This window comes from Camellia sinensis, chromosome 3, assembly GCF_055761805.1.
Source record: "Camellia sinensis isolate YWXY chromosome 3, ASM5576180v1, whole genome shotgun sequence".
In the NCBI taxonomy this organism is placed as follows: domain Eukaryota; kingdom Viridiplantae; phylum Streptophyta; class Magnoliopsida; order Ericales; family Theaceae; genus Camellia; species Camellia sinensis.
In genome coordinates this window covers 54,949,464-55,021,552 of record NC_138963.1, presented here as the reverse complement: position 1 = coordinate 55,021,552, position 72,089 = coordinate 54,949,464, and the positions used below count along the sequence as shown (strand labels likewise).

General features: G+C 32.4%; 2 protein-coding genes across 2 annotated transcripts in view; both read left to right on the top strand.

Moving 5' to 3' along the window:
• The window catches only part of LOC114299982 (uncharacterized), a 2,884-nt gene extending 1,961 nt beyond the window's left edge, over positions 1-923 (top strand). Inside the window, exons 5-6 of the mRNA XM_082919770.1 lie at positions 1-235; positions 696-923. The exon at positions 1-235 is cut by the window's left edge and continues 142 nt beyond it. Of these exons, the coding sequence (XP_082775896.1) occupies positions 1-235; position 696 (236 nt within the window). The 3' untranslated portion in view covers positions 697-923. The remainder of the gene's footprint in view (positions 236-695) is intronic.
• A 43,793-nt stretch (positions 924-44,716) lies between these two features.
• Positions 44,717-48,496, top strand: LOC114268091 (putative protein phosphatase 2C 23). Its single transcript, XM_028209196.2, has 4 exons — positions 44,717-46,598; positions 46,681-46,794; positions 47,791-48,055; positions 48,163-48,496. Exons 1-4 carry the CDS (start codon positions 45,003-45,005, stop codon positions 48,276-48,278), a joined length of 2,091 nt encoding a protein of 696 aa, XP_028064997.2. The 5' UTR covers positions 44,717-45,002; the 3' UTR covers positions 48,279-48,496.
• The last annotated feature ends 23,593 nt before the right edge of the window (positions 48,497-72,089 follow it).

Sequence of the window (72,089 nt, the reverse complement as noted above, 5' to 3'; positions counted from 1 at the left end):
GGAGAGCCACTACCATATATGCTGAAACAAATGATTATGTGAAGCGCCTTGAGATGCAAATAGAGACACAAAAGGAACAAATACAAATGCAGAACAATAAAATAGAAGATCTTGAAGAGGGTAAGAAGAAGCAAGGGGAGATAATGGCTGATGTTGTCAACTTTTTGAGGACCAAAGGATTCACTGGACACTTTGGAAGTGGAGGGGACTCATCCACAAGTGGACATACTTCTTGGTAAAGTATATTAACTTTAATATAACAAATTTTATAAAAGAATACATGTTTGAAGAATTAGGAAGTAATGGAAACATGCATATGACATCCAATTTGTACAGGTGCACATGATGTATAAATTGTGAATTAGTCTAAAAAATATATTTTTTTCTCTATACTTAAAGCTTGAAAAAAGGCTGTCGAAATGCTAAATTATCACACAATTATAGATTTGTACAAGAACCAATAGAAACACCTTAGGAGGGACCAATATAAGTTGTATGAACTTACGGCACATTAATGGGATGCACCATTTGTGAATTAGCCTTAAAATTAATTTTTTGTTCTCATAATCTAAAAAAAAGTCTGTTACAGGGATAAATTGTATAATTGATCTAATTGTAAATTGACGAGTTACTAATGTTTTTAATCTTTTGTATAATTGATTAATTACTAAAACTTTTAATTTATTTTTTTGCAGATTGGATTGGGGTGGCATTTTTGACGTGCAACAATGATGTAATTTGTTTGAATGTTCATTTTTGTTTGATAAGGATACACATACTTTTTGGAGTTACACTAGTTATTGTTGGATTTTTGGTGGAATTGAACAAGTTATAACTTTTGGATATTTTGTGGATATTTCACTATTTTATTATATCAGGATGAAATTATTTGTAATGATGAATGGATATTTTCATTTTGTTAATTCGTAAATGTGTTGATAACAGGTTAGGTTAAGTTGTGATGGAATTGTTATATTCAACAGGTTTCAACATGAACAGGTCATATTTGTTGAACTAAAATTTAGATTTTGATAAAATAGGTATATAATGTGGAAAAAAATATTATGAAATTATTGACAAAATTTTCCATCCCTAAAGAAGGTTTTTTTGTCTCTTATCTGGCTTAGGTGGATGATTAATTTTGTCATAAATTCTTTATTTCGTCGCTAAATGAATTTGTCATGACAAAAAATATTGTCACATTTTGTCACTATTACCCTCAATGTGTGACGAATTTTTTTTTGACATTATTTCATCATTTTTAATGATGAATTTGTTTTTATCTCTATTGGGAGCTTCTTTGACAAAAAAAATTTCGTTTTCGTTTATATTAAACGTGACAAAATTATTTTGTCTCCATTTCTTATATTTATGACAAAATACTTTTGTCTCTAATTTCTCCTTTAATGACAAAATATTTTGTCGCTAATTACTTATAAGTATGTTCCCAACAGAGTGTATTGGAGACAAAAAAAATTCGTCACAAATTTATCATTTTTAATGATGAATTTGTTTTTGTCTCTATTGGTAGCTTCTTTGACAAATTTTTTTTGTCTTCGTTTATATTAAACGTGACAAAATTATTTCGTCTCTATTTCTTATATTTATGACAAAATACTTTTGTCTCTAATTTCTTCTTTAATGACAAAATATTTTGTCGCTAATTACTTGCAAGTATGTTCCCAACTGAGTGTATTGGAGACAAAAAAATTTGTCACAAATTTATCATTTTTAATGATGAATTTGTTTTTGTCTCTATTGGTAGCTTCTTTGACAAAAAATTTTCGTTTTCGTTTATATTAAACGTGACAAGATTATTTCGTCTCTATTTCTTATATTTATGACGAAATACTTTTGTCTCTAATTTCTTCTTTAATGACAAAATATTTTGTCGCTAATTACTTACAAGTATGTTGCCAACAAAGTGTATTGGAGACAAAAAAATTCGTCACAAATTTATCATTTTCAATGACGAATTTTTTTTTTCGTCTCTAAGACCCTTTAGCGACGACCCTTTGGAGACAAAACGGGTAACAAAAAATGTTCGTCGTAATTAGTTTGGGTGACGAAATATATACATTTTGGGACAAATTTGTTTCGTCTTTAAATCCCAAATTTGTTGTAGTGACGTATCTGAATATCATTGGTCCTTCATACTATGTTGACTTCCAGATGGTGCTGGGCCTTATCAGTTGGGTTATGTATTGGGCCCTAAGTGGTAGGCTTGGGTTGTTCATAGTGGGTTATGGTTTTTATGGGGCTACCCACGTCAGATAATATAACTAATCCACCTAATCTATTATTTCCTTTCTCTCTTTCTAAGAAACCGTAGGTGCTCTTTCTTTCTCTCATTTTTAAGAGGGAGAGAAGTGCTTTTAACCTTCATTTTCCCTTTTTTTTTTCTCCTGTAATTTTCTATCACCATGTTAGCCACTATCACTCTTCTTGTCTGCATCATAGGCTTGCTACCAAAAAAATTCAAATTTAGTTTGAGATCTGATTCATGACCAAGATCCAATGTTGTTAAATCCATTGTTATACGCTAGGCAATCACCTCAGATCCAAAATATTTTATTTTATAATATAGAGGCGGGGATTAAGGTACCAAGCTACCTATTGTGATGATAAACTGATCGTGAAAATTATTGGTATTATTTGTATGGTAGTGATGATTTTGTTTTGTTTTACTTTTTGTGTTGCAGTAATATTTCTAGGTAGAGGTTTCCTCATTTTACGGTTTTCTCATCCCTACGTGGAGGTTTATACGATGATGTACTTTATCGGACGACTTGGGGTTGTTTGAGATGATCTAAATAAGTGCACTTTTTTACTTTTTATGAAATATGAGTTGAGTTTGGGTTGGATTTGAATGATGTGTTAGAGAGGTGATATGACTTAAATAAGATGATGTGACTTAAATATGATAGTGACTTTTTGAATTTTTTCAAACATGCCAAACTAAGCCGTGCTTTCCCATCTAAAAAAAGCATAATTGATCTATGGTAAGATTTTATCAATTTTAATTTTGAATTTTTTTTTCTACGCAAGCAACTATTAAAGGTATTATTAATAATCTTCTATAAGAAATGTATGCATTTGGAAAAGAATCAAACCGTTTTATATAATTTAGTATATCAATTCGATTGCTTTCTTGATCAATTTGGAAATTTTCTTTTAAAACTTTCAATTCTGAAAATAAATCTAAACCATCAATATCAAAAAAGTTGTTATGTTTTAACTTATTATTTAGATACTATATTTTTAGATTATCATCAACTAATATTAGAAAATTATTTTTTCAATTTTGTAAGTAATGTTGCAAATTTTTGTTTTTTTGGATAAGATAAAGGGTTCGTTTGGAATGTGGGTTAGCTTTTTGACTCTTTTATTTTTTGGTTATTTTAGCCTGGGACAAAAAAGTCAAGTCTGATATAGGCTTTTTGACTTTTTTAAGAGAAAAAATGAAATGATTAGGATTTACATGTGATATTTTGTCTTATTAGACTAAAAATTTTATTTTATCTTTTTGTGACTAAAATAGTCAAAAAGACAAAAAACCTGACATGTCAAACAACGGCAAAATTTAAGTTCTTTTATTTTTTGTTCTAAATCTTTTTATTCAAATAATAAGGAATTTTAATTACGCCAAAAAAGTTATTACCTAAATCAAATTCCTTAATACATTTTATCAAATTATTTAATATTTTATTTAATTTCAACACAAATTACCACTCAAAATATACCTAAATAAAGATAATAAACAAATGAAAACCCTAGAATCAAGAGTGAGCAAGTACAACTGTTGCACGGCTTCGTAAGACTGTTCTCTTTTCAGGAGGAGATAATGATTGCATGACACCTCTCGTAAGGAGTTGTTTGTTTGTTTGTGAGCGGTGTAGATTTTGGGTTGCTCAAACATTGAAGATGTGATGATAAATTTTAGGACAGTAACGGGCTGGTATTATTGACCAGATCTATTTATTTGCAAGTTTTAATTATTTTTTCATTTCTCAATATCTTCAAAATATCTTTTATATACTTCCTTCAATAACTCAATTATCAAATTACTGTCATGACCTACCACCTACCACCTACCACCTCCCACTTCTAGTCATTTATGAGTACTTTCAACAGCCGGTGATAACCTTTGGCAACCCTTGACGGTCACATTCGGCACTCACTACTGTCACTATCTCCTAAAATCTGATTGCGACATGAGAAGAAGAAGAAAAAGAATGAGAGAGAGAGAGAGAGAGAAGATTAAGAGAAAAAGGAAAATAAAAAGAGAAAATTGTTAGCCTTCGTGTCGTAGATCAACATAACCATGCGTTTACAATATACTATTTGTCCTCTTTCTAGTGATAAATTTATCACTGATAGATTGACCTATCCAACATATTCATATCTACAATGACAAATTAGTGATAAATTCATCACTGTATAAATATAAAAAATAGCAACAATATACAACATATTCAACAAATCAATGATAAATTTATCACTGATAGATTAATTATACTGCATATTCATCTCTCTCTAGTGACAAAAATGATAAATTTATTACTAATTGTTTGTTAAAAAATTACAAAAGAAAATCTCATCATCATCGTCACAAATTAACACAAGATTCAAAGACATATTTAGTAATAAATTTAGCAGTGATAAACACGTTCAATGATAAATTTCCCACTAGTTGTTTGTTAAAAGATTACAAAAAAAGTAAAAAAAAAATATCGTCATCATTGTCACAAATCAACACAAGATTCAAAGAAATATATCCGTGATACATTTATCACTGATACAGCAAATTTGGTTTAAGAGAAATAAAAAGAGAGAAAGAAAGTGAGGAAGAGGGAGGTGATAAATATAACGTAAACAAAAATCAGTGATAAATTTATCATTGTATTAATATCAAAATTCCAACAGCGGCAGTCCACGACATATTAAACAAATCACTGATTCATTTATCACTTTCATCAGATTAATTCAACATGTTTTACAAGTGTAGATCTTCACCAACACACTGTAGAAAGAGTCTCGATCTCATCGGCGGCCACGTAAAGTGGCGCCGAAGATGGTAAATCGACATTGAAAACAACTAGATTTAAAGTCATTTGTGAAGTTTAATGTTAAAGATGGTGGATCGATGATTGAAGAAGAACGACGGTGATGGCAGATGAAGGATGCAAGATGGAGGAAGAGCAACAGTAATGGCAAAGAAAAAGGAAGACGACAATGTTAGGTGAACGAGTCAAACGATTGAGAGATTGTGAAGTATAGATCAACAACGGTGGAGAAGGTCAGTGAACAATGGTGGTGATAGTGGTCGGCGAAGGTGGTGGTGGTGACCGGTGGAGGTGGCGGTGGTTAGTGATAGACGAAGATGATGGTTGCAGGTGGATGGCCATGGCCGTAGCTACAATGGTGACATTTTCTAGAGAGAGAGAGAGATGAGAAAGAAGAAGAGTTTTGAAAAAATAATCAAGAGAGAAATTAATACAAATTGAAAAAATTAATGAGTAATAAATATTATAAACAATTAAAGATTTAAAAAGTGTTTGGGCAGATTTAAATAGAAAATTTTTACTAGCTGATACTAGGGGCAAAATAAAGATAAAAAATATAGCAGGACTTCTTAGTGCATGAGATAGAAACTTAGGACCTAATGGGTAATAGATTCAATTATTGGGATTGGCTGGTAAAAATCCCTAAATTTTACAGGAAATTTTAGGGCCGCTTTCAATGGATGAAACATGTTACTCCCTTCGTCTCAAAATATTAATTTTTTATTATTTTAAATACATTTTTTTTTTCAAAAATTAAAGACAACTAATATAAAGTTTTTATTATTTTTTTAAAAAAATTCATTAACAACATAAAAAGTATAATTGTGACAATTGATATTTTTCAAAAAAAATATACTATCAAAGGGTAATTTTGAAAAATCAATTTTTTTTAAAGTGCAAGTACTATAAAAAAAATTAGATCTTCCAAAAGGGACTATTATTTTGAGATGGAGGGAGTACTTTTTTGTTTTTGTGTTTGTGTTTGTGTGGAGTTCTGAGTTTTTGAATAATAATTTGAAAAAAGAAAATTTTGTTTGGTTATGAGTTTTGAAAATAGTTTTGGAATGATTTTTATTTTTATTTTTTTATTTTTTTGATTAATTGATGTATGGAATGTGAGAGAATGTGAGAAAAGATAGGAGAGATAAGTGAGAAAAAAATGATTAATTGATTGAATTTTGAAAGTAATTTTGAGTTGTATTTAAAAAAACATACTATTTTGTTAACCTGTTTCATCTAAATTATAATTTAAAAACAGAATTGAGTTTTGAAAATTAAACCAAACATCACCTTAATTGTTGATTGGCTGCGAATATGATTAACATGCTTCAAGCGAAGCACAAAAGCTCAGCGAAGGCGATGATATGGAAGATGTTTGAAAGATTGGCTTAATGAAAAATTATGAGGCTTTTAATGAAAATATAATGACATATATTATGTTCTTGTTTTCTTCTATTTATAAGTAATAACACAATAAGAAATAATAATGTTAATGATAATAGCGAATTTTGGTGAGGTGGATTGGAGTTTAGAGTAAGGAAGAAGATGAAGAAAAAATAATTAAAACTTAAGAAAGAAGAAGAAAAGAGTTTAATATGAAGAATACATATGAATGGTTTAGGTATACTATGGAAATATATATATATATATATATTATTTTAAAATTTAATGTATATTGCCCTTATTAGTGAATTTATATTAGGGTATAATAAGAACTAAAATTTTAAAATTTTACTTAGGCGTACTGAGTCATTATTTAGGTGCAAATAGAATCACTTAAACAATAAATAATAAATTATATGGGTCTATTATATTATATAAAAAATTGAGATTTTGTTTGGTAGAGCTTTTGAAGTTTAATTCCATCCATTGGTTTGAGTGTGTTGTTTGGTTACAGTTTTAGAAAATTCATTTCACACCCACTTTTCAAGACACGTCTACCCGATCATCTCCCCGGACGTTCGGCTGATCGTTTGGCTGGTTGACCAAAATAATGTTCATTTTTTTTTTTATTTTTTTCTTTTTGCACCAGTTATTTTTATATTTAAATAAAAAAATATTTTCAGAATTTTTTTAAAAAATTTTATGAGCTTTGAATAGAATTTTGGATTGTGTATTTGGTTATGAGTTGTAAATTTTTGAATCAAATATCATATGTCACATCAAGCATTTCAAATTCTTTTCAAAACTCATAATCAAATAATTTTTTCACACTCAAATTATAATTCCAAAACTAACAAATTCAAAATACAACTTTATTCTTAAATCATAATTCTAAAACTCTATCAAATACAACCGGAGTCTATACAAATTTTGAGGCCTAAAGCCCCTCGCTTCACAGATGCACCTGCATATGACTACGAGGAGGATTTCCTCCCATCCTATTACTGATTTTTTTTTTTTTTTTTTTTTTTGGATAATATGAACCGATTACTTTATTAGGAATTTTGTGTATTTTATTCGCATAAAAAGTAAGTCGATTCAATAATAATAATCTATTCAATTTATTACATTTGTTATAAATAAACAATTTAAAAAAAAAAAAAAAAAAACAACAACAACAACAACAATTATGTTTTTAAAAAGAAAAATGTTTGGGAGCACTAATTAGTGCTCCCACTAATTAGGTGGCAGTGGGTCCCGCCATTAATGATATGATATTTTGGTCTTAGAGTTGTATTTTTTTTTTTTCAACAATGATTCATCCCACTAAAAACGTCACCACTAATAGCACTAATGCATTAAAAAAGTAAAAAAAAAAAAAATACAACTCCAAGACCAAAACATCACATCATTAATGCCGGGACCCACTGCCACCTAATTAGTGGGAGCACTAATTAGTGTTCCCAAGCATTTTTCTTTTTCTTTTTTTTTCTTACTTTTTTAATGCATTAGTGCTATTAGTGGTGATGTTTTTAGTGGGATGAATCATTGTTGTTTTAAAAATCATTCATTTTGTTAGTAACAAACGTGATAAATTAAATATATTATAATTATCAAATTAACCTAATTTTTATGTAAATAAAATACATAAAGATTTAATAAAATAATTAATTTAAATTATTAAAACAAAACTAGTGATAAACCCCAATCCACCTGAGGAGCTGCCTCCGTTTGACAACGGCTCTTTTGTTTCTATCTCAATTTAGCAAAAAATTGGTTGAATCATTTGAATATTACTTAAAAGTTTATTGGAATTCAGCCAAATTATTAAACATAAATGATTTTGGAGTCCATTTGTTTTACTTTTTTAAATTACAATTTGACATCTTAAAACCTAAAAATTTATTTGGTTATAAAATTTGAAAACCCTTTTCAAAATATTCATTTGAAAACTCTTTTTGAAAATCATAACAAAACAAGTTTTAAATTTTCAAAATTTATAACCAAATAAATTTTAAATTTCAAAAACTTATCTTTCAAATAAATTTCAAAATTCTTTTGTACAATTTGTTGTTATGATGAAAATTTTTATGAAGATATTTTTAATTTATGTTTTAGATATATATAGGTGATCCAAAAAATATACATAAATAATAAAAAAATGTGAATAAATCAAAAAAAAATGTAATAAATATGAAATGTTTTAAATGTATATAGATTTAGTGTATATAAATTAGAAAAGCAATTTTAAAATTTAAAAAATGCTTTTACGAACTAATATATACATATAAAACTCTACCCTATATATTATATTAGATATAGTATTTAGAAAGTACATTTGGATTACATATGTAAAGGAAGTTAAAAAAAAAAAATTGACTATAATATTGCAAAAAGTTTTGATTACAAGACAAAAAAAAAACACAAGACCCAAAAAAATTCTTTTGGAAAACTAGATTTGAAAATTTCTAATCATATAAATTTTCAATTTGCAAATTTCTAAAAACTACTTTCAAAATATACAATTTAAAAACTAAATTTATATCTAAAGAAGTATAAAATTTTTAAAAATTTATCTTTCAAAATACAATTCAAAACTAAACCAAACAAAGTTTTTATTTTTTATTTTTTTTATAAAAAAATGGGAGAGAGAAGAAGAAGAAATAAATAATTCTAATAGTAAGTTTAAAAAATAAGCAAGGAATAAATTCCGTTGGTTTAGTTTTGAGAATCAATTTTGGAAGTTAGTTTTTTTTTTTAAATAGGGCAAATTACTTACACCTCTCTTAAGATTTAACGAAATTACAGATTCCTCCTGAGGTTTCAAAAATTACATGCCGCTCCATTACAATTAACGTCGTTAACGGATATCATAAATTGACTAAAATACCCTTTTGACAAATAAGGGCAAATTACCTACACCCCCTTGAGATTTAGCTAAATTACAGATTCTCCCCTGAGGTTATGCTAAATTATCATTTTTAAATAATTTATGAAATGCAAAATTAAAATCGAAAAACAGTTCTCACACTACAAAAAATTAAGGTTTTAGAAACTAAAATTGAGGGACAAAATTATTTTTAGGGGACCAAATATTTTTGTTGCGAAAAGTGGCGTAATTATATTTTTAGTAACGAAAATTGAATATTAGTGATTAATTATTATCTTTTTAGTATCAATTTTTTTGTCTAAAAAAATAAACCATTTTAAGACCAAATTATTGTGTCTCTAAAAGTCTATTTATTATTGACATTTTCAAAATTTTATCGCTAAAAGCCTTATTTTTAACTTTTCAGGGCGACTTTTTAGCGACTATCCGTACGACGATATAAATTAGTCCCTAAATGTCTTTTTGTAACAAAATTTCCACTTTTAGAGATCAAAAAAAATTAGTCTCTAAAACTCATAGATGTTGTAGTATCAAATGGTGAAAATATCATAAAATTAACAAATAATTAAATAAGTTAAAAACACAAGAAATGGCTTGTCAAAAAATTCTTAAAATGTGTTTGCTTTGATTTTTAGAAATTTATTTTTAATTTTTTTTAAAAAAATTAAAAATTAATTTGGTTAAGAAATAAAAAATAAAAAAAATTATTATTTTTATATAATTTTATCTTTTGAGTGGTTAGAAATAATTTTTACAAATTAAATATATTTTTTCATATTTATTTTTATTAAATTATTTTTTATTTTTTTTTAAATTCTGAATTTTTTTTTTCTAAACAATAAATCAAACATGGTTCAAAAAACTTTTTTTTTTCCCATCTAATGTAATTCTTTTGTAAATTTTGTAGATTTATCAAAGGAATTTCAACACGGGCAATATCGTCCATCAATTTATATTTTGGTGATGTCAGCTAACTATTCTTAATGTTTAGTTAACGGTAGGGGTTAAATTGTTATGTGAATATAAACTTCGAGGGACGAGATGTAATTTCTGAAACTTTGGGAAGAAATCTGTAATTTAGCTAAACCTCAAAAGAGATGTAGGTAATTATGCCCTTTTAAAAAAAAAAGAGTTTGCAAAATTTGAAAACTTGTTTGATTGTATATTTTGAAAATAATTTTGGGATGATTTAGGTTGTGTTTAGTTGTGCTCTCCAAATGTATTTCTACCCTCCTATTTGCGTTTCACGTTTAGATACAGGTTTCAAAATATAATTTCACCACACAGTTCAAAATGCAACTCCACTCCCCGTTTGGCAAGTAGATTTCTCCGTTTTGTCTTCTCCACTCTGAAAAGCTTCCAAATGTACATATTCTCTCTTTTGTCTTCTCCATTTTTGAAAAGCTTCACGTGCAAAGAAATTCAAAGCTGAAGATCACAGCTGAAGATTCTTCACGGGTCGTCTTCCTCTATTTGAACTGAATTGTGACCTTCAAATCTAAACCATGTCTGTGAACCCCCTTCCCACCCATAAATTCGCATCCACCAGCTCCCACAAATCAACTGAGTTTCACTTTGTGCGTTGTGGAAGATTCACCCCCAGGCAATGAAACAATGACAACAACGAGGTAAAGCAAATCACAAATTTCTTTCAAAATATATATGGGTTCTATATACAACTTACTGATTTCCTGCTTCATCCCATAAATTCATCCACAAATTTACTTGTCTCAGGCCAAATTTGTGAAGCATACACACATCCACCCACTTTACCCACTCCGTCACCGGTGACAACTATTCCACTCCTACTGCTCTGGTATGTATATCATTCAATCGATCTGCTATGGAATAACTGAGAAATCGAAATGGGTTCTCTGATCTGTCCAAACGGTGCTGAGTTGGTCATCCACTGAGGCATTCTCCCGATCTTCCGGCGTCGACCACTATTCCACTACTTCCATCTCTAGGTCGATCATCATTCACCCATTTGCTGTTTCTCTTCTTCTTCTCTCCTTCTGCTTATTGTCTACTGTGTACACTTCATATAAAACACTCTTTCACAATGGATTTGCAATTAATATTCTATTTTTTCCTGTTCATCTGTTTTCCCAACACTGTTTAACAAGTTCAATTAATGAATCTTTTATTCGAACTGAAACATAATTGTAGATGATTCTTGCATTGATTCTGGAAACTCAAGTTATATGATAAATTATGCTTAGGACTTATCTTGTTATTTTTCAATAGCCACTTAAGCTTAGTTTAGATATAAATTGTGTGTTCTTAGATGGATAGCATCAAATCAGATAGTAATCAGGACACAAGAATATGGAGCTCCAGAATTGAAATGAAGCTAATAAACATGTTGAGAGAAGAGGTACAAAAAAACCAAACAAAAGGTCGTAGTACTGTGTGGACAATTAGGCATTGGAACCATTTTGCAACTGAGTTGCAAAATCAGTACGGATTCTGATACACACCAAAACAGGTGAGACAAAAATATCAGTGACAGAAAGCTGATTTCCAAACTCTCAAGTGACTTCAGGCACAAACCGGTCTAGGATGGGATCCCATTGTAGGAACGGTTGTTACACCTGGTGATTTTTGGGATAATCTGTACCCTTTTCAAAAAAATTTTGTAAAATTTAATCACATATACAATACACTTATTTTCAAAATTTTCAATTGGCGATAGACAACAAAAAATATAAAGAAATTTAGGACGAAAGGATATGAGTATTTTCTTGAAATGGCCGAAATTGTTGAAAACCACTGTGCCACAGGGGCCTTGGCCCGTGCATCCACATTAGGAGCCCCTGACTCTGATGAAGAAGATGAAATGCTTAACAAATTTTGGTCGCCTGGAGTTGGTGGAAGTAATGCGGTTGAACCCATTGCTATTGACTCATTCGGCGATGAGTAGATAGAACCATCTAAGGGCAAAAGTCACAAGAGAGGCCCTACAAATAACCAAAGTAACAGTGGTCATTCTAAAAGGTCACAGTCAAGTGGCTTTGATAATGTCTGCGCAGCTTTCACTACCTACGTACAGGCAAAAACAGAATAGTCCCATGCACAATCAACAGACACGGAGGCTGTAAGTGCATATGGTGATGACTATTCCCTTGATGTATGTCAAAATGCCCTGCTAGAGCTTAGAGACATACCATCGGTCCAATATGTTAAGGCACTGACACCATTCAAATAAAAGGAATGGTAGAGGTTTTTTATGTGTACTCCTGCTCATATGTGCCTAGCTATGATCCTAACTTTGTAGTCAAGGGAGAAGTTGTGGCTAGATGGAGTTTGCGGTTCTCTTTGTGGTTGTGCAACATGATTTGATGATTTTTGTTTTTTGTTTTTTGTTTTTTTTTTTTTTTGGCACATGATGGCATGCTGGTTTTTTATCTGTCTTTGTATATTTATTTTTATGTTTTTGTGACACTGTTTTTATTTTATATTTAGATGTGATTTTATTCTTCTGCGTTCATTCATGTCCGTTTTCTTATTTCTGCTTTAACTTTCAATTTTACACACAGCATACAATATGCATTAGTATGTATGACAAGATGAGTAAATATTAATATGTTTTTTCTTTGCATGCATATTTCTATTTGGTTCGATAAATGACTAAGGCCAACAAATTGTAGATAGTGGTTAATTTCAGTTTCACCAATAATGGTAAGACTTATCATGTTGTTAATCATTTATTATAATTCTGCTTTTATTGTCATGTAGTCGAAACAATATGTCATCCGACACAAAAAATAATGCAATGGTAGGCTCATCAGAGGAGGATGAGGTTATTGAAGATTTTTTAGACTTTTTGATGATTGCTTTTATGAATGAACATATGAATGTGTCAACCAGCAGACAACCGCAGCGAACTTGTCCATTTAAAGGTGATGATTATATCTTCAGTTTATTAAATGGCAATCCTAAAACAATGATGGACATTATGCGAATGGATGCCCAAACATTCATTTTATTAAAAGACTCCTTACTTTAAAATGGCTTTGTCGAAACTGAATATATACATATCAGTGTTGAGGAATTGCTTAGCATTTTTTTGTACACATTCGCACAAAATGGCCAGCGTAGACTTCTGGCCGATAGATTTTAACACTCCACTAAAACTATTTGTCGACACATCAAAATCATTATGCGGGCACTGTGCAAGCTTGCATCAACGGTTATCAAACCACGTAACCAAGACGAGATACCGACAAAAATTTTAAATAATAGGAGGTTTTTTTCCCTGGTTCAAGGTATGACTATATGTTTGTCCTGTAAATTTGCAATAACAGTAACGAAGGAATTTTTTTTGTTATGTTTTGAAAGTAATATCTAGGTTTGTTTCACATTTAATGTCAAACTAATATATTTCAAGTAGGATTGTGTCGGTGCTATCGAGGGAACATTGGTGGATGCGTGGGGCCCTGCCTCAAGGCAGAATACATTTCGTGGTCGCAAAGCCACGGTATCGCAAAATGTACACGTAGCTTGTGACATCGACATGTTGTTCATATTTTTCAATTCTGGATGGGAAGGAAGCGCCTACGACAATGCAATTTTAGTTGACTCAATTACAAGAGCTGATCTATATTTCCCACACCCACCCCATGGTGAGTGTCACCAAATAACACACTATACTTTCTTCAATGTTGATATTTGTGTACATGTATTTGACAGAGCATTACAAACATTATTTACATGTAGGCAAGTATTATTTAGTGGATGCCAGGTTCACGAACATGCCGGGATTTCTTGTCCCATTTCGTTCCCAACGCTGTCACTTACAAGAGTTTCATGGCCGTTTCTATTTTGGACCCAAGGAATTGTTTAACCATCGACATTTGTCGTTACGGAATGTCATAGAAAGAACATTTGGTGTTCTGAAGAAGTGCTTTCCAATATTACGGTCCATGCCAAACTACAAGTCCACACAACAAGGACTGCTCATGATTGCATGTTGTGTAATGCATAATTGGATCCGTTTGCATGTAACTATGGACCCATTCTTCATAGAAGCTAATAATGAAATAGCGATAGAAACGACAGTAGACAGGTTTGTTGGAGGCCAAGCTAACTATGCTGACATGTCACCAATCGAACTTGAGGGATGCAATTGCTACTGCTATGTGGGAAAATCATGTTGGCCATGGGTTGATTTGTGATGTGAAGAAATAATGTGAATTTGGTAGTATTGTATGTATTATTACATTCGTCTTTTTATTTGTAATGTGTAAAATGCAATTGTAGTTTGAATCGTGTTCTTTAAAAGTGTTTTTTTTTAAAAATTAAATTCTCCATTTTTTGTGTGTCACTCCTCGTTATAGTACAATAATAATGTGATTATATTTGTCTCCGATTGTGGTGTGGTTCAAATAGTTATGTGTTCAAATTATTTCTCTCATATTTTCCAGAATTAAATTGGTGTGAATTTTTTTTTTTTGGTCCTATTTTATAAGAACTACTTAAATTTGCATACAATTCAAGAAAAAAAAATCTCTACAGAAATTGTATGAATGTAGTACTATTGTAAAAAAAAAATTAATATTAATTTTAAATAGTAGTATAAATTTAAAAAAACAAATAAGGAATTGTTAAACCTTTTTCTTTTTAAATTAGGACAAATAAAATGGAACTTCTATAAATACGAAGTTGAGGAATATAATGGTTACACATGTGTAAAAATGTATAGATCCATAACATCAATCTATTTTAATTCTATTTTCCGACTTAATTTTTTTAAAAGATAAATTACACTTTACACTCTTAAAGTGTTATCCAATTTTAATTTTGACCTAGAAAGAACATTTTTTTTTTATTTACATACTTTTGTCAATTCTTGAAAGTTGGTAAGGGTGGATTAATTTTACCTTTCAGTAAAAAAAAAAAAGTTTTAAAATTCATCTACCCCAGATAGAAATAAAAATTCAACCATAATTTAGGAAAAAAAATATGACTATAGACATATTTTTGTTCTATATTTAATAAATAAAAAAGTGACTTATTCGGAAGATTTAAAACTGTCCACATATTTAAAATGAATGCATAATGGTCTTACTGAAGGATTCACAAAAGTTACGTAATATCAAATGCGGTACCAACTTATAAATGAGACATAAATTCTCATACCTATAATTAGGTGGTACGCACAAGTTACATCTGATGAGAAATTTCTCATGAAAAATTAATGGATAAAGTACTAATAGTGTTAATAGTTATATTTAATTCAATTTAAATTTTATTGAAAATAAATTTTACGAAAATTATAGGAAAAAATAATTTTTTGTGACGATTTTTTGCATATGTCATTAAAGGTTCGTTTGGCATTGACTTTTGTAGTCAATTTTATCTTTTTGTAATTTTTTAGCCTCAAAATGAATGTCAAACCAGGGCTAAATATGAATAAGACAGAAATAGTGCATACTATTTTACAAATTATGTATTTTTTTAACATATGTAACCCGCGTAGAAATGTTTTTTTATTAAATATTTTAAGTCATAATTTGTTTATATTAAATATGAAGAACACATAAATAGTGCATAATTTAAAACAAATTCTATATTTTTTTAACAAATTCTGTAACCCACGTATAAATTTTTTTTTCAAAGTCAAATAACCCACGTACAAATGTTTTTTTATTAAATATTTTTATTCAATATTGTAATTCAAATTTGTTTTTTTAATTGGAAATATATTTGAAATTAGTGTTGGCCAGCCAAAAATGTTGTTGTCCAGCTAGAGTTGTTTTGAATTGAAAGGTTAATTTTTGGCTAGACAAAATTCAATGGAAACTGTCTATTGATAACTTGTGTCAAATGCAACATACATGGAAACAGATGGTACTGGGCTGGCCACAGACGGAGCTAAGACAGAAAACGGGAAGAGAGAGCGAGGGAAGCTCAGATAGTGCAGTAGGGTGGGCCCACTGCACTTTTTATATATTCTTAAGCTACAATTATTTTATATTTTATTTATTATTAAACATATATATATATATATATATCTTAACACATATCTTAACGCATCTTAACACATCCATTGTATCACCATTCACTTACAATGCAATCAATAAATGAACAAACTCGTAACACACATTTTTGGGTCCCACAAACTTATCACTTTTTATCATATAACACATAATTTAACATACATTTTTAACAAATAAAAGATAATTAGAAAAAAAAACAAATAAAAGTAGTACAACAAACAAAAAAATTAAAAAAACGCGTCAAACGTCATTGTCAGGTGGTGGTGGAGGTGGAGGTGGAGGGAAATATTGATGGTAGAGCTGAGTGACTCGATGGTCAATTTGATCTAAGCAATTGTTTGTCACTTCATGACGTGTTTTAGTGTCCACATGAAACTCACCAAATTGTTGAATTAGTGAGTTTTGAGCGACGGCAAATGCATCGAATTGATTACCCAATGCATTGAACTTATTAGCCATTTGTTGTTCCCATTGAACGCGTTGATTGTGTCGTTCTTGTTCCATCGCCAAATAATCATTCCAGTATTGCTGTTGATTATTTTGTGGCATTGCATCGTCATGGAGGTCTTCGGGAGCATCATTTATTGATGCATTTGCAACATTCATAGATCCCAATAAGTTTTCAGTGCCACCAGCTCGAGTCAATGTATACTCTGAAACCGGTGAAGTGATTTTCATCTATGCTTCACCTACAAGTTTGACATGACAAGCTTTGAAAATTTTGGTTAACAAAGCTTCAAAAGGTAGTGACCGACCACTGATAGTACCAAGATTTGTAACCACCATTTTCTTCAGTAGTATGCAGCATAAATCCAATTTTTGTCCAACTTCAAAACAATATAACAAATAAGATTAAAAATTAGAACTGCATCATAATGTCCTCTTTTTGGAGTGACATTTTCTACTATAAATCGGTGGAGAATACGAAGGTGGAGTTTCAAATGTCTTGCTTGTAAATTACTGTCGGTAAAGCGACTTTCACAAATTGTAGTATAAACTTCAGTTATATCACCAACAATGTTAACTAGGTTGGATTCACTCTGAAGATGGATTTGCAAATCCCCTGGCTAAACTCCAATAATTTGTGCCAAAGTGTGGCTGTTCAATGTGATTATTTTACCTTTGACATAAGATGTCAGACTATTCTCTCCAACTTCTCCCTCAGTAGGTCTCAAGTGAACATAAAATAAATACACAAGATGTGAATATACCTTTTGTGGTAAATTGATTAAATTTAGCCATCCCATCGTCTCAAGTTTGTTCACCAACAGAGGATCATATTGACAATGGAGATTTACCATTTCTCCCGTAACAATTGGTCGGTTGCAAAATTGTTGAAAAGCTTGATCATGATTGTAAGTGAGAAAATCAATAGTTGGATAAGCCTGTTGTTGATGTTGTTGGCAAGTGGAGGGTTAGAAGTTTTTCCATGTTCTGGTATTGCTCTTTTTGTTCTAGGCATGACTTCTGAAGGATAGCAAAATGATAGCAAAAGGTAAGAAAAAAGTATGGATGGTTTTGGCAGCTACTATGAGGAAATGGCGTGCAAAAGGTTAGAAGCAAGATAGCCAAATGGAGCCTCAAGTTGAGCCAAAAAAAAAGTGTGAAAAGGTGGAGCCGGTTAACTGCTCAGTCAACCGGTTCTATGATAGATTCGGCTCCTGTTGCTGTTATGAAGCTCTGAACTTGATCAAAGTTCTTCCTCTCTTCTTGTTTTACACGGATGAGTTGCAAATATATTGATTGAATTTGTGAAATTAATTGTAGAAGGTGGTGGACTAAATTTGGATTTAGGTGCTGTTGTGAAGCTCTGAACAAAAAGAAAGCTCTTCATCTCTTCTTGTTTTACACGATCAAGATTTGTAAATATATAGACTGAATTTCTGAAATTTATTGAGGTAGGTGGTGGACTGAATTTATGAAACTAATTGAGGTAGCTGGAGGAGGAGCTAGTTATATGTTTCAAGTTAGCAGTGGTTGTATTGACACTATTCAATGATGAAGATAAATGAAGATGGTGAAGAAGTTGCTAGTTGTATTGAAGTAATGAAGTTGTTAGGTGTTTTAAAGTCAGGCTATGAGGCTATTGTAGCTTCAGCCGAACAATATTCCAAAAAGCTTTACTGAAACATCATGTTTTTTTTTTTTTTTTTTTGCTTTTATCAGAACTGAGGCGCTAAAGATGACTCGCAGGAGGGGCCATGGCTATGCAGGACAGGTTTGCAGGTACATAGGTACATAAGGTTTGGTTAAGAGTGTTCATGGGTTTCCCACAATGGAAATAGGTTTACGGTTTTCCATGAAATTGATAAAATGTAGCAAATGAAAATTTTCTAACAATATTGAATTATGTGTGGTAAATTGTGTAGATACTAATGAAATGATATTCTAATTTTTGTTTTACTCTAAATATATATAATATTGATAAATTTGTGGCCATTTATTTAAAAATAACAATATAATAACTAGTAAATGATTTGTGACAATAATGATTAAAAATATATATAAATAAAATTAACTAGAAAATATTTTTAAAAAAAAAACATAATTCGAATCAAATATACAATTATAAGTTCGGTATAATCAGTAATTGAATATTTATTGTGACCTTCAAATTATTTTGTTTATAATATTTTCAACAAAAAAAAAAGTTTTAATTGTAAATTTTTGTTCATAATTAATTTTTTTAATTGAATTTGAAAAAGGGTTTGATTATGGCTGTTATTTTTTATTAATAATTAATTTTTTGAATTGAATTTTAAAAAGAGTTTGATTATGACCGTTGATCAAAAATTTTAATAGAGTGTTGAGTTGTGTATTTGATTATGAGTTATAACTTTTTGAATTAAATTTTGAAAACTCTTTTCAAAACTCATAATCAAATAAATTTTCTTATTTCACATGTCACATCAAACTTTCAAAACTCAATTCAACACTCAACTCAAACTCAATTCAACACTCTTTTCAAAACTCATAACCAAACAAATTTTCTACATTCAAATCATAATTCCAAAACTCACAAACTCAAAATACAACTCTATTCTCAAATCATATTTCTAAAACTCTACTAAACGCAACCTTATATTTTTTTTTCTAAGTGAATAGATAGGTGTGAGAAAACTCAATTTTCAAAAAATTGAAAAATAAAAAAACTCAATTTTCAAAAAATTGAAACCAAACACACTAAGGCTTCATTTGGGATGTGGGTTGGCTTTTTGATTTTTTTAGCCTGTGGCTAAAAAGCCTCGTTTAAGATGGATTTTTTTTTTTACTTTTGTGAGAGAAGAAATGAAATAATTATGATTTGAATGTAACATTTTATTTTAGGGAAAATTAGTCTTAGGTCCCTCTCCTATTTTTAGTAATGAAAGAGATCCATAATATTATTTTATGATGCCTAAGGTTCCTCAATCCCAAACCCATATATCACAGAGAAATTTGTATCTTCCGAATGTTGCTTCATTTTGCTTCTACTGCCCATTAGTATGTATGTATGTATAGAGAGAGAGAGATTAGGGTTTCTTCTATGAAGGAATTTGACTAATCAGGTCACTGGCGACATAGTGGTTGACATTGGCAGCAACATCAGTTGTGAGAATAAGAGAATAAGATGAAAAAGAGACCTCTGTTTGGCCCTCAAATGGAACTCGACAGAGCGGAACTCATCCTCACCGTCATTGTCATTGTCACGGGTGTGGCGTTCCATCAACACCAGTCGAGGTTTGGCTAGAAAGTCAAGATCTGGTCTAGATATTGTTCAGATCACGTGGGATGTCCTCATCAGATTCAAATACAATGTGATTTTGTTAAGAAGGTTTGGAGGGGAAGCTAGGTTATGTAATCTATGGGAATGGAGAAGAAATTGCAACTTTGTTTATTGTTGATTGTAATTTGAGGTGCCACTCAACTCCTCACTCTCCCAATAGTTCACATTGATGGATGGTAGATACGTAATTCAAGTCATTGCTGCCAATGCAAAATCTCTCTTGTTGTTACTATATTGAATAGGAGGAAAATAAGAGTGTAAAAATGTCAAAACTTGTACTGCATTTTATATGGCAAAGATGTCAAATTTCTCTGCATTTTCTCTAATTATGATAATTGTTTATGAATTTTCTCTAGCTGAAGAGAATTTCTCTGGTTTGAACTCAGAGAAATTCCAATTTTCTCTTGTTTGAACCCAGAGAAATTAGATCTCTGGGTTTGAAATCTACTTTTCAACTCCAAATTGATTGTTCTTATTGCATTTATGGTTTTGACTTTGAATTTTCTCTGCATTAGCGATTTTTTCAACAAAATCAAAATTTTCTCTCTGGAGCCAATGTATGAACCATGGAACACATTTTGCCTGAGGTTTATGATTTTCAACCACAAAAGATTGTGATGAGGAATTTCTTTGGGTTGGAAAGGGAGATTTTCTTTGGTTTGAGTGATTTTCTCTAGGGTGGAGGTGAGATTTTTTCTGGTTTCGAAGAATTTCTTTGGGTTGATGTGAATTTCTCTGGTGAGATTTTCTCTATGAATTTTGTTCAAGTTGGAGTTTCAAAAATTAACAATTTTGTTCAAGTTTGGAGATAATGAGAGTAATGATTGTTTACTCAAAGATTATGGGGGTTTATGCAGATTATATATGAATTTTCTATGGATTTAGTCACTGTGTGAATTTTCTCTGGATTTGGTTATTGTGTAAATTTTCTCTGGAAAACTCAAGATTTGTTGGTTTCTTTTTGATATTTGGTTGCATTAGTTTCTTTATTAATTTGTTTACTTGCTCAGATATTGGAAGGGGAAAAAAAATGAAAAATGTGATTTTGAATGGATTTTCTGTGGTTTGATAATGATTAGGTATATATTGATCTTGAGGTTCCTTTTTGATTAATTTTCTCTGGTTGAGTCAAAACACAAATTTCTCTGGAGAGAAAATCTCTAGGAGGCTTAGAGAAAATTTATGGGAAGTCTAGAGAAATTCTCTGGGAACTGTAGAGAAATTTCCAGAATTTCTCTGAAGAGATTTTATTTGGGAAGTCCAAAAAAATTCTCTGGATCGAATTTTCGCTAGGTTGATGTTGAGGGACCTTAGACATTATGAAAATATTTGGTGTCCTTTATGCTATAAAATTTTAATACCAGGAACCTTAAAAAAATTCCTTTTATTTTATTGACTTTTAAATCTATTTTATTTTTTTATGACTATTTTAATCAAAAAAATCTCGAGCTTTTTCTTCCTAAACGAACCCTAATTGATTTTTAATTACACAAGTAAGGCATCTAAAAGTAAAGTTGAACAAGTTTCTCTTTGGACTATTATCATATTATAGCATACGTTAGCAAGATATGTATATCAGATTATCCATATCTTTTTTATTTTTTTATTTTTTAGAACGGTTTATTATCCGTATCTTTAATACTTATTTATTTATTTTTGAACTCTTGGTGGGTCGTTAATTATATTTTACTCATGAAAAGGATGACTAAAGGCTCTTTTGGAAATTTTTTTTTTTTATTTTTATTTTTTTAAAGCTTATTGGCTTATTATGAAAAAAAAAAATGTAAAAAAATAAAAAGTAATGTAACCCAAATAAATTAATAAGCCAATAAATTGGCGGTCTTAAATTCGAGTTCTAATGTTCTATTTCATTTAATATTGACGCTAGTAGATAGTCGCATATATTCTAAATTTGTATTCTTAAGATGCGTCAAAGAGCCCTACAATCAATTCTCAATTAAAAATAAATAAATAAAAAAGAAAATAAACCCAAATCATTAAACAGTTTACGGAAAATATAAGGAGAACATAGTGAGACCTTTACTGTATTATGACCTGTATATTTGCTTAAATGTCTGCATGATTATTTCTTTTTCTTAAGATATGATTAAAATTGGGTATATACTAGACTTATTCAGGTATCTGTGAAATTTTTATTTGTTAAACTAGTTATATTACGATGTAGGTTGATATTTCTCTATAAATTCGAATCTAAACCTTCATATTCTTAATATTTAAATGTTTTCTCAAGACCACTTGTGTTCCTGTCTAATTCAGGACAGATGATTTTTTACCCACCAAAATAATACAAGTTGTAATCTGCCCAACAACTTTGATGATGAAATAAGGCCTAGAGCAAGATTTGAAAAAGAGAAAAAGTCAAGGTTCGCAAGTTGAAAAACCGTAGTCACAATAGATGAAGCCAAAAAATGGGTCCAATAAGAACACAAAATGGGGTTGATGAGGGGATTACGTAACTTGCCAAAAATGTAGTGCAGACTCGTGCCCCCCAAAAAATAAAAATAATAATAATATAATATGCCGACAAAAATATGTGGATGGGAATGACATATAGAAATGGAATGGAGAGGATATTGCAAATCAACAATTATTCATCCTCCTTTCCTTCCACCCTTTTACTCCTTCTCTCTTTCATTGATTACATTTTTCTTTTCTTTTTTTTTTTTTCTTAATTCTCCAATCACCACCTGCCACGTGACAAAAGGGGGTGAGGGGGTGACCCTCAAAAAGGGGTCCCAAGCATTGTTCATTGCAAATAGTGAGTGTGTGAGATGTTGCTAGCTAAATGGGTGGTGGTTGTGGCTTTGTTTGGAAAGAAGGGTTGGATTGAGTTTGGAATTATTTTAATCATAAAAAAATAAAATAATTTTTTTAATTTAATAAGATAAAATATTACATCTAATTTATAATTATTATGGGTGTTTTGGGAAGTTAGTAAAAAGTTGACTTTTGACTTTTTATCAAGCTTTTTAACTTTTTGGAAAGTGATTTGAAAAGTTAGTAAAAAGTTGACTTTTGGCTTTTTAGTTTAATATTTGTTTATGGTGTCAAATCAAATTAAAATGACCAAAATATCATTACCTAACATAAGAAATTTATTTTTTTATTTTTTTAATTTTTTTGTCATAAGCCCCAATTTATTTTTTTATTTTTTTGTCAAATCAAATTAAAATGACTGGTTAGTTTAAATTTTTCCAGTTTCGATCGCGTTTTCAAAAGTAAATGTAGAATTATGATTTAAAATACCTAAACAAACATCATATGCGAAATAAGCTCTAAAATGTTACTTCCAGGACTATACCAATCAGAGCCCATCTCCCACTACCTAGCTTGCGTACCTTTTTTCTTTTTTATCTACAAATTTGTTCCCATCTCTCTTTATGTACAAGGGATTATTATTATTAGATAAATTACGTTCACCTCCCTTAATACTCGACAAGATATATAAATTAGTCATATATTTTTAACATAATAATTATATTAATTTTTTTTCTAAATTTTTAATTCACATAACAGTTAAACACTTTTTCATCAATAATCCGTTAGCCACATAAATAAAAAGAAAATGATGTTATCGCCTATTAGTTAGTATCTACTTATCATTGGTATAGTTTCAATTACTTTAGCCATGTTTCATTTGGAAAGTGAGTTGGTTTTTTGACTCTTTAACTTTTTGATTATTTTATATCTCGTTTGGCAACATCACTTTTTAATTTAAAAGTCAAAAAGTCATTAAAAAACCAAAAAATCAACAACATATACTAAAAAGTTAAAGATTTTTTTTCTCTCGATTTTTTACACATCTTTTCGTAAAAAATTAAAAAATCATTACAAGCATACTAATTTTTTTTACATAATATTTTAGCAAAAAATCTAAAAAATTATTAAAAAATCCTATTCCCAAGCGAGGTATGGACTAAAAAGTCTCGTTTGGGTTAAGCTTTTTAACTTTTTGATTTTTGTAAGAAAAAAATGAAATGAGTATAATTTAGATATAACATTTTATTTTATTTATTTTTTAACTCATTTTATTTTTTTGTGACTATTTTAATTTTTTTAATCCAAAAAACTTGATGCCAAATGAGGGCTTATACTACAAGAAAATTTAGGCATGGTTTGGGATATATAAAAAAAGTCACAAAAGTTAAAAAATTACTTAAAAGGTTAAAAAAATTATCACTATTCACCAAAAAAAATAAAAAATAAAAACTAATTTTACACTTAGGCCTCGTTTGAGATGCTACCTTTTTAGCCAATTAGTCAAAAAGTTACTAAATTAGCCAATTAGCCAATTAGTTATACCAAAAAGTCAACAATTACGGCTTCTCTCTACTTTTTGCACAGCTTTTCGTAATTAGTCAAAAAGTCATACTAAACATACAAGTTTTTTTCCCCTACCTTTTTAACCAATTAGCCAAAAAGTTACTAAATTAGCCTGTTCCCAAACGAGGCCTTAATTATTACAACTGGTGCTGGTCTCCTCCATAGGCTTTGCTGACTTTTTGGAAAAAATTGTATAGACGGGGTGGACAAATAATACTGTGTTGTTTGACCCGTGGAACCCATCACGGGTCTCGTTTTAATAATATGAACCGTTCAATGTGTAGAACTCGTCGAGTACTATATATCTGTAAAAGATCATGTTGAACGGATATCACTAACTACATGATCAAATCAGTTTTATATAAAAAATTGATGGTGTTATAGTTAACAGTTGACAAAAAAACTAACACGATCAGATAGCTATCGGATCAATATGATTTTTTACAAGCATGTAGTATTCGACAATTTTTACACATTGAACGGTTCCAATTAGCAAAACGGGACTCGTGGTAGGCCCCCACAGGCCAAATAACACCGTCCAATAAAAGCCCGAAAATGAGGCAATCATTTCCCCATCTCCTAACTAGCCCATTGCACTACCCAAACTGTACGGGCTATTTCACTAGCTTCTCCTATATACTTATTTATACAATTTTTTAATATATATTTTTTCTGTAAAAAGTTAAAAAGTTAACACAAATATCTATCTTTTTTTTTCTCAATTGTTTAATCTAAAAAAATAAAAAATATTTATTTATTTAGGGCATCCTCAACAACCCCTTAATATGATTATATCAAAGTGTGATATTTTTATTTCAAATATAAAAGGACAAATTACAAACACCCCTCGAGATTTGGTGAAAATACAGATTCTCCTTGAGGTTTGAGAAATTACAAATTGTCCCCTAAAGGTCAAATTTACATAACAAATTAGGGGGAAATCTGTATAAAAATAAAAATCTCAGGGGATAATTTGTTATGGAAATATAAATCTCAAAAGACAATTTGTAATTTCTCAAATTTTAAATGAAAATCTATATTTTTACCAAATCTTAAAGGGAGTGTAATTTACTATTATTATTTTATTTTATATATGACATGATAAGTTGAGAAGACAGAAGTCGTCGATGACAAGACTCAAGTTCTTGACCTGACTGTGACGTGCACGATTTTGCTCAATTGGGCTAATCTTAAGTTATGACTAAATTTTTGAAGAGAGATTGGACACTCCAATTGGCCTTGAGAGATCCAGCATAGGTCTCTTCGATGATTTGAGAGATTTTTTATATTTCGTAAGTTTTTATAGTAGTACATTATTTATATAAAAAAATTAAATTAAATTGATTTGATAATTATAATTATATATATATATATATATTCAAAAAAATAGACAGTAAGAATAATTTTATAAATAAATTGTCCATTTTTTTTTTGTGAAGATATGTGTAAAAAAATAATATAATTATAATTATTTGATCATTTTTTTTATTTTTTTTTTTGGGTGAACAAGCTATCGATAGGCTCCGTTTGTTTTCAGATGTAGAATAGATAAGATTCGTTGTGAGAGGATTAATAGTGAGGGGATTATTAGTGAGGGGCTTGATAGTGAGCAGATTAAGTAAAATTGTATTTATTTTTATGATAGTTGTTAGTGTAGGAATTGTTAAATTATTTTTATATAAAAAATTAAACATTAATATTTAAAAAAACTTTCCCAATATATAAAAAATAAAAAAATTTATAATCTCCTCACTATTTTTCTAATACCATCTCTACCTCCTCCATCTCAATCCCCCTTCCAATCTCCATTTATATCACCTCTTACATCCTAATCTCCTCCCCAACTCCTAAAATAAACACAACACTAAATAAATCTACTTTTATCTTAATTCTCTCCCATCTATTTAACTCAAAAACAAATGGGTTCATAGGACCAAAAAAATATATATATAAATATATATGATCATTAAAGTTGGAATGTAATGGGCATCACAAACCCAACCAAACTGTCAAATCTGCAAATATAAACAAGCGGCAATTTGCATTCAAATTTTTATACAAATTTTGTCTATCAACTAATATGTTATAATTGTATTCGTGCAATGAACCAACAATAACTAGATAATAATAAATAAATTTGAATTTTATTTGTCATAATTTAAAAAAGTCAAAAAGTTAAAAAGTCACTATCCTATTTAAGTCACATCATCTTATTTAAGCTACGTCATTTCTCTATCACATCACTTCAAACACAACTCATATTTCATAAAAAGTCAAAAAATATACTTATTTGGATCATCCCAAACAACCCCTTAGTAATTCTAACATTATTCTTATGTATAAAATCTCCTCTTATAAAAACAGATATTTATATTTTATTTTTTGAATTGTCATTGATTGAAAATTTTGTTTCCTCCTTATTTTAATTCTTGTATTATTTTTTTGAATTGTGATTGATTGAAAAATTGTGTTTCCTGCTTATTTTAATTCCGAGGTTCACGTGATATTTGGATTTATTTTTTTACACAATAATAAGAAAACGAATATGGCAAGGAAGTGCCAGCTAACTTATTTTTGTTTGTTTTAATTTTTATTTTCTAGTGAAGTATTAGAGATGTCGGCTAGAATCTTCTCCCTTCGCCTTGGATTGGCTATCGCGGCAGGAGATAGTTACCCCTTGTCGCCTAGACCATCAATTTTTATAACAAAATAAATTAATTAAAGTGACAAAGAAGTGAGATTTGGAATAATTAATTCCAATCCTACTTTTGATCTAGTTCTATTTACAATAATTCAAGAAAATTAGTTGTTCATTTCATTTAGTAGATTTGGTCCACCTTGTGAGTAGTCAAATAAATAAATAAAAGTTAAAGAGAGTCTCTATTTAAGTTACAAAACTAACTCATTATTACTTTTTCTAAAATCTAAAAATTTTCATTTTATTTGCTACACCTCCCATCTTGGACCACCACGGCACCACTAACCCTCTCCACCACTGCAACCCTCCACTACTGCTGTGATCTCTAACCGTCTCCTTCCCAACCAATTGTCACCCCATTCTCAACCCTCTTCCACTATTACGACTCATTTCCTAATTCTTTTCTACTATCACAACCTTAACATTCACTTCACATTCAAGATATTTTTAAGGGACAGAGAAAAAAGAATCTAAGATTTTTATAGAAGAATAAGAAAAATTGTATTAGTTTCAATAAAAAAAGTATGTTAAATTTAGTGAAAAGTATTTTATGTTTTTAATTTTTTTTTGTTTCTAATTTTTGTTTTATGCCCCAAATACACTTGTTAGGAAGACTTTTTCCAGCTGGTTCAGTCTTTTTCCCCTTCTAATAAATCCACCTTCTTTTTCTTCTTCTTCTTTTTTTTAATAAAAAAAATATTTAAAATGAATATAAATAAATTGTGTGAGTTGCAGTTTCTCATTTGTCAAGAGTACCATATGAGTAATGTCGCATAGTATTTCAATGCATAACAGAAGACGTGCATGTCTAAATGATGGTCCTTTGCTATTTCAACTTCATTAATAATATCATTATCTAGTTTTGGATCTTATAGTTTCTTCATTTTGCTTGTAGAAGTTGATAATGGACTACACATGGCTTAGAAATGGATCAATCAAACACACTCATATGCCTTTTGCCACATTTCTTTGGGGAAAACAAGCCTCTTAATTTTGATTAAGGATAAGTTTAATCCTAAAAGAACCATATGAATCAATAGCTGATGGATCACTTAGGGCTGTTTTGAAAAATGATTAAAAATTAACTTTTTAATCTTTTTTTAATTTTTTGACCTTTTTTTGTGAGAGATGAAGTCTGTTAAAAGTCGAAAAGTAACTTTTAATTCACTTATCAAAATAGGCCTTAATTTTTATTAATGAAAAAGTGATATCGTGCTCTTCGAGAAATGATGGCAAAGGCCCCAACCTCGAGTTTATGGGCCAGGGACTTTGGATGTTTGTTTTTTTTTTTTTTTTTATTTTTAGTGATTTTTTTTTAAAATTTTAAGTTTTTAGATTTTGCTCGAAGAAATTAATAGGAAAGTTATTTTTTTTAAAAAAATTCAAACAATTCAAAAAAGACAAAAATAAACTAAAAATAGTTAAATTTTGAAATTTTTAATTCTTTTTGGACTATTTTAATTTTTTTTTACTTTCACCTACATAAGACAAATAAAAAAAAAAATTGAAATGATTTTTTAAGACAATCATTGGAAAAAAAATGTGGCTTATTTTGAACTTCCCAAACAGCCACCCTCTTGTTTTTGGAGATAGAGGTGCAATAAAAAGTCTTCCAAATACTAAATTTTAAAATGATTTTAAATTAAATTTATTTATTTAACTTATCAATCTCAAACAAATTTTTAAATATGGGTAGAGCTCAAATAATTTTATGCACGGTCACATTCTAGTTCTAAAATAAACACTTGTAATAGGTAAAGCCTACTGCTGCCCCAGTTAGAATGAAATTATGAAGACAAATGAATGTATATTTTGATTGAAAATAAAGAGTCCATAAAAAATCACATTATTTTGTTTGAAAAACTGATTTTTTGGCAAAAAAATAAAATAAGCCACTAAAAATTTCAAAAAATCACGAATAAAAGCAAGTCATACCCATCGGTTATTCATAATTTTTTGTGTAACAAAAAAAAGTTAGGGAAGTGATTCATCCCCCGAAAGGGGACCCCTGAATCCCCCGAAAATGCCATTTAAGGTAAAAAAAAAAAAAAAAAAGGAAAAAAAGAAAAGAAAAAGAAAACAGTTTCCAGAAAAGGAAATTAGGGGGATTAGGGGGAGGGATTTTAGGGCTCTAAATCATTTTCCAAAAAGTTATGCCTAAACATATTAACATTTTTTCATTTTATAATAATAATAAATAAAATAAAATAAAAACCTAAATCCCAAACCAGACCTTACCTTAGCTGAAGTTGACAGAAGTGCAAGTCAACAACACATGGTGCCAGCACACCTGACAATAAGTGAAAGCCCACTCAACATGCATAACCCCAAAAATAAAATCATATATATAAGTTGTCTTTTTCTTTTATTATGTGACATATTTTAAAATTTTATTTTTAAGAAAAAAAAGTCATATTGGCATTTTTTTATTTATATATAAAATTTTATATAAATTTAATTTCAATTATAATTTTATATGGACTTTATTTGAAAAATATTTATTTTTCATCATATATTTAGTTTTGTCATTGTCAGATTTTTTTTTATATAATTGATATTTTAATTTAATTATTATGATATTTAAAAAAATTATCTCGATATAAATAAATAAATAAATAAGACAGAATGTACTTAATTATGTACATCGCATTGATCAAATTAATTTTCTTCTATATTTTATATTTTTTTTATCTATCTTATTGATATCTCAATATTAATTTATATTTAATTTTTTATTTAACATGAAATTATTTATTACAATATATTTATATTTAGTTTAAATTTTATATACCTATATACAATATGCATGAATAATTCAAAAAGAATAAATCAAATCAAACCAAACCAAGTCTTAAGCCCCATCAAATTGGGTCAATTACATGAATCGTTTTTTTCTACTCGATTCTATCAGCTATCATTTGGTTAGTTAAATTAAGAAGATTGATATATCTATTTATTACTCTAGTCCACGTCAATCTAGATATGTCTCTTCCATTAACACTTCCATCTACCGTTATTGTATTGCATCTCTTCACTACTGTCTTTGTTGGTTTTTGTTGTATATAAAGTAAACCATCTTAATATATTCTCTCTCAGCTTATCTTTTATCAGTACTACTCCTTCTCATTATAATATACTCATTTATAATTCTGTCTTTTCTAATCTTGCCACATATCCACCTTAACATCTTTATCTCAGTAACATTGATTTTATCTACATGTTATTTCTTAATTACCCAATATTTTGTTCTATATAACATCGCTGGTCTAACAACCGTTTTATAAAAATTTTCTTTTAATCTAATGTGTATTCGTTTATCGTACAATACCTCAAATGTACTCCTCCATTTAATTTTCCCCGCCTTAATTCTATGGATTACATGTTCAATACTCTACATAATTAATTTAAGTATTCTCTTCTCAATCCAATCACAACATATTTGTATTTAATCGTTTAAATAAATTTTGCGTAGCTCTATTTTTACATATTTTTATTTTCTAAATACATATAAAAATAAAAATCAAATTAAATAATTAGAATCACTTTTAATTTTATATTACTAATTTTCTTTCAAATTTAACTATCATTTTTAATATCAAAATGAATATTTATTTTACTATCTTATGATTTAATAGATATCATATAAAATCATTATATGATAATTATACTTTTATAGCACAATAGAACTAAAATTATCATTATTCACCCACACACAAAAAAAAAAAAAGAACTAAAATTATCAAAATAAACAAATAATTTAACTAAATTTATTATATATAAATATTTTAGTAGCACTTTTATAGAACGCTAACCAAGTCATAATTTGTATATTATACAAATGTTTTTTTTCAGGAAAAAATATTTTGATACAAGTGAAATTCATAATTTTTGATAAATTTGATTAACACAATTGATGATTTGATTTTAGGTTGAGAATACACATTTTTTTTTATAACTTTGGAAAAAATATTTTTGTAAGCCTTTTACATAAAATCACACAATGACAAAAAATTTTGATCAGCCATTAGCAAATCTGTTTGTATTTGGCTTTCAATTATTAAAATTTTTTATATACAAAGTATTAAAACTCAAAATTAATTTTAAAAATAAATTTCCGTATATCACACAGGTCACTTACTAATATTAAATATATTTTAATTATTTATTGTATAAATGGAGAAAGCCAAAAATGGATGGGGAAAGGTGCATGAAACTATCGAATGCACCTTCTTTTTAACATTATATTATCTTTTAATTAAATCAAAGTCAATTTTAAGGATTCAAAGCATAAATAATATTGATAGGTCTATGAATCAAATAATGATCTCTCTTTCTTATGGAGGTGTTTGAAGATTGGAGGAGGTGTTTGAAGATTCGAGGCAATTGTAATGCTCCCCAAGAAGATAGTTTTGGGTCAAATTGTCATGCAATAAACAAATTTTAATTTTAAAACATAATTCTTTTTTTTTTTATAAAAATTATGAATTTTTATATCACCACTCATAATTTTGTTAATGAAAACACAAGTTCATTAGGCTGTGTTATTGGACATTTTTTGGGTTCCCCACTTCTCTCCCCCCCCCCCCGGCCTCTCTCTAAAAAATAAATAAATAAATATAAAAAAAATAATAAGTAGACTTGCACTCAATAAATATGATTGTTAGTCAACTGTACTATATAATTATGCATAAGATTTCAATTTCATACATAAATTATTCCATTTTAATTTGTAAACATCATTTTATCTCTAAGAAATTTAAAATCTAGACATGTCTTAATTTTTTTGACATGAGAATTAGATAAACACTTACACATATATCCAACAAGACACATTTATTCAAATTCAGGTAAGATAGATCTAAACTATGTGCAACATCAGTAATATATAAGTTGTGTACGATTAAAAGTGGAAAGATGTATTGTTAACTTTACAAAAAAAATTTATGAAAATATATTTAGAAGACATGGTTTTTTTTTTTTTGGGTGAATAGAAACTATTGAAAAAGTACAAAATTCACACTGATAATAATAATAATAATAATAATAATAATAATAATAATAATAATAATAATAATGTATAGGATGGAGTGTGAATAACATTTCCATCCAAAACCAAAATGTTATGAGTTGTTACCTAAAGGGATTGGCTTCCTTTAGTCCGTGATCGGACTGGAAGGTGCTGTTGGGCTTATGGGAGCTCACCGTAGGTTCCGTTTTGATAATTTGAACCGTACAATGTGTATAACTCGTCCAGTACTATATGCTTGTAAAAAATTACGTTCATCGGATATGGATAGCTATTTTATCGGTTCAGATTTTTGTTAATCGTTTATTTTTTCACTGTCCATTTGTTTTATACAAAATTGATTTGATCACATAACAATTAATATCTGATTAACGTGATTTTTAACAGATGTATAGTATTCGACAAGTTCTATACATTGAACTGTTCAGATTATCAAAATGAAACCCATGATGGGCCTCCACGGACCTAATAACACCCTCTAATCCGATCACAGGTCGGAGGGAAGCCAAATCCCTTGCCTAAAATGAATGGTGGGGAGTAGAAGGGTCAAGTTTGGTGGGGGAAGAGGGAGAAAATGGATTAGAAAGTTTCCCAACATTACCACATCTTGTGTAAAAAATTAGAAAGTTTCCCAACATTACCACATCTTGTGTTAAAAAAAAAAGTTGCACAACTAAAATAATAGTACACTAAGTTTGTTTTATATATTATTAGGGAAGGTTGAGGAGTAGTTAAAAGAGACAAGGGAAATAATAAAGGGTTAGGTGGGTCAAACAAATAGATTGTGGAGGAGGTGGCTTTGGGAGGGTTCTCCACTTTGCCAATATTGAATGATGATAACTTTTGAATTCTCAAATGGGGAAATTATTATGGAAGTGGAAATTTGATCTTTTCACATGGTTTTTTTTAATTATTATCTCAACCTAGGTTATCTTGCAACACCATTTTTGTTTTTAAATCATATCAACACTCATCATATTGGATGTTGTCTCCTTCTGGCTTTATGATATTGGTGTGGGGGGTTTTTATTTTTTTAGTTTTGAATGTAATCATGTACCTAAAAATCCATTAAACTATGTTTCATTGGGTAAATAAATAGCAATGCCATGCACTAGAAAAAGTGTACAAAAATAAAATATGTGAATGAGATTTATTCATTCTATATGTGGTTCTAAAACATACTAACTTTAAATTTATACTATGTAGTTTTTTAAATAATATTTTTGTATATATAGTTTTTTATATATTTAAATATGATTTGCATGAATTAATTTAATTTAACTGTTGAATGAATGAGAAAAAAAAAAAGAAAAGAAAAAAGATTCATATAAGCGACGTCTTGATCGGAATACAAATTTGGTTTAATTTGATTTAACTTTTCGAAAAAAATAAAGAAAAGAAAAGTCAAAAAAATTTCAACCAAGTGCATTTATCCTCAAATCTTCTTTTCGCAAATTGGCAAAGATTAATTATAAATATAAAAAAAATTATATTATGTTAAATTAGATAATTATAATTTAACATACATTGTTAGAAGTCTAATAATCATCAAAGAGTTCATGAGAGAAAAAAATAAATAGCTCAATAATTAATATAACAAAGTCAACAAATCATAATGAGAGAGAAATAGACAATTTTTTATTTTGGCAAAGAATGATCTCTTGACTTCTTAAATAAAAATGTACAAAAGTTACAACCTGAATTAACCAGTTAGTTTAAATCCTAACCGTTCATTAGGATGATAAATTAAGATGATAACATTTAAAGATGAAAGCCATCTTTGATAGGGCTCAGTAAGGAATTCGTAAAATCCGTAATTCGATCAAGTCCAGTCTAATTCTGTAGGTTTGGATTGATTTTTTGAATCCGTGGTTCGGTTCCGGATTGAAAAATTAAAAATTCGTGGTTCACAGATTGGTTCTGGATTGAACCCCACAGTTCCGGATTGGAACCGATCCAGACCGTATATAAATAGTCTATATTTTTATTATACACCCTCCTACATAGTATCTTCTCTTATTTCATATAAAACTTAAATCAAAACCTAAACTTGCATTGTATCTTCTTTTATTACTTTTGTTAGCTAGTTTTTAATGTTAATTTGTAATGGTCTAAATACTTATGGTGGAAGTAGTTTTCTTATGGTTGTTTAAATTCTAGAACAGTTTGTCGTTATTATGAAAAAACATGTTGCTATTGTGAAACTAATATGATACTATATTTTTATTTTTATGAAATTAAAGTGTTATATATATATATATATTGTTATTTAATTACATAAATTCATGATCCTAAACCGATCAAATCCGTATTTAAATGAATTGATTCGGACTGGTTCCACGATTAAAACGGATTTGATTGGTTTTAATTTTTCATGATTCGTAAATAACAGATTGATCCTGATTTTACTCCAATCCGATCCGATCCAATCCGAACCATGCTCACCCCTAACCTTTGAAGTTAGGTTTCTATGGCGATATCAAAATTCAAAGTCCTTTCCTTATATTTACAAGTGTTGACAAAATTAGATGGTTGATTAGTGGTTGTTTGATTTATTTTTTCAAAATAACTTTTTTAGTTTTTTGGTTTTTTAGAAATTAGAAAATTAATTTGTTTGAAAAGTAATGAAAAATTTATTTTTAAAATGTGATATCTGACTTTTTAATTAATAGTAAACCAGCTTAATATTTTTTTGACTTTAAAATTAATATTTTTGAAAGTTGCCCAACGCTTCTTAATGGAAAATATTATAAATCCTAAATAAATTACTAAATTTTGTACCAAACTTTTTATATGAATGTGAGATTTAGATTTCACGCCCATGAATGTGGGATCCACGGGATCTCACACCCATGAGACCTTTGTAAAAATTTTAATAATATATTTAGAATCTCTAACATAACTCCTCATTAATTACCTTTTTAATGAGTGTTAGGGTTGATTTGGGGTGTCCTAAAAAAATATATTTTTTATCTTTTTATAAAAAAATATACAAAAAAATAAAAAAATAATGTGATAAAAAAAAGATAAAAAAAAATAAAAAGATAAATTATATAGTGTTCCCCAAACCAACCTTAGATTGACAAAAAAGAAATAAAAGTAAAATCACATTAAGACAGCAATTAATACTCAATCCCATTCAAAATGGCTGACTTTAGCAGGGAGAGAAAAATCAGGTACTCTTACAACAATTTTGTGGGCCCGCAAAATTCCATGATTCAAGGGTCCTGATTTATCCATAAAACAGTCGAAATAAGCATTAAAAAGTCAACAAAAAGGCATCCATGTACTGGCAGTGATGTTACCTGAAACACTAAAAACAAAAAAAATCAACTTGCTTGGTTTTATTTTTCTAAAAATACATTTAAGAAAATTTTATTTTTTTATTTTTCATATTTTTTTATTTTTATTAAATTTTTTAAATATTTTCAATAAATTTTTATTTTTTAGACACACTTAACATAAATATACCTAAAAAGTAAAAAAATTATAAAATTTTTTTTAAAAAAATTCACTAAATACCAAAATTATAAAAAAAAATACAAGAATTCATATGTATTTATTAGTTTTTTAAAATATTTTTTCACAAATTTTTTAATTTTTAGATACATCTAAGTAAGGTGTATTTAAAAAAGTAAAAAAAATGTTTAAAATTTAAAAAATATTCACTAAAAATAAAAAATACGAAAGTCAAAAAACTCAGTTTTCAAAAAACTTAATCCAGAAAACTCAAACCAAACACACTGAATAATATTATATGAACTAATTAGTGTATCAATTGATAATGTGGCATAATTTAAAATTTTTTTAATATTTATAATTTGTAATTTGTATAATGAATGGAGTCAATAATAATGTTATAACTAATATTAGTATATTAGTTAGTATATTAATTAATGCATATATCACCATCGCTAAAAAAATTAAAACTAATTTTTAAATGTTGAATCTAATTAAAGTTACTAAAAAACGTGAGTGTTTTGAAAAGTTGATAAAAAATTAATTTTTTAATTTTTTTGATAATTTTTTTGACTAAAAAAATTAAAAACTCAAAAAATTGACTTTTTTAGCGTTTGCTAAAAGAGCCCATCGATGGGTTTCGACTCATTCCATCTCTACCCTTTAATATATTAAAGGGAAAATTACTGTCTATTAGGATAGATGAAAAATTTATAGAAATATGAAGAGTATAAGTGAGACTTACATCTCTATAAATTTTCACTTACACTTCACCGTAGAATCACCCGTACCTTCCATATGTTTATAATTCTTTTTCTATTCTCTACCGGATAGTAATTCCTCCTATATTAAAAAAAAGTAAATGCTATACTTAGAAAAAAAAAAAATATGAGCACTTGTTATTTTGTTTTTGTTTTTGTTTTTTGAAATAAATATGAGCACTTGCTGGATACAAGAAAATATATATATTTAACCAAATAACTAAATAAAAAGAAGACAAAGTATTTTTTAATTAATTTTAAATCTAATTAAAGTTGCTAACAAACGTAAATGGGTTTTGACTCATTCCATCTCTACCCTTCAATATATTAAAGGGGGAATTACTTTCTATTAGGATAAATGAAAAATTTATAGAAATATGGAGGGTATAAGTGAGACTTACATCTCTATAAATTTTCACTTGCACTTCACTATAAAATCACCCGCACCTTTCATATGTTTGTAATTCTTTTTCTATTCTCTGCTGGATAGTAATTCCTCATATATTAAAAAGAAGTAAATGCTATACTTAGAAAAAAAAGTATGAGCACTTGTTTTTTTTTTTTTTTTAATAAATAAATATGAGCACTTGTTGGATACAAGAATATATATATATATATATATAACTAAATAAAAAGAAGACAAAGTATTTTTTTATTAATTTTAAAATATAATTTATTTATTTCAATATCATTTTTTATTTTTTTAGGAGAATTTATTAGAAAACCCTTTTTCAAGTAGTTGTATTTCAATTTGTCCATAAGTTATTCTTGTATTCTAATAAATCTTATTATTTTAGAAATTTGATCTATCAAATCTTAATTTTTATATTTAAGATATTTTATGTACAATTTTATTAGAGAAATGGTTGAGAGCTCTAAACTAAAAGCTCTAGTATGTGTGCGGGTCCCACATGATATGATGTTTTAGCTTGTATTTTTTTTTTTTTTTGATTTTCAAGCTCACTAGAGCTGGTTTAAAACTCAAAATTTAGGGGGTGTATCATTGTTGATTTTATTATTATAAATATTTTTTGAAGTCTTAACAACTTAGTGATGTGAATATTCACAAGAACTCTCTCGATTCTTATTTACTTGAAATGGTGATCCATAAATATATGGGTCCCTATTACTTTCATGATTAATATATCTATCAGACAAAAGATTATGTCTAGAGTATCAAATAAATTTGACAGTGTAAATGTTCATATCATGAAACATGAACATTCATATTGTCAACGTGAACATTCATGCAAGTTTCATCTTATTATTATTAGAAGTATTTTGATAACTATGCTATCCATAAGACTTATTAGAATATAAAAAAATAATTTAAATTAAGTGAAACATAGGTAAGCGCAGAGTGATTTATAAATAAATACCCTTCCCCCCCCCCCTATTTTGAAAATAAATTCTGTCACAATTTCGATGCTAAAAAATGATGCAACTTGGAGCAATTTATTGTAATTTAAAAACTAATAATTCAAATGCACAAATCAAAAGTATTCCTTACCTAATTTTCAGAAATCAACTTTTTTTTAATTTATTTAAACTTAGGAGTTGTTTGGAATGATTTAAATGAGTATATTTTTTTACTTTTTATGAAAAAATATAGAAAAAATATGACCCAAAATAATAATAATAAAAAAGTGTATTATTGTAATTCACTCCAAACAATCTCTGAGCAGAAGCCAGATAAACTCCACCAAACTATCCCAGTATCCAAAACACTTGTTTGTATTTGTAAAAATTAAGAAAAGCGTTAGATAAATTAAAAAAATTTACTTTTACTAAGTGATATGTCACGCAAAAATGTAACTTAAAATTTTCAAATATAATTGTTTTTGTAATAATATAATGAATATCACATCTAAAAATATCATGAATTTATAAAACAATAGACGTAAAAATAAATACATTAGTTGAGTTTTAAAAAACTAATTATAAATATTAATAATTATAATTATATAATTTTTTTTGGCATCTATTGGAATGTAATATTTGAGACATCTAAATATATCTTTAATGATGTGATAAGAAAATAAAATCTCACACAATATGTGACAAATCAAAAAATATATTACCTATCATTTTATATCATTGTAAATAAAATGGTGAGAAATTTTATTCAGTTTGTTTGATTTGGATTTTCAGGATTCACTTTTTAAAATATTATTTTATTTTTTTTCGTTTTTTTTTGTTTTTACTATTTTTTTAATATTTTAAGGATTTTTTAATTTTTAGATACATCGAATATAAATATACTTATAAAGTATAATATTTGTGAAAAGAAATCTTTAAAAAATTTACTAAATACCAAAAATAAATAAAAAAATCAGTACATTTTTTATATTTTTGTATATTTATTAATTTTTAGAAATATTTTTTTTTATAAATATATTACTTTTTAGATATATCTAAGTAAGGTGAATCTAAAAAAGTAAAAAAAAATACTTAAAATTTAAAAAATGTTTACTAAAAATAAAAAATAAAAAAAACTTAATTTTAAAAAAATTAAAACAAAACACATTGATTAAGTTTCAAATTTTTTCATATTGTAATTATACTAAAAACATATGAGTGAAAGAAAAATTATTAATTGATCCTAGGATATCTTGGTCAATCACAAAGCATCAATTACAATAGAAAAATATTATAATTCTTAAATTTTTTATCAAATAAATGATCAAATATCTTACATAAACGTACGATTCACAAAATTATGGATCTCATACTTATGTGATACTTGTAATCATTTATTTAATAAAAAAAGTTGGTGCCTGTGTTTGGCAAGTGGGTTTGCAGGTTTTTTTGGCTATTTTAGTCACAAAAAACAAAATAGGCTATTTTAGCCATAACAAACAAAACATCACATCCAATCCATAATTATTACATTCTTCTCTCACAAAAAAACTCAAAAAAGCCAAAAAGCCAAAAAGCCCTTCTTAAACCAAGCTTTTAAGCCCAGGCTAAAATATTCAAAAAAGTCAAAAAACCAAAAAGTCAACCCACTTCCCAAACGGAGGCTTAGGGCTGGTTTGGGATATCCTAAAAAAGTACACTTTTTGACTTATTGGTGGGTTTGGGTTGGGTTTGATGTGATGTATTAGAGAGGTGATGTGATTTAAATAAGATGATGTGACTTAAATAAGATAGTGACTTTTTGACTTTTTGACTTATTTAGTACATGCCAAACTAGCCCTTAATATAACCCATCATAATATCTGTGTAATGTAGTTCCGGCACCAACCAATAATTTCTCTGAATGGAGAGAGAGACTTGTCAGAGACAAAGAGGTTGGGCAGTTCCAGGTGTCAGTCAACCCTTGCTTTATCACAAACACCTCATACACTTGAATGAAAAATGCTTGGGAGCACTAATTAGTGCTCCCACTAATTAGGTGGCAGTGGATCTCGCCATTAATGATGTGATATTTTAGTCTTGGAGTTGTGTTTTTTTTTTTTCTTTTACTTTTTTAACGTATTAATGCTATTAGTGGTGATGTTTTTAGTGGGATGAATCATTGTTGCACTTGAATTGATCCAACGGTGATCATGACACACTTTTCAATGCATATTTATGGGGCTTTGGTGTTTTGACTCTTGGAGATGGTTACCTTAATTTATTGACCAACAAAGTTATGCCCAACTCTCTTCCCTAGCGCGTGCTTCACATCATTACTTACTTCACACAATTTATTTTAAGAACATTTACACACGAGGATTAATTTATAACTTACACTCGGTGGTGTTTAGCAAGTTATTTTGTGGTTAAAATAGTCACAAAAGATAAAATAGACTATTTTAGTTACAATAATTTAAACATCATATCCAATCCACAATTATTACACTCTTCTCTCATAAAAAAATAAAAAAGTCAAAAAATATTTTCCAAATCAAGCTTTTTAGCACAAGTTAAAAAAGTCAAAAGCCAAAAAGACAACCCACTTTCCAAACGGAGGCTAAGTCTTAACTAAGATTTTTTAAATCTTCAAATACTATTAAAGTTTTAACAGTCGGAATTATCCTTCAAATAATGATTGTTCATCATTTTGATTGTCTATAAAGAAATATGATAATTTAATATTTATTTTGATTTTTAAAATTTTAAAATATCAGCTGTTAAATTGAAAAAACGTAAAAAGAAAATTGTGCAAAAAAAAAAACTATAAAAAAAGCTGATTTTTTTTTTTGTGCAAAACTAAATATTTTGTGTCTATAAAAAAGAGCATGATGGTGGAATATTAATTTGCAAAATTGAAAACAAAAAAAAAACCGATGATATTCTCGGTTTTATTGGATAATTAAATTAAATTAATAAGTAGAATGACAAAAACGTTTTATCATACTTTGTTTTTTTCCCCCTTAATTAGTGAAAAAATTATCTGAAATATTATCATGCAAAATTAATAATATTCTTAATTTTAAAGATTAGAAAAAAACTGATAATATTCTTAATTTTACTAAATATGACTTATTAATTCAAAAAATCTTACATAGAATCTAAGCTATCATAACATTTGTAAATAAGACCTTTTAGTAATTAACTCTTTATTTTAAGGAAAATATCAAATCAATATAGTTTTACAAAAATATTGACAAATTAATAATTTTTTTATAAATATTTATAATTAAAATTGTAATTTTTTTTATTGTATGTATTTCTTTTCTCTGACATCCCCTGGGTGTCTTTTTGGTTTTTTTTTTAAAAATTTTTGAAAAGACAAAATAAATTAAAATAATTTATAAGATAAAATATTACATTAAATCTACAATTATTTTATTTTTTCTTTTATAAATATCACATCTAGATATAAAAAAATTCAACTATCCTTTTAAACAAATTTTTTTAACCTATTACAATAATTAAAAATTAAAATAAACAACTTCTCAAACAAGGGATAATACTCTCATATGCAAATCGTAATCGTACCATAGCTACTCCCCTGTTGCTACCCTACCCTTTCCTTAACCTTCTTGGAATGATAAAATGAATCAAACTAGTTGAATTGAATTGTATTCATTTCATTAAAAATTTGTTTGAAATCAAACTAGTTGAATTGAATTGTATTCATTTCATTAAAAATTTGTTTGATATCAAATTGTTATATATGTAAGGTAAATTTAAAAATATTTTAAAGGATAAATTACTACTATAGTCCTTATACTTTGGTTATTGTGTCATTTTAATCTCTATAATTTAATTGACTAGATTTTGATTCTGAATTTAAGATTTTGTCCCAAATTAGTGGGTGTTTGGGAAGTTGTTATTTTAGTAGATTTTTTTAGTTTTTTATTATTTTAGGAGATTAAAATTTTTGTGTTTGAAAAGATAATTGGATTTTTTTATAGTTGGATGTGATGTTTGTGAGAGAAAAAGTAAAATGATTATGGATTTGATGTGACATTTTTAATGATTTTTTTTTAATTTTTTAACCAATTTTGTCTTTTAGTGTTTTTTTAGCCAAAAAAAAAAACAAAAAATACTTCCCAAACATATAATTGATTATAACTTTTAGCATTTTCTAATAAAATATACGTACAGAAGTGTCATATTTCATATTGTTAATTGCAAAATTATAAATTTAATAAATTAGTTAGGAAAAATTAGTCAACTTATAAACTGAGTTATAAATATTTCTCAAATTAATGTAAGATAAACTCATTCCAGACTCCCACAATCATAATGTTGTAGGATTGAGTAAGTGACAATAGCTGGATTCGAAAATGCGTGTTTTATCTATAATTGACTTAGAGCATCAGCATCAGCGTTATCAAAATAATAAAAAGGTAAAATATAGCAAGTAAATCACAAAATTGTTCCTCCATCAGGCTCAACAATTTTTTTGTAAATTAATTTTTTTGTTAAATTTGTTATAGTACCTCAACAACTTTGTTGAGATATTGTTCATTAGCTACATGATTTTTTGTTATATTTTTCTGAAAACGAAACTAGGCCAAAATCTTTAAACTGGTTGTCCACCCGGATGCCCCCTCGGATATCCCACCGGATGTCCCGTGAGTGCCTGTAGCAGAAGAAGAAAAAATGCCGAAAATTAGTCTAGGCGGTCGACCGGCCAGTCAATCGGCCGGTCAACCGATCAACGGCAATTTTTTATTTTTATTTTTTGTATTTTTTAAGAATTGTTTGATGGCACCTCATCAATTTAATAAAAAAATAAAGAATAACAGATACAATAAGAAATTAATATTTTAATAAGATTGAGTTAGAATAGAGAATCTGATTTAGTGAGTAATAAAAAGTTGACTAGCTAAAATAACAAAAGTGAATTTTGGATTATAATTTGACTCAAAATTTGTTGAGACTGATGTGAATGCTCTTAAGCAACAAAATCATATTAAAAAATTATATAAAAAGTATGGATAGATAATAATCAATTTGTTTGGTTTTAGTTTTTTGAAAATATTTTTCAGAAAATTATATTTTTTTATTTTTTACTGCATTTTTAAAAATATTTTAAGCAATTTTTAAAATTTTTAGACACACCTAACATAAATACACTTAAAAAACATAATTTTTGTAAAAAAATTATTTAAAAATTTCACTAAATACCAAAAATATAAAAAAATGAAAATTCAATATATATTTTTTGTGTTTATTAATTTTTTTAAAATAGTTTTTCACAAATATTTTACGTTTTTAGATATATCTAAGTAAGGTACATCTAAAAAAGTAAAAAAAAAATTGCTTAAAATTTAAAAAATATTCACTAAAAACAAAAAAAATACGAAACATAAAAAACTTAATTTTCAAAAAACTGAATTCAGAAAACTAAAACTAAACACACCGAATATTATGCAAATATGAATTGATTCTAAGAACATGCTCAACAATAATGTTTGAAAACTCTAATGCAACTCTAATGATGTGGAGAATACCTATGTGAATATGGGGTCTACACTCCTCTCTCTATCTCTTTCTACTCTTCCTCTCTTCTACCTTACTAAAACTCCATTGAAAACTCTCAAATTAGAGTTATGTATCATTACTCTAATTCAAATTTGGTCAATTATTACACCGGAGTAAAAATGTTACATGATACAAATAACTAATAGACATATAATGAAATTACATGATTGGAAAAATCAATCAATTTGTTTGGCTTTCATTTTCAGAAAACACTTTTTAAATTTTTTTTTGTATTTTTTTGTTTTTAATTTTTTTTAAGCAATTTTTTTTTTAATATTTAGACACACCTAACATAAATACACTTAAAAAGTATAATATTTGTGATTTTTTAAAAAAATTTACAAAATATCAAAAATATGAAAATTCAATATATTTTTCATATTTTTGTGTATTTATTAATTTTTTAAAATAGTTTTTCACAAATATTGTACTATTTAGATACATCTAAGGAAGATGCATCTAAAAAAGTAAAAAAAAAAAAAAAATCTTAAAATTTTAAAATATTTGCTAAAAAAAAACACAAAAAAAAAAATTCAATTTTCAAAAAATTAAAACCAAACATATTATTTTTTAGTTACAATTGTCTTATCACATATACATATGGGTAAAACACAAAAAATCATTAGATGATATCACTGCTGCATTGAATTTTTATATGGGTCTTGTTAATAAGGTCATGTTTGGAAACATGTTTTTTTTAGTAATTTTTTGACTTTTTAGTTAAAATATGATATAATAAAAATTAGTATGTTTGGGATGACTTTTTGACTTTTTATGAAAAGATATGTAAAAAGTAGAGAGAAAAGAAAATCTTTGACTTTTTGGTATAAGTTGTTAGCTTTTTGACTTTTTTAATAACTTTTTAATTTTTTGACAAAAAAAGTCACTTGCCAAACGAGGCCTAAGTATCCTAAGGCACAAGTAAAAGAAATAAATAATAATAATAAATTAAAGAATATGAGATAATTTTTTATTATTATTTTAAATTTTTATTGAAATTAGTACACTCTTTAATAATTTTACATATTTCAAGACATATTATACATACCATATTTGTTGGCATTAACCATTTTATATATAGGTTTTGCTTGGAAAATTGTTAATTTTTTAGTTTTAGCCTGAGCTAAAAAATCTTATTTGGATTATACTTTTTAGTTTTTTTAACTTTTTAAGAAAAAAAATAAAATAATTATTATTCAGATGTGAGATTTTATCTTATTATTTTTTTAATTTAATTTATATTATTTATTTATTTATTTTTGACTATTTTAACATGATAAACGAGGGCACATATACATATATACGGAGAGTGTATCTCACGCACAATGTTCGAGTTTACCAATGACAGTTTAATACAAACCCAAACCCAATGTGTTTTAATTTTTTTAATTTTTTTAAAATTTTTTTTGTTTCTTAAAACTAACTTCGTCAACGTCGCGCACGCACATATTTCTTTTTCTATTTTTTTTTGAAAAAAAAATTGCTGAAAAAAAATTGCTAAAGTTGATTTATCAAAACATCTGCCCAAAAGTCAACGCGTCGTCTCTCCCTCTACTCCTTCACCCCTTCTTCCTGTCTTCTTCTCGCTCTGTCTCTCTCTCTCTCTGCCATGAAATTTCAGATATAGGGCATAGAACAACACTGCGATTTTCTGTGTAATTTGTGATTTTTTTTTTTTTTGATGGGTAACGGGTTGGGGAAGATCAGCGTCTGCTTCACCGGCAATGATGGAGTTCGCCGGAGAAAAGACATGTCCATCGTCATTTCCGACCCAATCGACGATCTGGGTCACTCCTTCTGCTACGTCAGACCCGACCCGAATCATATATCTTCCTCCAAAGTCCACTCGGAGGAGACCACAACTTTCCGATCAATCTCCGGCGCCTCCGTCAGCGCCAACACTTCAACCCCTCTCTCCACAGCCTTCGTCGATCTCTACAGCTACAACAGCATCGATCGAGCCTCGGCTTTCGAGAGCTCGACCTCCTTCGCTTCCATTCCTCTCCAACCAATTCCTCGGAATTCGATGTGTTCCGGTCCCTTACCGGCGACGAATTCGTGGGGAATTCCGGTTTCGGGTCCGATCGAAAGAGGGTTTTTGTCGGGGCCGATTGAGAGAGGGTTCTTCTCGGGTCCAATCGAAAAGGGTTGTTCAGATCAGTTCCAGAGGAGTTACTCTCATGGTGGTTTTGCTTTCCGATCCAGATCGAGAAAAGGGTCGTTGATTCGAGTTCTACAGAGAGCGATATCGAAGACGATTTCTAGAGGGCAAAACTCCATTGTCGCGCCGATTAAAAGCGTTATTTCTATGAAAGAACAGGATTGGATTGTTGGGTCTGAGAAGCAAAATGAACTCACAGTCAGTAGTGTGAATAATCTGAGCAGTGATGGTAGCTTAGACGATGATGATTCGCTGGAGAGTCAGAATCTTCAATGGGCACAAGGGAGAGCTGGGGAGGATCGAGTTCATGTGGTTGTTTCGGAGAAACATGGATGGGTTTTCGTTGGAATTTATGATGGATTCAACGGCCCTGATGCGCCTGATTATCTTCTCTCGAATCTGTACTCTGCTGTTCATAAGGAGCTCAAGGGTTTGTTATGGGATGACAAGAACGAGTCTTCCAATTCTGGTTCCTCTGTTCCTTCTGAAAACTCTAACCCAGAAATGGAATATGGATTTTCAAGGGAAGCCTGTTCGCGGTGCGTCGATCAAGAGAATTATCCTTGTGGAGGTGGCGATTTGAATTGCGAATCGAATTCGAAGAAAAATAGGGGAAAGAATGCCAAGAGTATGTTCAAAGGGGCGGCGAAGAAATGGGAGGAGAATCAGAGGAGGTGGAGGTGCGAATGGGATCGCGAGAGGTTAGAGCTTGATCGGAGATTGAAAGAACAGTTGAATCGAAATGGGTCGAATGGTTCGGGGCAAATCAATCACTCTGATGTGTTGAAAGCTCTGTCTCAAGCATTGAGGAAAACAGAGGAGGCCTATTTGGATATTGCAGACAAGATGCTCGACGAAAATCCGGAGTTGGCATTGATGGGTTCTTGTGTTCTTGTAATGCTAATGAAGGGTGAGGATGTTTATGCGATGAATGTAGGCGATAGTCGAGCAGTGTTGGCTCAGAAAGCAGAGCCAGATCTTTGGCGACAAGACTTGGAGAGAATCAAAGAAGAAACACTGCATGATCTTGAAGTACATGATGGTGATCGATCCAACACAACGCCCAATTTAAGTGCTTTTCAGCTCACCATGGATCATAGCACCTCTGTGGAGGGGGTACTACTTTGTTGCAGGAATTTACTCTGTTTTTACTCTGTTTCATGGATTGTTTGATATATTGTATTATGTTGCATTTCAGGAAGTACAAAGAATAAAGAGTGAGCACCCGGATGATGCTTGTGCAATGATGAATGATCGCGTGAAGGGTTCGTTGAAGGTCACTCGAGCTTTCGGGGCTGGCTTTCTTAAGCAGGTACATTATTAGATTCTCCTCTTTTTTAAAAAATAGATTTGAACCCATTTAAGAATAGAAATTGGTGGAAAATGTAAAGTTGTTTTGAATCACTTTGATGCTTGAGGAAAGTAGATTCCTCAAATGGTTGTGAAAAATTCTGAGGGTTGACTATAAAAGGAGATTGATATTTTGTTGGGAACAAAGATTATAATCCACAAAAACAGAGGAAAAGAACTTGCCTTCCTATTTTGGGAGGCATCTTTTATAGTATAGGCTTGTGGTCAACATTCCAGTGATGTTTCAGTTTTCTACAAAGCGAACACACTACAGAATTAATATGATATACACTTCAAGAAAAAGCATGAATAAGCTCCTATACATATATTTTGGTTATGTTGGGTGCAGCTTATTGGAGTTTCTTATAGTTTATAAGACAGAAATTGCTTAAATATGATGAAAAAACTGAAATATCTGAAAGTTGAGGAGAAATGCTTTAAACTTCTACTTTCTAATTATCTATTTTCAAATTGAGAAATGCTTCACATCTGTTGATTAGCTTAGCTCTAATACACTACTGAATTTGGTGGAGGGTATAAAATTTTCATGTTTTGACTTCTGCTAAATTTTTGGAGTGAAAGTATCCACTCAAGATGGCATCTGGTTAGCAATCAAAAACAAAAACAAAAACAAAAACAAAAACAAAAAAAGATGGCAACTAGTTGTCCATATTAGTTTTTTAGTATTACGACCAACTGAAAGGTTTTCTTGTGGGATGGAATTTCATGAAACAAGTAAAGCTTTCACTTTGCTATCTCCTTGACTGGGTTGATCATAATGTTGTAGTTTATGGCAGCCATTTAACAACCATCACACAAACGATCTTATCTCCTTACAATTCTCGATGCATAAAGAAGATTTCCCTTTTGCGAATGTAGTGGGTAAACTGCAACAATTTTGGATAATGCTGGTTCTATATTTTCCCTTGACACTTTCGCATTACTTCTGTTTTTGCAGCCTAAATGGAATGATGCTCTTCTTGAGATGTTTAGAATTGACTACATTGGAACTTCCCCGTACATCTCTTGTCTCCCAACTCTTTACCATCACAGATTGGGGCCACGAGACAGGTTTCTGATTTTATCATCTGATGGGCTTTATCAATACTTCACAAATGAAGAAGCCGTTTCTGAGGTTGAACTTTTCGTCGAATGGTCACCTGAGGGAGACCCCGCTCAACATCTAGTTGAGGAACTTCTGTTTCGTGCTGCAAAGAAAGCCGGTAAATTCACATGTCAATGATAAAACTTTATTAATCTTTTTAATACTCTCTTCTTCTTATTTGATAGGAAAACTGAATGGTATTTACATTGTTTTGTTGAATTCTAGGTATGGACTTTCATGAGTTGCTCGAAATACCACAAGGTGATCGGCGTCGTTACCATGATGATGTTTCGATCATTGTTATTTCTTTGGAAGGGAGGATATGGAGATCATGTGTATAGTTTAGCCACAAGAGATATAGAGGACATTTGCAAAAGGCGAAAAACATTCGGGGCATCCATTTTTGAGTTTTTATCCTTCTCACCTTTGTGCAAAATGTACTGGGTGGTGGGGATTGTAAAGGCGTAAAAGCTGCATCATCTTGACCTTAAACTGCAATAGAAAATTGTAATTTTTCTAATAAAAGACATTCCTAGAAGATAAAATTTTGTTTACACAATTTTTGGGTTATATATTTGATTTATTTATTTTGTTCTTACTTGGTTTGGAAATAGTGAATGAGGAAGTCTAGAATATGAAGCCGAGAACTTCAATTTTTGTTCTGATTTTAGCTACAACTTCATATTGGAGTTGAATAATAGTAACAAGACAATAGCAAAAGTGAGTCAACTATTCCAATCTTGAGCGTTAAGAAACAAGGCAATTCTTGAAAATTCTTTGCACCACTATTTAATGAGAGTTCCCTTTTTTGGATTTTAGTACTATTTTGTTCCTACGAAGTGAGGATACACTGACTCAAAACAAGTACTTTTTTTTTATTTTTTTATTTAATTTGAAAGTGTAGGACAATTCATTTTGGGTATTGTTGACAGTTTAAGGTCTCGTTTGGGATGTTACCTTTTTAGTCAATTAGTCAAAAAGTTATTAAATTAGTCAATTAGCGAATTAGTCATACTAAAAAGTCAACAATTACGGCTTCTCTCTACTTTTTGCACAGCTTTTCGTAATTAGTCAAAAAGTCATCTCAAACATAAAAAATTTTTTTACTTACTTTTTTAGTCAATTAGCCAAAAAATTACTAAATTAACATGTTCCCAAACGAGGCCTAAATTTGCATTAACATTTTTTTGGTACATAGAAATTTTCTTCTTTCATCTCACCTTTGCATTATGATAATGCCCCGTACAAAAACAAGAGGCCACGGATGAACTACGTATGTTACTCTTTTGTGTGTCCTATCCTTTTGTGGGTCAGGACTCTCTTTAATTCCGAATACTCACAAATTATAGAAAATTATTAGATATTTTTATAGAATTACGTATGTCAACCTCTTGTGAGTCAAGACCCTCTATATCTTAGAACAATCGCATTATGAAATATTATTACATGCTTTTAGAGTTCCATTTGACATTGTCTATGTAGTACTTTTGGCTAATTAGAAATTACAACACAAAATGGGTTTTTTTTTTTTTTTATTTATTTTTTTATATTTTAAATCTTGTAATTACCAAACAAGTGGTACTCAATTTTTTCCAACAATAAATTTTTTACTATGTGATTAATTTGGAGTGTCATGTTGTATTTCAAGACCATTGAATAATTATAACCCACTATCACTAGTTTATTTAAATTTTTAAAATGCATTAATTTCAGAATTTGATCTAATGATATGAATATTTTAAAACAGAAAATAAAAATTGAGAATAAGAAGATACCATAACCCTTTGTTGGGGTTACCCAATTGATCATCAATCTTCTAACTTCTAACCAATTTTGAATTTGGGTAGTAAATGCAATGCAAGTGGGGGGTGGTGTAGGTATCAGACTCACTTGAAATAAAAACTTCTCAATTTGTCATTAAATTTGGAACAATATTTTTACGTACACTGTGTTAAATTTATTAGCCTACTATCCCCACAACATTTCTGATGATACAACATGTTCCAGACGGAACGGGTCGGATTGATTCACGCTTCCTAAACCGGTGTCTAAAGTACCAAGCCCACAGAGAGACCTGCACAAGAGTCTAACGGGGAACGGGGAGTCCCCCAGCGAACCCTCCGACGAGCAAGTTAGAAAGAGAGATAGAATGTAGAGATAGATTAGTGATAGAAAGCTTAACCTTTTCCTTATCTTCAATGCCTGCTTATATCCTCTGCTAATCATTTCGTTGTCCCTTCCGACCTGTCACCTTGGCCGAAAGTCTATACTCTAGCTTACATTGTTCATGGTGAAGTCGTTCTATCCCGATGGGGAGGGGTTACCGCAATAAATGCTGTAAGGAACTCCATTAATGACTGATGTGCAGTGCAATAACTTTGCAGGATCTTTGTTTGCTTATGTGGCTTGTCCTCCTCTTGCCACGTGTTTAGATGTCATTGGTTCTTAATACCACGTTGAGCTCCAGTAATGTTGGGCTTTAGTATTTGAATTATGTATTGGGCCCTAAGTGGTGGGCTATATCCTTTATGGGCTTACCCATGTCAGTAGTCCTCCATTCCCAAGTGCAGTTTTAGTCCAATGAAGGGAATAACGAAGAAAATGAGGGTTGTGAGAAACCGGCGAGGCGAAGACCGACCGAGAGGTGGGCCGACGGCGAGGGGTGTCCGAGCGAGGGAGCCGACCGTGAGGAGGGCCGATCGCGAAGGGTGTCTGAGTGGAGGGACCGACTGTGAGGAGGGCCGACCACGAAGGGTGACCGAGTGGAGGGACCGACCATGAGGAGGGCCGACCGCGAAAGGTGACTGAGTGGATGGACCGACCGTGAGGAGGGCCGAACGCGAAGGGTGACAGAGTGGAGGGAGAAGTGGCGGTGTGCGGGCTCGAGGAGTGACAGGGCACGTGATGATTTGAAGTGGAAAAGACAGGGTAGGGGAATGGGGCAGTGGATCGTGGTCGTACACGTGGCGGAATCCCGTAATGGGAGAGGTTAGGCATCGTTAAAGAAACGAAGGGGTAGGTTAACATAGGGCGTTGAAAAGGCAGTTTTGGCAAATTTTTGAAAATTTTCAAACTAGCAACATTTAATCGTGACCCTTGGAATACAGGCAAGCCTTGGGCTTTTGGTGTTATCCGCTTTACCTATCTTTTTTCAAAAAACCCAAACGTTCCAAAAGTAAACTGTTTTGTTTCCAGTGATACACCTCTGCAACATTTTGTGAACTACCTTGTACCAGCCTCTGAAGCCATACGCAGGCATACCAGAGAGATGGCTCGAGAGGATGTGCCTACCATGACACTAGATGCGTTGGGGGATGACGACGTGGTGGACCTGGCAGAGCAGTACAGGATGGAGAAGCGAGCAGGGAGTGGGGAGGAGCCGGTAGGGCGACCCCGTTCGTCCACGCTGATAGCGGCTGCGAAGCCGATCAGTCAGGTAGAGCTAGATCACTGGCACACGAAGGCCGACAAGTCATCCTTGATCGCGGAAGAGTTGGAGGGCATGCGCGAGAAGTATCAGATTTCCGCGAAAATAGAGTTAAAACTACCAACATCAAAGGAGAGGCCATCCGATGCTCGACCGAGGGAGTTTGCCCTCTACGAAGAGGCGTTAAAGGGGGGGTTGAGGTTGTCGCTTCCCTGGATAGTAGTGGAGGTGTTGAATTGACTAGAGGTGGCTCCGGGCCAACTGATGCCCAATGCGTGGAAGATTGTATTGGCCTGTGCAAACGTGTGGCCGTGGGCGAACGAGGGGGCTGCAATGACGGTGGACGATTTTTTTGCATGTTACAAGGCTTCGGGACAGCAAGAGACTTGGGTCACTTTACAAGCGGCGGTAGGGAAGGGTCTGGTGGCGCGGTTGCCATCGGCAGTGAAGGGGTGGAGGCCACGGTGGTTCTATGTGTTAGCCAACGGGAGAGTGGGAGTGCGCACAGTATGGAGGGTGCCAACCAAGTCAGTGGAGCCAAGGTTGGAGGCGGAGGCGGAGGCAGAGGAAATGGTGAAGAAGGTGAAGCCATGAAGGGAGAATGAGGGGGCCAAGTGTGATGACCTTGTTCAACCCTCAGCTTTATTTGCCTCGGGGCTGGGACTGCAACCGACCGGTGGGGACCTCGCGCTAGCAGAATTGGAGGCGAGGAGGAGGGCGCATGAGGTGGAGGATAGGACGAATTTTGCCAAGGCTGATAAGTACAAAGAGTCACAGCTAGGCCGTCCGTCGAAACCGATCGATAGGGAAAGGATCCGACTGTACCCCAAGCCGCTGGAGGAAAAGGATTTGGGCAGTTTTGAGCCACGACCGCCCCTAGTTGATCCATTGAAGGAAAGAGGCAACAAGGAGGTGGAGGCTGTGTTGAAAAGTAAGAAGAAGAAGACGGTGGACAAGGGTGAGGAGGGGCCAGCGTTGAAGAAGATGAAGGAGGGGGTGGCAGAGGTCGCCCCAGAGGTGGAGCTGGAGGAGACAAGGGGTGGGGTGGGGAATGCCATGGGCCCCGAAACACAAGTGGAAGGTGGGGCGACTGGCCCTGAGCAAGAGGCAGAGTAACAGCCCAAGGGGGTCCTCTGCTCCAAGGAGAAGGAGAGAGGGCCAGGTTGAAGACCGCCATTTACCACGCTCCAGTAGTGTCCAGGCGACTGGAGGGAGAAGGAAGCGAAGCCAGGACTGCTGTCGATCGGCTCTTGGGGGTAGTGGAGGACACGACTGTGCGTTCGATGGCAAGCTCCACAGAGGCCGAACTGCTAAGGGAGCTGTGCTTGGCCCAGATGGAGGCGACGACCTTAGCAAGAGCCTTACTGAACAAAGTGGCGCGCGCAAAGGGCGAAATTAAGCCACTGGAGGCAAAGCTGGAGGAGGTGAAGGCCCAGCTTGAAAATTTAAGGAGGGAGACCGGGGGGTGGAGGAGAGCCGCACGGAGTGCATGTGTTAGGGGGCTGGAGTATGCCCAGAACGCCAAGAAGATGGAGGTGTTGGCGATGGTGCAGGACTATTCAGCAGACCGTGCTAATGCTGAGCTGCTAGCGACCAAGTTGGAGCTAGAGACGGAACGCCGCAAGATGGTGTTGCTCGAGTTCTAGTTGCCTGGTGAGTAGAGAAAGCTAGAAGAGGCCTAGAAAGCCTGCACCGTCACCAACGAAAGGTGGGATGAGGCCATGGTCTGTAATGAAGATCTACGCGCTCAGTCGATCAAAGAAAAGGAAGAAGCAGATATGAAAGATCGCTGAGTTAGAGAGGGCGCTGGCAGACGAAAGGGCCAAGTCAGTGGGTGAGAAGGCATGGTTAGAGAAAGCCTTGGAAGAGGAGAAGACCAAGTTGGCCTCTGAGAGGACGGCGTACCCTGACCTATGTGTTGCAGCGGTAGAGTAGTTCAAGGGGTCCGCTGACTTCTAGATGGCTATTGATGTCGCTATTGCTAGCAACTTCGCAAGAGAGAGGGGTAGAGGGGTTGGCCCGTCGGGAGCGACCGCTGGAAGTAGGAGTGAAGAGGAAGTGATCTAGAGCTTCCAGTGGTCGGACTTCTATAAGCATGAGATGGCTGAGTTCTGGGACAGCGGCTGAAAGACTTTTAAGCGTAAAGCAGAAGAGCTGTTCCCAGACTTGGACTTCAACAATGTAAGAATAGATGAAGACGATGTGGCTCAGAGACCCCTAGACGAAGGTGTTGACGAAGAAGACCTTGCTTCGAGCGAGGATGAATGATTGATGTAAATAAAATTTTGTTGTTGTTGTTGTTGTTGTTTTTTTTTTTTTTTTGGGCGTGTAATTTCTGTAGTGAATTTATGTATAAGTTTGTAAATAAAATTATGAATTGTGTTTTTTTATACTGTTACCTTTATTTCTTGTAGATCTGAAAAGAATGAGAATGGTCATTTGAATAAGGCTTGTGTATAAATCGTAGTAAAAGTTGAGAAGTAGGGAGCCAGTTTAACTCGTGAGAAAACCACAACGCAAAGAATGTTAACAATAAAAACTTTGAAATGTAAAGATCTTAAAATGTGAAGTTTTAAATCATGAAAGATTGGGTTGGGAAATGAAAGTTAAAAAAAAATGTAAAGAATGTTGAGAGGCGTAAAAGAATGGACCTGGAATTTGACTAAGTGTGGCAACTATGCCACAATCATGAAGTTGCAAGAATGGCCTTGGCCGAGCTCTTCATTCGTGTTCAGTTTGGCTTGAGCAATAATTAACTCAGTTTGTCTGAGGCTTCAAGCAACTCAGTTTGGCTGAGCCTTTCACGCTCAATCTAGCTGAGGCTTTAAGTAACTCAGTCTGGCTAAGTCCTTCGTGCTCAGTCTGGCTGCGGCTTTAAGTAACTCAGTCTGGCTGAGCCCTTCACGCTCAGTCTGGCTGAGCCCTTCACGCTCAGTCTGGCTGAGGCTTTAAGTAACTCTGTTTGGCGGAACCCTTCGTGCTCAGTCTGGCTGAGGCTTTAGGTAACTTAGTCTGGCTGAGCCCTTCACGCTCAGTTTGGCTGAGGCTTTAAGTAACTCAGTCTAGCTAAGGCAGCAAACAGGGTGTTATTGAAATATCACGCAAATAACTGAGATATAAGATTGTTGTCATTTAAAGCGTAGCCCATTGGTCACAAATTTACACCATGTGAGAAACAGACAAAAACATCCAAGTGTGTAGATTGTCAAAAAGAACATACAACAATTGATCAATACAAAAATAGGGCTTTTATTGAAAATAACGCTTCAAGTGCTCGGCGTTCCATGGATGGGGGAGATCTCGGCCTTCTATGTCTTGAAGTCGGTAAGTGCCCGGACGAGGTCTGGCCTTAACAACGTAAGGTCCCTCACACTTGGCTGCCAGCTTGCCCTCAGTCGAATTTTTGGTGGCAAGAGTTGCTTCGCGCAAAACAAGGTCCTCCACGGTGAACTCCCTCGGTCAAACTTTGCGGTTGTAGTGTGTTCTCATTTTCTGTTAATATGAGACCCGCCTAACAGCAGTGGTTTCTTGGAGCTCTTCAATCAGGTCTAGGTCTGCCCGACACAGTTCTTCAATTAGTTCTGGATTCGGGTGTAGAACCCTCAAGGTAGGCAGGCCGATTTCCACTGGAATGACCGCCTCAGCGCCGTATGTTAAGTGAAAAGGGGTCTCCCCAGTGAGGGTTCGAGCGGTAGTGCGGTAGGCCCAGAGTACGTTTGGTAATTCCTCAGCCCAGAGTCCCTTAGCAGCTTCCAACTTAGTTTTGACTATCTTCAAAAGAGAACGGTTGGTAACCTCAACTTGGCCATTAGCTTGGGGATAACCTGGGGAAGAGAAACATGGCTGGATTTGAAGTTCTACACAGAATTTCCTGAACTTGGCATTGTCGAATTATTTGCCGTTGTCGGAGACGATGGCTTGAGGGATGCCAAATAGGCACATGATCGACTGTCAAATGAATCTGGTTATGTTCCGCTCGGTAATTGTTGCGAGGGGTTCCGCCTCCACTCATTGAGTGAAGTAATCAATGGCGATGATTATGAATTTTGTTTGGCCTCGGCCGGTGGACAATGGGCCAACTAAGTCGATCCCCCATTTGGCAAATGGGTAAGGACTGCAAAGTGTGATCTGTTCTGTAGGAGGAGCATGTGGGATGTTGGCAAAGCACTGGCATTTATCACATTTAAGCACGAATTCGGTGGCATCTTGATTGAGGGTAAGCCAGAAGTAACCAGTGCAAAGTATTTTGTGGGCTAGTGACCTGGCACCTGAATGATTACTACATAACCCCTCGTAGACTTCCCTCATCACGTAGGTCGCTTGAGCAGGATTGAGGCATCTCAGGTATGGGCGTGAAAAGCCACGTTTGTACAAGAGGCCGTTGATAAGAATGTAGTTGGACGACCGGGCCCTGACTTGGGCGGCCTGGTGTTTGTCGGCAGATAATTCCCCTTTTGTCAAAAATAGTAGGATATCTGCCGCCCATGGAATAGGTTCATTTTGGAGGAAGTGGACTTGCTGCTGTTGTGGAGAAATGGCTGGGTGGGCCAGGTATTCCAGGCAGACGCCATGGTTGAGGTCTGACTGGTCGGCAGAAGCTAATTGAGGCATTTCATCTGCCTTGGAGTTTTCCGTCCGAGGAATGTGTTTGATGTGGAAAGTGTTGAAGATACGAGCAAGGAGGAGTGCAATATCCCTGTAAGCTCGCATTGTGTCTTCCTTGGCATCGAATTCCCCCGTAACCTGTCCGACAATAACGTGGGAATCGCTGAACACCTGGATATGGCTGACACCAATGTCTCTGGCTAGGCGGAGACCTGCTATGAATGCCTTATATTCAGCCTCATTATTACTTGCGTCGAATAAGAAACGGAGAGCACACTTGAAATAACCACCCTTGGGGGTGGTAAGGATGAGACCAGCCCCACTGCCTTCTTTGTGGGATGATCCGTCGACGTTGATGGTCCAAGAGTGGGGGTCTTCTGCCTCAGTGTGGGATTGCGGGGGCAGGGGGGCCATGGTTGGAGTGGGATTAGTGAATTCCAGGATAAAATCGGCAATAGCTTGCCCTTTGATCGCCATTCGAGGTCAGTAAGAGATGTCAAATTGGTTGAGCTCAACTAACCATTGCAAAAGTCTGCCGGACAGCTCTGGTTGTTGCATTATCTTCTTCAAAGGTTGGTCAGTGAGGACCACTATGGAGTAGGTTTGGAAGTAAGGACGGAGTCGTCTTGAGGCAGTGACCAAGGCCAAGGAAATTTTTTCTAGCAATGGGTAGTTCTATTCTGTGCCCCTGAGAGCCCAGCTAATGTAATAAACTGGGTGCTGTACTAAACCGTCCTCCCTGATGAGGGCTGCACTAACTGCGGTGCTCGATACGGCCAAGTAGAGAAAAAGGGGCTCACCCGTGAGCGCCTGGGAGACTAAGGTGGGGTTGGCCATGCACTGCTTCAATTGTTGGAAAGCCTCTTCGGATTCGGTCGTCCACTCAAAAGCCTGCCGAAGAACTTTGAAAAAGGGAAGGCACTTGTCCGTTGCGCGGGAAATAAAGCGGTTGAGGACGGCGACTCTGCCAGTAAGCCTCTGAACCTCCTTAACCGTTCTGGGTGATTAGATTTCTATCAAGGTCTTGATTTTTTCGGGGTTAGCTTTGATGCCCCGCTGACTGACCATGAAACCCAAGAACTTCTCAGATCCTACGCCAAAGGCGCATTTCTCCAGATTGAGCTTCATTTGATACTTTTGTAGGGTGCCGAAGGTCTCTCGCAGGTCGGCCAGATGATCAGTGGAGAGTTTGCTCTTGACTAGCATGTCATCGACGTATACTTCCATGTTCCGGTCTATCTGATAATGAAAGATGGCGTTGACCAACCGTTGGTAAGTGACTTCAGCATTTTTTAACCCAAATGGCATGACACGATAATGGTAGGTTCCCCGGTCAGTGATGAAGGAGGTGTGTTTTTGATCAGACGAGTGCATCAGAATTTGGTTATACTTAGAGAAGGCATCCATGAAGCTGAGCATTTGATGACCGGTCGTGGCGTCAACAAGCAGATCTATGCGAGGAAGGGGATAACTGTTTTTGGGGCAGGCTCGATTGAGGTCGGAGTAGTCGACACAGAGTCGCCATTTACCATTGTTTTTACGGACCAAGACCATATTTGACAACCATCTGGGGTAGTCCACGTTTTTGATAAACTGTGCCTTAAGGAGCTTATTTACCTTAGAAGCAATAAGAGTATTGCGTTCCGGGTGAAAGACGCGTTGCTTCTGGTAGAAGGGTCGGAAATGGAGCTCAATACTGAGACGATGAGTGATGAAGGAGGGGACAATACCCGGCATGTCGGAGTGGGTCCAGGCAAATACGTCATTGTGCTCAATTAGGAGGGCAGTGAGGTCGGCCTTGGCCTGAGAGGATAGATGGCTGCCGATCTTGGTAGTTTTTGTCGGGTTTGTAGGGTTGATGAGGACCTCGACAAGCTCTTCCACTGGTTCCCCTCTAACCAGCTCGTCTTCATCTCTGACGTCGAGTCCTTCAATGATCATTGCCTCCTTCAGCTTAACTTCTTTAAGTGAAGCGACGTAACATTCTCTGGCCACAGTCTGCTCTCTCCTCACCGTGTTGACCCCAAGGTCGGTGGAGAATTTGACGGCAAGATGAAAAGTGGATGTGACAGCTTGGAAAGCATTTAGGGCGGTGCGGCCGAGGATAATGTTATAAGCAGAGGGACAGTCGACGACGAGAAAAGTGAGCAACTTTGTGGTCTGCTACAGGTATTCTCCGATTGTGATGGGAAGATCGATGGAGCCTATAGAGGTCACCCGATCTCCATTAAAACCGACCAACGGGGTTTGGAGAGGGGACGAACTTTCTTCCCCGACCTTGAGCTGGCGAAAGGCATTTAGGAAGATGATGCCTGAAGAACTTCCGTTATCGACGAGAACCCGTCTGACTTTGTAATTGGAGAGGAGGGCAGAGATGACGAGGGGGTCATCATAGGGGTAACGGATGCCTGTGCAGTTGACCTCCATAAAGGTGATGGGCTTCATCCACTGCTTGGGCTGTTTGGAAGGGCAGTCTAATGTGGCAACTTCTTTGTCTAAGCCCTGCCTTATTTTTCTAAGTTTTGCCCGCTGAAATGAGCGGGATGGTCCTCCGCAAGCAAGCCCGCCAACAATAACTCGAATCTCTCCAACAGGGGGGGCAGGGTTACCTTGTGCTCGGGGTTGCTGTGGAGGACGATCATGACCTTGTTTAGGTTGTGCAAGTTGTCGAGGAGGGGTGCGTCGGCGGTTGTTTCTGATAGGTTCAGTCCTTTGCCTTTGCTGAGGGCGGGTTTCCGTTGATTGATTGAGACGTCCCTGACGTATCAAGCCCTCGACCTGGTCTTTGAGGTTAACACACTCCTTCGTATTATGGTCGTGGTCCTGATGAAAGTGGCAGTATTTGGACTAGTCTTGCCGCTTGGAAGGAGACCGTGACGGTTGGGGCCATTTTAGGGGATAATCTCGTTGGATCTGGTTCAGGACTTGTTCCATGGGAGAATTGAGGGGTTTGTATCGTTCGAACTGGCCGGGCAGTTGGGTTGGTGCCGACCGGTCAGCTCGAGCTGGTCGGTTAGTATACTGAGGTGTTTGGTGAGTGTACTGGGTGTTTCTGGTTTCTAAGTCCTTTCTCGTCTCTCTAAGGGTCGGGTTTTTGGCTGTAGGATCTTGTCGGGCGGCCAGGGAATCTTCGGCGTTCATGTATTTTTGGGCTTTGGAGAGTAGGGTTACCATGGAGGTCGGGGGGTTTTTGGAAAGGGAAAAGAGGAAATCAGATGATTGTAGACCGGCCATGAAAGCTGTGAGAATGACCTTGTCATCATTTTCTGCCACCTGCAGGGCCTCGGTGTTGAAGCGGGTGACGAAGCTGCGCAGCTACTTTCCTTCCGTCTGACGGATGTTGAGGAGTTGAGTTGCCGGACGCCGTTGGAGCTGGACACCAATGAAATGGCTGAGGAAGGAGTCACTCAGGTGCTGAAAAGTAGAGACAGAGTCCGTCGGTAGCTGACTAAACCACAGTCGGACCGACCCCTTAAGTGTTACGGGGAAAGCCCGATACATGATTTCATCAAGGAATGCATGGAGGACCATGAGGGTCCAGTAGGTCTCCAAGTGATCGACTGGGTCCGTTGTACCGTCGAAAGAGTCGATCGAGGGCATTTTGAACTTAGGAGGTAAGGGTTTGTCCCTGATGGAGGCAATGAACGGTGAGTTGGCTGTGGTAGATAGTTTATGCTGTATGTTTTGCATGACTCCTTGGAGCTGGAGCTTCATGGCTCGGAGTTCTGCATCCCAGAGAGGAATGTTGTCACCACCGGAAGGCAGCGGAGGCTGGACACTGCTGGCCTCTCCCTCGGGGTGGGTGCCGGAACCGATGGATGTGGGGCCTGGGGTGGTGGGTTCATATCTGGGGGAGGGGGTCGCAAGCCTTCCAAGTTAGGTGGGTTGGGTTGTTGGATAGGATGAATCGGGGCTCGGTCTTGGTTGGGTGGGATATCTTGAGGCGGAGGAGGAGGGATGTGAAGGTCTCTTTGAAGCACAGCATTGATCAGGGCTTGGTTTTGCTCTGCTAAGCGGTTAATGCTGTTGGTAAGTTCTGTGAAGTACTACGGCGGGTTGTTTGGATTGGGAGGGTTGGCTTGGTGGTCGACAACATTGTGGTGAGAAGCCATGGATCTAGTTGTGACCATCCACCTTGGTGGGTGGCAAGAAAGGGTTATTGGGAAGGGGTCTCTGGAGACAATGAGCACAACTGGCGCGAGGAACAAAAACTTTCCTACAGACGGCGCCAACTGATGATACAGCGTGTTCCAGAGGGAACGGGTCGGATTGATCCACGCTTCCCATACCGGTGTCCGATGTACCAAGCCCACAGAGAGACCTGCACAAGAGTCCAACGGAGAACGGGAAGTCCCCTAGCGAACCCTCCGACGAGTAAGTTAGAAAGAGAAATGGAATATAGAGATCGATTAGTGATAGAAAGCTTAACCTTTTCCTTGTCTTCGATGCCTGCTTATATCCTTTGTTAATCATTTCGTTGTCCCTTCCGATCTGTCACCTTGGCCGAAAGTCTATGCTCTAGTCTACATTGTTCATGGTGAAGCCGTTCTGTCCCGACGGGGAGGGGTTATCGCAATAAATGCTGTAAGGAACTCCATTAATGGTTGATGTGCAATGCAATAACTTTGCAGGATCTTTGTCTACTTATGTGGCTTGTCCTTCTCTTGCCACGTGTTTAGATGTTATTGGTTCTTAATGCCACGTTGAGCTCCAACAACGTTGAGATTTAGTATTTGAATTATGTATTGAGCCCTAAGTGGTGGGCTATGTCCTTTATGGGCTTACTCATGTCAATTTCCTTCCTCATCGGGTGGAACAACTAGTAGTCCCAATTTAAAATATCTTTTGAATTTTAGTCAATGGCATTAAATTCTATTCAATTCTGTTATAATTCAATTCTTTGCAACCTTAGCCAATTTTTATTTTTAGTCGTGTAGGTATATGATAACAAGTGTCCTTTAGACATTATTTAATTTTGTAAAGTATGTAAAAAGTGTTTTGAAAATATATAAAAATGTTAAAAAGTGTATTAATTTTAATAAAAGTGAATTAAATTTAGTAAAAAACGTCTTCTTTTTTTTTTCTAAACTTATTTCTTTTATTTGTGCATAAGGACATTTATTAGTAAGACCCAATTATGTACTATTATTATCTCATGCAAGTTTTGATAAAATCATATTCAACAATGATAGTCGTATTCAACATAATGACAAAATATTAGAAATTTCATAAAATTCAAACTCCACCTCTTTAAAGGACTAAGTCTACCAAATCAATCTCATGCCTTAATTATAATCACTGAAATTGATTAGGATTGAGTGTACTACATGTTTGATTAGAAGTATGACAAAATAATATTTAAATATGATAAAGGGCAATTAGATTTAAGGGTTAGCCATATTTTAAAAGATGTATAGCACTACTAAAGACCTAAGAAATAGAGCATGGAACATGAGTAAGAGCCAAAGCAAGCAAGATCAAGTACTATTCTTACGTCTTACTCTGTGTGGCACCATACATCTCTCAAAAATATGGTTAATATTGGCTAATGTAGTTACTGATGAGTACTTATTTGATAACAAATATAAATATATGTTTATATAGTTGAAGGGGACGACTTATATCTCGCTTATAATTCTTTCAAATCATAGTGAAATTGTAGCAATTTTGAACATACTCTCACTTTGGAAGTGAACTACTAAAAAATCTTGTCTTCTTATATGTACATATAGTTTAGAATTCTTGTATATTTGTTCCTTTTCATTTTTATGTTTCCCAAAACATGGTTCATGCTATGTTTCGTGCACCAATTCTCAAACACTGGAACAATCCTCATTTTCTGCTCAAGGTAAATGAATCCTAAAACAATTTTTTTTTTTAATTTATTTATTTTTTCTAAAGTTTGAGCTTGGTGACTATTAACTTTTTAATTATTGTTGAATTTTAATTATTCTCATATTTATAATTACTTTTTTACTGATTGAAGAAAAAAACTGTACTAATTTATAGTGAAATAAATTTATATCCCACTTGAGAATTAAAAAGAAAAAAAAAAAAAAAAAAAGAGGATGATAATGTAGAGTGTCGACATTTTCAACTTCCCTTCCAAATGAATATAATCCATCGATTATGCTAACAACAAAAAGAAACCATTGACAATTTTGGCAGTGTTTTTGGACCTTCAATATTTGTTCCCTAACACGTCCCCATATTTGACTTAAAAGAGGTTTTTAAATTTAAATTTGAAAGAATGGGAGAGATTTGTGGACTAGGTTGTATTTCGATAATTTAAATTGTTTATTTTTTAAAAAATTTATGGTATACTATTTATAAATTTTTTTTTATCCTAAATGAGATTTTTTAACTCAAGTTAAAATAGTTAAATAGTCAAAAAGTCAACTCATTTTTCAAACGAAGGTTAAGGCCGTACATTCTTACTTTTTGTTTGGTTATAAAGAAAAACATATAGGAAAGGAAAGTGAGAGGAAAATAAAATCACATTTTATCTTTTGGACTGACTTAGCCTTTTTTTTCCCCCACAATTTATCAACTGGACTAAATATAAAATTCAAATCTTATCAATTTTATATCATTTTCTTTTCACTTTCTATTTTTCTCATTAATTTTTTCAACAAAACACCATCTAAATTTTTTTTCCAAAAAGAATCATTGAAAATTTTAAAAATCTGATAGCAGTGATACGCATGAAAATTTTAGGTGATTATGTAGTGCTATGATCGGACAAGGCTACATCCAACCAACCTAATGAAAATCGTTGAGAATCAAACTAAATCTTTCCTTGTTCTTTCCCTTATCTTCAAGATTCTGTATGAATTTATATATTTGGAGAGAGAGAGAGAGAGAGAGAGAGAGAGAGAGAGGAAGCAAAGCTTGAACGTGCTTCATTTCTATTTTGCCCTTTTTTCTTTTAAATTTATACATTTATAAACCAGATATAACTTAAAAGAGACGAGTTTAGTTAAATTGAGTAATAAATTATTTAAATTTAATTTAAAAAATTTAATGAATTTCAAAATATATTTAAATTTGATTGGTTTATATAACGAGTTGATTTGAAATGAATTTTCAATGAGTTGAAAACGAGTCGAGAGCTAAAATAATTTGATTTTTTATAATTACAAAGTTCGTCTACTTAATCCATATATATATGAACTTTTTTATAATAAAAAAATTTAAGCAAATTGATTTCTAAAAAAAATTATAACTGTGTGTTTGATTCATAGATTTGGTAAGAGATTTAGAAATGAAAAGACAAAAAATAGATAAACTGTAAATGAAATATAGTTAGATTTTACAAACTTTTTCCAATTTTTTCTTCCAAATTCTTACTCAAATCCATAAACTTAACACAACCTATAAAATAATCCAACATACCGATTTTTAACTTTCTAAAAACAATATATTAAAGAAAAATTTATCCATAAATCTCATATGAGGGAATGTTGATCCATTAGTTTTAAGAGTTTTCTTATGAATCAATTAGTTTTTTTTTTGTTTTGAAAAGTTGTATTTATTTGATTTGGTGTCATTTGAGTTTAAGTGAATGTCTTTTTGTGATTTATTTTTTAATTATTTTATTCATTTTTGGGATGTGAATGGAAATGTGAGATTTTGAGGTTTTTTTCGGGGGAATTGGTAGTTAAAGTGTTGGTTGTCAAGCGTGGAAATCTACTTTATGTTAGTGTGATTTTCTGGTGTTATATTGAAGAATTATATATGAGTGGTACATTTTGGAAAAAATACGCTAAGAAATTTTTGTGTGTTACATTGATTGGAGTGTTACCTTTGAAAAAAAAAATACACTAAAGAGTCTTTTTGGAATGTTATGTTATTATGTTTGAGAAAAATACATTAGGAATTTTCAGTGTATTACATTGAAGTGTTACGTTTGAAAAAAGTACACATAGGAGTTGTTTTTTTTTTTGAAATGTTACGTTGTTACATTTGAAAAAAGTATAATAGAGAGTGTTTTTACTGTGTTATATTGAAATGTTACGTTTGAGAAAAGTATATTAAAGAATTTTTTAATGTGTTACATAGGAGTGTTACGTGTGAAAAAAATTCCACTAAAGATTTTTTTTGAAATGTTATGTTTAGTAATTTCAACATTACGAGAAAAATCAACATTTTATCCCTTAACACATAACACGAGTGTGTTTATACTTGACCCTTTATATAATTTACAATAGAATGGGACCTTTGGGTCTATAAGAAAAAAGAAAGGACCAAATAATTCATAAAATCACTATTTAGAATTTATTGGTATTTCACCCTATATTAAAACTCACTTAATAGATCCTACAATAATATATTTTCAATTTAGAGAGATTATTTATATTTTCAAAATTTTCATAAATAAATATAGGATGAATTACACTAACCGTCCCTATAGGTTGGGACTCGTATCACTTTAGCTCCTGATTTTTCAATTGTGACACATTTGACCTTGAATTTTGAATCTTGTTTCAAATAAGGATAATTGAAGATATCATTGTTCAATTTCAAGGACAAAGTCGTCAATTTGATAAAACATAAACTAATTTGACAAAAATAAATGTCAAAAAATATTTTTGAATCTTTAAAATTATTTCTACCCACCGAAGATAAAATTATGTAAAATTGATAAATATTTTATGCATTTATTTATTTATTTTTATCAAATTAATTTTTATTATGTATTTGGATGATGATCATATAATGGGTAGGGGTGCAACTCGGGCGGGCTCAACCTGAGCAACCCGAGCCCAGCCCGAGTTTTTTTAGGGCTTGGGCAACTATATCTTGTAATCTGGACGGGCTTGGGCAAAATTTTGATGCCCGAATTGCAATTCGGGCCGGGCTTGGGCAGAACCAATGGCCAACCCGAGCAACCCGAACCCGAATTGAATTTAATATATTATATAAATTATATAATATATAATATATAATATATATATAATTTAATAAATTATATAATATATATAAATTAAGTAAAAGATTTAGTCTCAATTTTTATTTATTTATTTATTTTTGGTTAGTCTTCTATTAAGTAAAAGAGTTAGTCTTAATTTTTATTTTTTATTTTTTTTTGGTTAGTCTTCTACCATTAGATTAGCATCTTTTATGTCTACCCTTAGATCTTCCTACAGGTTTCTGGACTCGGGCAATTCGGGCAATTCGGGCTAACCCGAGTTCAAAATACAAAGCTCGGGCCGGGCTTGGGCAGCAAAGCTTGGGTTCATGGTCGGGCTTGGGCGGGCTTGGGCACTGCTAAATACAATTCGGGTCGGGCTTGGGCAGACCCCCAACCCGACCGAACCCGCCCGAGTTGCACCCCTAATAATGGGTGGTTGTTAGGCTTTTAATGTGTAATCGATATATTTAATATATGAAATGTTTTTAGTTTTAGATTTTTTGATTTAATGGATTGGTTTAAAATTAATATCAAAGTGTCGGCATATTTGATTTTTGAAAAAATAGAAACTTATTAATGAAAATAAAAACAACCATCCATTACATGATTATCATCTAAACACATAATAAAAATTAGTTTAGTAAAATAAATAAATAAATAAATGTGTAAAAGATTTATCAATTTTACATTTTATCTTTGGTGGTTAGAAATAATTTTTAAAAATTTAAAAATATTTTTATCAAATTAATTTGTATTTGATCAAATTGACGACTTTGCCTTTGAAATTAAGCAATGATATTTTCAATTATCCTTATTTAGAATAAAATTTAAAGTTTAAAATCAAATGTATCACAATTGAAAAGTTAGGGATGAAAGTCAAATAAAACAGCCCAAAAACTAAACAGGCCTCAAACATTGATCCAGCCAGCCAAAATACCCTTTTCAAATCTTTAAAAAAGATATGGTTAGGTTGGGCTCTACAACATACATGCCACCACTCGATCTGCAGTGTTTATGGGCCTTCAATTTGATCAATTTCAAAGAGCAGTCCACCAATAAGGAAAAATATCATATGGGCCCATGCCCAAAACTCAAATCCAATTTGTTAGGCCGTGTTCAATACAACTTACTTGAGTTGTGTTGTGATCTATGTAACTAGGGCCCAAAAACGAAAAAGAAAAAGAAAAAGAAAAAAAATAGTAGAGTGGGACAGAGGGTGTGAATGAGATCGAGAGCAAGATGGTGAAAGCTTCAATTCTAGGGGTGCAACTTGGGCCGGCTCAACCCGAGCAACCCGAGCTTAGCCCGAATTTTTTTAGGTCTTGGACAAAATATTTTCAAATTCTGTACGGGTTTGGGTAAAAATTTAGAAGCTCGAATTAAATTTGGACGGGCTTGGGCAAAGACGTCAAACAACCCGAGCAACCCGAAACCCGAATTATACATATAAATTATTAGCCATTATACGATATTAAAGTAATTTATATTATTAAATCATATTGAATATATATTATATATACAAATAATATAAAATCTTACTTTTTTTCTTTTTATTTTCACTCATAAATTGTAAGGATTACTATAGTGGTATCTCTCTTACATTATATAAATTATTTGTTTTGATGATATTAATGATTTTCTAAAAAAAAATTTATAAATAGAGTCAAATTTTAATAATTTAATAATGTAGCTGGAAAAAAAAAAACTGAAATTCATTTACAATTCAGGTAACTCGGGCAATTCGGGTTTACCTCGGGTCGGGCTTGGACAGACAACCTTGGGTTACAATTCGGCTTGGGCGGGCTTGGGCAGGTCTTGGCACAACTTGGGCTGGACTTGGACAACCTTCCAACCCGACCTAACCCACCCGAGTTGCACCCCTATTCAATTCTTAAAATCCATGATTGTTCAAGTTATATGTATTTCTAAGTATTTACAATTTTTTTGCTCTATAATTATCTTTAGCATATGATTTTTATACCAAGTATTTATGACACAATACTATATAATTGTTTGTAAATTTCGTATAGAATAAGTAAACTGCTCTACATTTTTTTCTAGGCAGGCAAAGAAGGAGGTCAATTCTTACAATGTAAAAATTGACAATTTCTCCAAATTTGTTAGATTTTTTTGTATGGTAAATTCTTTCCCCAAACTTTCTTAAATTAATTTGTTTTGTTTTGTTTTATTACACTTATTCTATCTCTTAAAGTTTACAGAACTATTTTAGAATCAGAAAATGTTTAAGGTTCTTAAAAAGTTTTTATAATTTAATGCACAATAATATGGCATAATTGATGTCAATTTTTGATTTCTTAGACACTCCACCATGTAGAATCTTTATAACATCACTATGAGTGAATTTAGAGATCTAAATTATAAATTTTTAAAATTTTCTTATGATCATTAAATATGGAATGAAGAGAATCTTAATCTATTTATCCTATGAGGATTTACCAAATAAAATTAGGTAGTATAATTTTGGGGGCTGGCTTCTCTCCAGTCTCAGATCGGATTGGAGGGTACTGTTGGGTCCGTAAAGGCTCACCACAGATCCCGTTTCGATAATTCGAATTGTTCAATATATAGAATTCATTGAGTACTATAAGCCCGTAAAAAATTACTTTAATCGGATATCAATAGATATGTGATCAAATCAGTTTTGTATAAAAAAAAAATAGATGTTGAAAAAATAAACAGTTGACAGAAAACTGGTCGAATAAGATAGCTATCGATATCCAATTAATGTGATTTTTTACAGGTATATAGTACTCTACGAATTCTACACATTGAACGGTTCGAATTATCGAAATGAAACCCATGATAAACTCTCATAGATCCAATAACACTCTCCAGTCTGATCTAGGAATGGAGGGAAGCCACTAGGGGTGGGCAATGGTTTATCCGATCTGCAAAAACTGCCAAATCCGCATACAAATGAGCGGTTTCGCAGATACAATGTGAGTGAATGTGGTTTGAAATATAACATTTTTACGGGTTGCAAGTTTAACCCGCTCTTGCAAGAACCCGCCCGCACTTTTTATTTATTTATATAAATATATATATTTTATTTTAACCGTTGATTTCATTCTTATATCCTACCTAGATATTTTTACCCAAAACAAAAAATCCTTTATTCTTTGAACTTTCTCTAACGTTACATTTGCTAATAATATTATATCAACTAAAACTGAATAAATACTGATCATGTTATTATGTTTACATAACTGAACTTGTCCTGGATGAAGTGTGATTTGAAATTTTAACTTTCTTAATGAATATGAAGTTTTAGTTTAGGATTTTGAAATATGTGCTTGTATTAGTTTATAATTTGATTTAAGATTTTGAATAATTTATTTGTGTTACGAATTGATTTTGTTGTATTTTTAATTTTATAAGTTTTAATTCATTAATTATTAATATTGGAGCATTTTAAAAAATAGGGAGAAAATGACCCAAAATAAATATTTACAAAATAAAAAAAAATAAGGTTCAAAAATAAATTTTTTAAAAAAAAAATCAAATCCGCAAATCGCTTGTAACGGGTCACACATTCGCAAACCTTTTTTGCACAAATCGTAAACTGTACTACCGATAGTTGCAAATTATCTTTTCTCCAAACTACATACATACGGACGGGGCTAAATTCATCTGCAAACTGTTCAAATAAGGACCGCGAACGGCCATAGAAGCCCCTGCCTAATTTTGAGTGTTTGGTTTTTTGGGGTCATCATGAACAAAAGGATAGCGAGGTTGTTACAGTGGAGTAAAGGGTAGTTTTTCAGAATGAGGATCCTCTCCTTGCTGTTTCCATCCTTACGCCCGTCCTTACAGGCCTTCGGGTCTACTTTTAGGCCCAATTTTAATAATTCGAACCGTTCATATTTTATGATTTATTCATTATATCATACTTGTAAAAAATCAAGTTGATCGGATATCAGAAAATATGTGTTCGGAAAACTGTTTATTAAATTCTTAAAAAAATAGTTTTTAGTTCAATTTTTCGAACACATGATTTTTGATATCCGATCAACTTGATTTTTTACAGGTATGATATATTGAATAAATCATAAAATATGAACGGTTCAGATTATCAAAATTAGGCCTAAAAGTAGACCCGAAAGCTTGTAAAGACAAACGCAAGAACGGACCTGCAAGGAGAGGCTCTTGACTCAGTTTTTCAACCTAATAGGCCCTAATTAGTACAGACCCATTGTCAGATGGATGGGAACTGGTCTTATGTGGCCCAACTCATTCATGATGCATATCATGCATCATCATGATTTTTTTATTTTTTTGGAATTAATAGTTCAGTGCATATTTGTAGAAAAAAATAAATTAAATGTGATAAATTTTACAAATTTTAATAATTAAAGTCATAAATTTTCCATGATTAGTAATTATTTTGAGAATTTTTTTTCCTCCCCCCTCTTATTCTTTAGAAAAATCTACTTACATATCTGTTCCGTTCCGATGAAGAAATAAGATAGAGACAAGTTTTCTCCTATTTTATCCTGTTCCTATCCCAATTATATTTGTTAGACATATTTATAAATATATAATATTGTACGGGGAGCAAATATTCCGGCAAGCCCGTACTCCTTTCTTCCGAGCTCCGTCGACGTCGAATCACCTGTGAGCAAGTAACGGTGAGCTACCCGGCGGTGTGTGGCCGGAAAAACCCTCCGACGGTCAAGTTAGCACACACCTTAGGATGGATAGAGAGAAGGGAGAGAGTGTTTTAGTGTAAGAATTCCTTACAGAGATGTTCGTGTGTCGCGTATGGGGGGCGCAGACATGCTTATATACCTTCTGAGCCCCATATCCACTCCCAGTCATCTCTTGACACGTGGCTCTGCTATCCCATCTGTCAGCGTAAACTTTGCCGATCATCACCTAATCTCAACTGCCTGACTTCACAACTGGAGCTCGGTAGCCGAGCTGCTCTACCACGGCCATGCCATGCTTCATACCCAAGCGCCTAACCGGATAAACACATGGAGGACCGGGCTAGGCGGCATCCCGGCGGTGCCTAGCTGGGGTACCTCCTTTGGTCGGCCTTTCTGCAGGTCAAACGGTCTCCTCGGTCGACCACGCCTTTCCGGGCGTCGGTCACTCAGCTTGTCTGGCTTCGGCCATCCCCTGATCAGGCAGCCCGGTCCAACCAGGCGCTATCTAGCCGAGCTCCATCTTGGGCCGGGGTGACTCACACTTGGCCCAAGTTCTTCCCGACTCAAGTTCTGGCAGCCCACTTCCCGGCGGATGGCCAGTCATCTCGGCCCCATGCACCGTTGGGCTCTCAATCTGCTCGGCCGTTACCTCGGCCCAACTCCTGATCATAAATCACCCTCTCAAATATATAATTTAGTTTTTTGAAATATAATAATATTAAAATATTACTCTTAACATTCATTTTTACTTCTTACATTTTTTAAACCATACAACTTATTAAACATTATTCATAATATACTCTATTATCTCAGATTTTTATTAATATTATCATTCTCAAAGTTACAAAATTAATTTGCTGCCCGCATAACCCTGGCCGTCACTTACCAACACGCCCCACACCTAATATGATACGTCGCAAGAGTGGGCACTACAAATCAATTAGGTTCACTATTCAGTCCACTTTGAGATTAATTCATAATAGAACTGAGTCGAAGACATGGAAAAAAACATATTGGAGCAAGAATGTCCCACAAAGCTCAAAATGTTTGCTTGGAAGCTTTTATTTACATGTTATAAATATGACACAACATGTGTGAAAAAATCTATTTCCAAGTTATATAGTACACATGTGACATGTTTGTACAATATAAACTGATATTAGCAAAAGAGCCACCAATTAACTTAATGGCGTGATTAAGCCTCCGTTTGGGAAGTGGGTTGGCTTTTTAGCTTTTTGACTTTTTTGGCTATTTTAGCCTGGGCTAAAAAGTTTGGTTTGGGAAGGGCTTTTTGGCTTTTTGATTTTTTTAGTTTTTTTTGTGAGAGAAGAATGTAATGATTATGGGTTGAATGTGATATTTTGTTTTTTGTGGCTAAAATAACCTATTTTATCTTTTGTGACTAAAATAGCCAAAAAAGCTCCATTTAGCTCTTGCCGAATAAATTTGGGTACTTAGGAAAAATGAAAATGAGAAAAAATGAAAGGAAATAAAAATATTAAAAAAAAAAAACTAAAAATTAATTTTTATTCTCTCTCTATTAACTTCACTAATTTATTTATAAATTCAAACTTGAGAAAAAAAATTTAATAGTCAAAAAAACAAAAATAAAAAGTAAACTGTATGCAAGAGAAAGGTGGTTGAAATTGGGTGGTGAGATGATTGTAAGAGATGGGGGGACATGTGGCAGCAGAATCATTAAGCATGAGCAAGAGCATGAGCTTGAGCTGCAATTATGTAGTAGCATGAGAGTGTGTGTTTGCACCTTTACTTATTAAAAATAAATAATAAAAGAATCATACCCCACATTGGGGGTGTTTGTTTCAGCTTTTCAGAGTCAATTTATGACTTTGAAAAAATTGTTTTGAACTGTTTGGTTAAACTTATTTCAAATAGCTTCTGATTCTAATAGCTTATTTTAACTCAAAAAAGCTGATTCTGAGAAGCTGCTCACCCCTTACTTCTGATTATCAGCTTCTGCTGTGGACATGTTAATTTATAGTTATACTCTTAAATTTTTTTATTTTTTATTTTTTTAAAAATAGAAAAAGACTCAAATGGACTATAGATTATTATTATTATTTTTTATGAGAAATGTAGACAAATAAAAAAAAAAATTAATTGAAAAAGTTATTTCACAGCTTATTTAACAAATACTACTCAGCAACTTAAATCTATAATCCAACAGCTACACCAAACAGATTAACAACTTCTGATTAAAGTCATAATCTATAATCTGTTAAGCTATAATCTATAAGCTGTTTTAACAGCTATACCAAACGGGGCCATTATCATAACAGTTTTTATATATATTTTTTATTTTTTTAGTCATAATTAGTATGTAAATAAGCTTGTAATAAGTACTCAATTTGATAATAAAATAATAATATATTAATGAAGATTTTTTTTGCTTTTGTGTCCTTTGGTTTTAGCATATTTTCATGAAATACAGATAATTGTGAATTGACATGCAATGGCAATGTTTTAATAGTTATAAATAAATAAACTTAAATCAAATGGTCAAGTTATATGTCTT

What these genes read in the sequence shown, in the direction of transcription:
- LOC114268091 (XM_028209196.2), top strand. Translation starts at nt 45,003, where the DNA reads ATGGGTAACGGGTTGGGGAAGATCAGCGTCTGCTTCACCGGCAATGAT. An exon ending in GGGCTGGCTTTCTTAAGCAG is followed by an intron (nt 46,795 to 47,790) that starts GTACATTATTAG and finishes CTGTTTTTGCAG; the next exon opens with CCTAAATGGAATGATGCTCT. An exon ending in TCGTGCTGCAAAGAAAGCCG is followed by an intron (nt 48,056 to 48,162) that starts GTAAATTCACAT and finishes GTTGAATTCTAG; the next exon opens with GTATGGACTTTCATGAGTTG.